This window comes from Microcebus murinus, chromosome 3, assembly GCF_040939455.1.
Source record: "Microcebus murinus isolate Inina chromosome 3, M.murinus_Inina_mat1.0, whole genome shotgun sequence".
NCBI lineage: Eukaryota > Metazoa > Chordata > Mammalia > Primates > Cheirogaleidae > Microcebus > Microcebus murinus.
In genome coordinates this window covers 87,539,797-87,604,969 of record NC_134106.1, presented here as the reverse complement: position 1 = coordinate 87,604,969, position 65,173 = coordinate 87,539,797, and the positions used below count along the sequence as shown (strand labels likewise).

The 65,173-nt window shown below is 45.4% G+C and overlaps 1 protein-coding gene and 5 pseudogenes across 1 annotated transcript; all 6 read right to left on the bottom strand.

The window, feature by feature from the left end:
• Window positions 1–22,449: 22,449 nt before the first annotated feature.
• Window positions 22,450–23,362, bottom strand: LOC109730614 (RNA-binding motif protein, X-linked 2-like; annotated as a pseudogene).
• A 1,379-nt stretch (window positions 23,363–24,741) lies between these two features.
• LOC105856104 (transcription initiation factor TFIID subunit 8-like) lies at window positions 24,742–25,799 on the bottom strand (annotated as a pseudogene).
• Window positions 25,800–26,311: 512 nt separating this feature from the next.
• On the bottom strand, window positions 26,312–28,004 carry LOC105856102 (SNW domain-containing protein 1 pseudogene; annotated as a pseudogene).
• Window positions 28,005–45,460: 17,456 nt separating this feature from the next.
• On the bottom strand, window positions 45,461–51,964 carry LOC109730613 (RNA-binding motif protein, X-linked 2-like; annotated as a pseudogene).
• On the bottom strand, window positions 47,530–48,813 carry LOC105856105 (transcription initiation factor TFIID subunit 8-like; annotated as a pseudogene).
• LOC105856103 (eukaryotic initiation factor 4A-III-like) lies at window positions 49,169–50,372 on the bottom strand. Its single transcript, XM_076001094.1, is given in 2 exon segments — window positions 49,169–49,331; window positions 49,333–50,372. Coding segments are annotated over 2 exon segments (1,203 nt in total).
• Window positions 51,965–65,173: the final 13,209 nt, after the last annotated feature.

The following is a 65,173-nucleotide window of genomic DNA, read 5'->3' as shown; positions in this document are numbered from 1 at the left end:
TGTGACAAGTGCTGTGCTGAAAACCTAATAAAGATTATTTCACTAATTCTAACAGCCAAAGAGGTTGCTATCCATATTATCCCAATGTTACACATGCGGGGACCAAGCCATGATGCACAGGTGGACAGTGGCCAAGCTCAGGGCTGATCCCAGCCCCATGTTTCTCCCTGATATTGGGCTTCTAACTACATGGTCCTCCTTATTCCATCCCTCACTTCCACCAGGAGGCCTATCCAAATGCCACCTGACCTCTGAAGTTAAGTTCTATCCTTTCAAATACATCAGAATGGCCTAAGCAAGTCTATCTGGGTCTCTTTGGTATCCTGAGTCTTTTCATTTGCAGCGTGAAGTTAAAGGGACAAGAAATAAAGGAAGCAAACTGCTTTGTTTCAGAGGAATTTCCTTCCTCCTGGGAATCCAATCCCTGCTGTTTCCCACAGCTATACACCAGATGGCAGTGTTCAATTAGTCAAAATAAAAATCCCAGGATGTGGACTTGCTGTTCACGATAAACACAGTTAAACTAGTTCTAAGTTGCTCTCTGCCCCCGGCGAGCTTCTCAAAGGTACTTTATAAACTGTTGACTATTTTAAGAGGTACCACTACTTATGAAGATTGTCCTGACAGCCAGGGGAGACATGGGTTAACTTTATATTAGTAACAGGAAAAGCATCAAATTGGAAAATCACAGTGTCTATAAGTGGTGGGCCCAGGACCAGAACCCAGGTCTTCTGGCTTATGATTTATCACATTATACCTCTGTGAACTGAAGGAATATTAAGGAGTATTAAAGAATATGGGGATTTGTCTTTCAATCTTCCTGTTAGATGAGAAACTCTTGCCCACTGACCCATTTTTCTGTCCTCCACTATATATTCTGTGTTGCAATACTAGTATCCCAAAATAACTGTTCTGAAGGTAGTTTGACAAGAATAGGTGGATTCGAGTAAAAGGAACAAAGGAAACAAAAGTAGAGATAAATTAAGAGTTGTGACACTAGCCCTCTTAGGCTTTAATCCAGCAGGGGATTACTGGGGAGTCTGAGGCCTCTCTTTATGAAATGGATTCTATTTAATACATCTAGTTATCTATGTCCTCTTGCACTTTTAAATGGTTGCTCTAGAAGTTAAAATATCCATTTTTAACTTTCACACTCTAGAGCTGACATTATAGCACTTTACGAAATATTAGATTAAGTATGAAATGTCCAATTTCTTTAAGTATGAAATTTGACAGTTGATACCTCTGATATTTCACTTTGACGCTCTTGTTTTATTTTTATTGTGAAGGTACATCCCCAGACTTGCAAATGCACATTTTGGCTTATGATTATCTTTCATTTTTTTTTAAGAACAATTTTTGTGAAACCATGGATAAGTCAAAAATTTGTGTTAGTTTCTAATATGAGTTCCATCGTGGAGCCAATGCAGTGCAGACAGCTTGAAATATCAATAAAATGTTTGGAAAGGATGTGCCTAATGAATTCATAGTATATAGATGGTTTGGGCAGTTCCATTCTTGTGATTTTAATCTTGAAAATGAGCCACATGGGCAACCTGAGACCAAGGTGGATGATAATGAGCTGAAAGCTGTAGTAGAGGCGAATCCATCTCAACCTACATGTGAATTAGCAGCAAGGTTTGATGGTACTGTTCCAACAATATTGGACTATTCGAAACAAATCAGCAAGGTAAAGAAGCTGGATAGATGGGAACCACATGAATTAAACAAGCGTCAGAAGAGAAATCATCTTGAGGCTTGCCTTCCTTTGCTGTCATGACATAAAGGTGAACGATTTCTTCACCATATTGTTACGTGTGATGAAAAATGGATTCTTTTTGACAATGGCAAGTGTTTAGCACAATGGTTGGATAAAGACGAAACACATTCCAGAACCAAATATTCATCACAAAATGCTAATGGTGTCTGTTTGGTGGGCCAGCGCTGGAATTATCCACTACAGCTTCATGCAACCTCGTCAATTGATTGCAGAGGATGTCTACTGCAACCAGTCAGATGAAATGATGGGGATGCTTGTGATTAAGCAGCTGAGATTGGTCGATAGAGACAGGCCAATCCTCTTGAAAGACCAGATGTCACACAAACAACACTGCTCAAACTTCAGAGGGTGGGCTTAGAAACTCTGTCATCCACTGTATAAAATCAGACCTTGCACCAACTGACTACCACTACCTTCCAGGCTTTGGATCACTCCTTGCAAGGAAAAATATTCAATTCCTAACAAGCTGCGGAAAGTGCCTTTCATGATTTCATCGCCACTCATTCTCCAGACTTCTTTGCTGCTGGCATAAACACGCTACCATTAGATGGCAAAATTTTGTTGATAGTTTAAGCACATACTTTAATTGTACTGCTTCTTGTTTGAGATATAATAAACTACACTTTTGAGTAGAGATCGGATACTTCATATTTAATGATTATATCAAAGTCTTTTAAATATATATATATATATGTCTATTTATCCATCACATCTTTTTTGATGTAGTCATCATGTATATTATATTGACATACATTATAAATCTCATAATTTTTTGCTTTAGATAGTCCTATATATTTTAAGGAAATTAAAAGTAAAAACAGTCTTTAATTTTTATCCATTTAGTTGCCAATTTTTAAAATTACCCAAATATTTAGTATTTCCAACGATGCTTTTTATTTCTTCTAGAAGATTCAAGGATTCTTCTGGTACTATTTTTCTTCAATCTTAAGAACCTACTTTAACATTTCTTATCGTTTGGAAATGCTGACAACAAATTCTCTTAATTTACTTTAGTCTGAAATTGTCTTAATTTCACTTTTAATCTTAAAGGACAATTTTGCTAGATATGGAATTCTGGGTTGACACTTGTTTCTTTCAACACTTTAAGATATTGTTTCCTTCGCTTTTGGCTCTCATAGTTTCTGATAAGAAGTTGGTGGTAAGTTGAATCACTGTTACCTAAATATTATTCATTTTTTTCTGTATGACTACATTCTCTTCTTTATTGTTGGGGTTCAGCAGTCTGATTTAGATGTGCCTAGCCATGGCTGTCATGGGTTTATCATACTTAGGGTTTGATGAGCTTCTTAGATTTGAACATTTGTCTTTCCCTAAATTTGAAACATTTTTAAATTTATTACCAATATTGTCAAATATTCTTCAGCATAATTCTCTTTTCTTTGCTTCTAGGATTCCAATTACCTCAATGTTGGCTCTTCTGATATTGTTCCACAAGTTCCTAAGGCTCTCCAACTTTCCCAATAGTTTTCTCTTTGTTCTTCAAATTATATATATTCTATCACTCTATCTTAGCATCTATAATAAATTGTCAACTTTTGTTGCTTAGAGTTTTCTTTTCTCTAGTACCTTGACCCCTTGACCCCTAATTGGCCCAGGCCATTATCCTGCTGTCACTCGCCATTTCCAAAGACCTGAGTGACTAATCTCAGAAGAAAACCAAACCAAGCCAAATTAGTGCATGCCAGCAGCTGTTCACAAACTTACAGACACCCACAGGTTGTTCTCAGGGAGGTCACAATCGTGCTTACAGCAGTTTCCACATTGCTGAGCCTCTTAAGTGTCTTCTCTCTACTGAGCAGTGAGGAGAAAAATTTGTAGTTAGTAAAATCTAGTATACTCATCTTCTCTTAATATAAATGATCTTTTTTCTAGCTTAGCTTCTGCTTTAATAACTCAGGTGAAATCTCACTCTTACCAAGTTTGACCTCTTCTTGAAGCTCTCCCAAAGGGAATCAGAAAGTAAGTTCGAATGTGACTTCTATGACATCTTGGTGATCTGGATGGGAGATACAAGGTCTTTACATCCTCCACTGTCTCCTCTGGATTCTCCCTTAACAGCAGAGTAGTGGGTCTGGACAGATGCCTGCTGTCTGCTGGGTAGATGGGTCTGCTCCCTGGACAGATGGCCTCAAAAGAGTGGCTTATCCTGTCTAGAGTTTTGATAGACTGTGGCCCAGAAATTTTCTATTTGAAGGCCCCTAAATGGCCATTCCACCTCTCACCGAGCCTCCATCAGTCCACCTTCTCTCTCAGCATGTCAACGCCCATCATGGCTGAGCATTTCCTCAAGCTCATCCCTCTGCTGCCGTATCTAGCCTTCCGCTCAGTGTCATGCTGGAAGTGGCTGCATGTGGCACTTCTAGTGTTTTAGCCTCTGCTAGAACTCATGGAGAGAAGTCACTTCCTTCTGGGTCCTGATTAATCCAACCCAGGTATTCTCCACTGTCCATGAGTCTATGCATATCTTTACTTCTAGGCACTTCCATTTACATGAAGTCAATATTCAGATGTACCACCCAAATCTCTGCTGCACTGTCAGTCACCTCTGAGAGGGGCACCAGTGCAGAAGTGCATTTGTCATTTGTACCCACATACCAAGCCAACCTAACCAAGTCTGAGCTGCTATTTCTTCTTTTTTCTTCCTCTATCAGCTGGTCACAGGGAATCCTCCCTCCCCATCTCTGTCCAAGGCAGCTCTAGGGACTGCCCTATGGACTATTAAAAGGAATTACACTAGAAGAAGAACTCCTGATGCTGCCCCATTGTTAAGCTGTGGTTTCTATCCCATATCCTTCTGAGTCGGTTAATGTTAGATGTGGCCAATGAAAGAAAGTCTATGAGTCTGGACAGTTAGGAGAGCTTAATAAGAGCCCCTAGAGGTCATGGCAAGCTATACAGTCATATCATATACTGTGATGTCCTGCACCACGTTCAGTGTCCACTAGGGTGTGGACCCAGAGGGACTCATACTTTGGCATAACAGGTAAGCACTGAGGATGGGGTCAGGTATCATTCATTTGCACCTGCATGAATTCAAAGAAAACTCATGAAAGCAGTAGCTAGAACAAAACACAGAAGTAGATGGGATCTGAAGTGACTAAGAAGTTTCTGGTCCACTTCTGTAATATAGAAGTTAGAACTCAAGGATTGGGTTAAACAGCAGATTAGATAAGGCTGAGTGAAAGAGTGAACTAGAGGATGAAGCTAAAGAAACTGCTGTATAAAGACACATAGAGGTAGAAACATAAAAGAGACATCAGGAGACATGGAAGATTTAGTAAGAATGTCTTCAAATGTCCATTTGGAGTTATAGGAAAGCGTAACTTAAAACACAGGGCAGAGGGAATACTCTTTGATGCCAAAGAGACAATAATCAAAAAGTTTTCACAACTAAAGAAAAACACTCATCCACAGACTTGTGAAGCCAAGAAATCCCAAGTCAAATAAAGAAATGGAAAGTAGCTACCTAGGCACATCCTAGTCAAACTATAAGGACAAAGACATGGTCTAAAAACAGCCAGAGTAAACTATAATTACTTACTGAGGAAACGTAAGTGAGCAGCAATAAAGAAAGCCAGAAAACAGTAGAATTATCTCTTTAAAGTGACAAGGGGAAAACTGTCAATTTATAATCTACCACTTTATGACTTTTCAGTCAATGATGGATTACATATATGACAGTGGTCCCATAAGGTTAAAATGGAGCAGAAAAATTACTATTGCCTAGTGACATCATAGCCATCATAATGTTGTAGCACAATGCATTACTCAAGTGGTGATGTTGATGTAAACAAACCTACTGTGCTGCCAGTCATATAAATGTATAGAACATACAATTATGTACAGTATATAACAATTGGAGTGATTTAAGATGTTAAAAATCTTTCTCCTTCCTTCTCACAAATAGACTTGAATCAAAAAGCATTAACAAAGAAATTCTTTATAATGTTACCTCTTCCATTAAGGATTTATCACATCTGGGAGAAACCATATCTACATAAAGAACTCCTTGGCATTGGGCATGGCTCAAACTTGGAGCTCCTCACTGTAACGTGCCCCTAGAGGGGAGTCACCTCTTCACCCCAACCCTCCCCTGTTCTCTGAAAAAACACTTTTGGTAAGAGATTTGTGTTAAACACACAAGAAAATGGCTACATGAAGCTATAGAACAGAAACATCAGAAATGGAAGACATTTGTAACTGTAGAAAGCCCCCCACTGGCACATGAGAGCACCTTGCCTTCCTAGGAGGAGGTGCTCAAAGAGCAGGAGCCCTGTCCAGGCTGTGCCCCTCTTGTAGGGGAGGGAGAGCAGATTCATTTAGTTCCACCCGAGAAGCAAGAAGTGTGTCGGCCCCAACTCTCCACATTCAGAATCGGGGAAGGGAGAGGGGGCAATGGGTGAGAAGGAGAGAGGAGGAGAGAGGAAGAGAGAGAGAAGGAGGGAGGAAGAGAGGGAGGAGGAGAGAGGAAGGGAGAGAGGAGGAGGGAGGAAGGGAGAGAGGAGCAGGGAGGAAGAGAGGGAGGAGGAGAGAGGAAAGGAGAGAGAAGGAGGCAGGGAGGCGGAGGAGGAGGAGGAGGAAGAGGAGGAAATTGGTGCAAATTAATGGGATTGCCTCAAAACTCCCTCTTTCTCCCTCTCAAGTGTTGAGAGGGAGAAGGAGGGAGGAAGAGGAGGAAGGAGGAGAGGGGAGAGAGGAAGGAGGAAGGGAGGGGAAGATAATGGAGCAAAGTGTAGGAGTCAGGGTACCCAACCCAGCATGCTTTCCAGGTTTATAGCATGACTGGTGACAGGGAAAAGAGGGAGATGTGGCAAAAGGGAATAGCCCAGCTCTGGTTGCCAGAATTATTGGTTCCCGGAGGAACCAACTGAGGGAGGGATAGGCCTGGCGATTCAGACCTCAAAGGAGACTGCCATGGCTTCTGGAGAGCTCCTTGTTCAGAGAAACCAGCAGAAACAGTCCTGGGATACCAGGAACTGCAGCAGCCCCTGGTGGAGGAGGTGGATCAGCAGCTCTGAGGACCTGGGAGAAAGTGTGGTTTTATTCCCCTGATGGCACTGGATTGTCCTCCTCCAACGTGGGCTCCTGTGCACTCACCTCACTCTAATTAGGGCCAGAGACTCTTATGAAAGAATTGTATTCTCAAGATGTAGAAGGCTGCCTGGCCCCACTTTAGCACTGAAGTTCAGTGGGGACGCCCCCCCCCCTCACATTTGCAATTGTATTATTATTAAAAAGAAAAAAGAAAAAACAAAGAAGAAGAAAGGGTACCTGCTGGGCTTTTATAACCACTTCCTTCTCCAGGACTGAAAAGGTCTTTCAGGGGCTTCAGGTCTAGTCTACCTTAAGCATGAGGCTTATAAATGGAAGGAAACCTCTGTTAAAAGTTTTAAAATTATTGCTTTAAAACACAGAAAATTTTAACAATTGTTGATATTTTGTTATCTTTAAATTTTTGTGAGATAAAAAAATATATTCCCTTCCCTCACCTGTCTGCCCAACCTTGTCAGGGTTAAACACTGTCTTGAGGTTATTTTAGGTATAAAATTTACATGATCTATATTCCATTTATTATGGAATATTCCATAATATTATAGTAATATTCCATAATATTACTATTCTAAGTTTCAAGATTCTCATAGCTTCTTTTTTGCCCTCTTGGTGCAAATTAATGGGATTGCTTCAAAACTTCCTAACTCTTTCTCTTTCAAGTTTTTGCATGAGACAAATGAAGGTATAATTTAGGTGTAAACCCTTAGCATCCCTGCTGAGTTACAGTATAAAGAACAAAGATATGCAAATTGGCATTAGACCCAGTATTAGAAATCCTAAAAAAAAAAAACCTGTAGGGAACTCTTCAGAACATGATTTAAAGGGTTTTAAGATTATGAGGTAAAAGGACTCAAAATAATTACATTTTAATTCAAGTTCACATAATAACATAGAATCCAATTAAAGCATTTGATAATTTAAATTGTTCTGTGAATTTGGGGTTTAAAGGACAGCTATATATCTCCTCCCTGATTCTATCATAGTGTGAAATGAAATGCAAACCTAGCATTTTAGATTTTATTTAATGCAAGATTTTGACTTTTTAAACAAAAATGCCTAAATTAAGTAGGATGCCCTTAATTCCTAACACTTGCCCCATAGAGCAGGTAATTTACTATAACTTAAACTAAAATTTAAGGTTATATAAGTGCAAGCAGAGGTTCAATTAAATTGAGTATAAATTATAAAACTCGTATCTTTATTTTTACTTGGAAAACTCATACTAATTGCAAATTATGTGGCTCTAGAACTTATTTCATTTTTCTCAAAACTTTACTAGGAGAGTGTGATAAATTTCTCTGACAAATGCTTAATGTCAAGAGAGATTGTATTATTTCACTTTTTTTTTTCCAAAATGCCTAATTGACTTTGGTAACTTAGGCTAATACAATACCGAGGTAATTTGAATATTTCTAGAGAAAGAATTCTGGGGATTTCTAGAGAAGTAATTCAGAGTAAGAAAGAAATAATATTGTAGTTCACACCATTTCCATGTACGGTTTTGTATATTCTTGTCAACATATGAACTTATGACACTCTAGATGATTAAAATCACTGTTATTAGAAATATCGACTTCTGACTGTATACGTTCATGTGTGTTGCATTTATATCTTCATCAAGGTACATTAAGGTTAACAGCTAAGAAAAAAAGAGCCAGGCTCAGAGGTGCACCTGTAGTCCCAGATACCCCAGAGACCAAGGCAGGAGAAATCGCCTGATCCCAGGAGTTTGAGACCAAGACCAGCCTGGGCAACAGAGGAGACCCCATCTCTGAAAAAAAAAATTATCTCTACAACAGAAGGCTAGTGAATCAGAGAAAAGAAACTCAGCTTGATAAATGCACATCATCTAGGGGTACGAACTGTTTGAACGGTAAATGCTTCTGACACTGTATTCTGATTTTTCTAACATACTCCTGAATTTTTCTTTCTTTTGGGGCTTAACATGCATTTTTTAAAAAATTAAAAAGGTACCAGAAAAAAAAGGCAGCACTCAGATTCAGCAAGCAGTACTAGATTTACATGTGTTGGAGAAGTTAGTAAAGCTGGTAACAAACTTAGGGAAACCATTCTTGAGATGAATGAAAGAGAGGCAGGAGCTAGCCATGCCGCACAAACCCCACCCCATCAGGAAAACAGGGAGGACACAGACCTTGCCTCAAGGCCCATGAAGATCAGAGGCAGATTTAACAACACAACTGCTTGACACCAATATCGGAAGGGCCTGGTGGGTAGGGGCCCTGCAGGAGGCACATGTTAGGGGGTGGAATCCTAGGCAAGAATGGTGGTAGAATAGCATCCACTACTGTTAAAGGAGCCTGGAACAAATATCCAAAATATGACTATAAGACCCCAAGTAGAATCTATTTGGGGACTTTTTGGTAAAAGCCATTCTCACTGGAGTTAAGTGATATCTCATTGTGGTTTGTGATTTGCATTTCCCTGATGATTAGAGATATTGAGCATTTTTTCATATGTTTGTTAGCCATTTATCTTCTTTTGAAAAGTTTCTGTTCATGTCTTTTGCCCACTTTTTAATGGGGTTGATTTTTTTTCTTATTTCCCTGAGTTCTATATAGCAAAGACAATATATGTAACTTAAACATTTGTACCCCATAATATTCTGAAATAAACAAAAAGTTAAAAAAATTAAAATAAAAAATATCTTAGAACACCAATGTAGAAGATAAAATCGTAAGAATACTATTCAAATGTGGTCTGGGATGGAAGCCGTGTCCTGGTGGAGCTGGCCATAGCTACTAGTGAAAGGAGATCATGGGCATCTCCACGGAGCTCCATGTTCGGTGATGTCATATTGGCAGCTTTAAGTAGGCCACAGTGGGAGAATTTACACCACGGAAACTGGCAACACTACAAATAAGAGCTGTTTTTCCAGGAGAGCTGCATTTACCAGCACACCACTGGATACAGTGTCTTGCAAGTTTTATAAATTTGTAATAATGTCATCTGCCCCATGAACAAATACAAAATGACACTTCCCATATGTGTTTTCCCTGTAGCTTTCTTATGCTTTGGACTCCCAAGCCAGTAGGGCTCCATGGCCAGAACATTATCCTCTTTCTGTTTAAATAACCCTTTTATCTTTTGAGTTGTCTCTCAGAAACAGCAGACTCTTCACAGGGTAACAAAGCCAAGACTCGCCATCCATCGCTAACCTGTGACTTCGGAATTAGACCTGCTGCACGTGTTGCTTTCAACACAAGCTGCCCCAATACACTGAGCCACCTCCCTGAGCCCCTTATAAAACAAACCCTTATCCTCAGTTGGTCGGGGAGACAGATTTGAGGCAGTGCCCCCCTCCCAGGTGATGTCATCTGTAATAAATCACCCTAACTAGACCTCGGCTGGGACACCCTTGTGGGTTCGGTAACAATGAAAGCCAGGATTTCTTTAAAGAAACAAAGTACTCTAAAAATCAATTTGATAACTTCATGGTCTTAAAAGATGAACACTATTGTGAAAACTGAGTTCAATTATTTATTGAGGGGGGATGCCTAAACCTGAGAATGAATGATCTATGTTTAAAGAGACCTAATGAAGGAATCAAGACTTGCTCAACACTCTTAATATAACCACTTTATGTAGTTAAATTTGACAATGTATTATCACACATATTGATTACAGAATCATGACTTTCTATGGTTCCAGTGTTGGGTCTGGAATCCCTGAATTAGTGTTTATTTACATCAATGATACTACAGTAACTTCTGTCAAAAATACATTTACTGGAGGTCTTACCACTGTGTTCTAACATCAGCTGCCCTTAGCCATGGCCTACTGGACTGTTAGAAAGACACTTTTTCATGAACAAGGTGTAAATCCGCTAAGATGTGGCTGCACCTGTGCTTCCTTGTGCAACCTGTGCAGCAGCAATGCCTCTCCATTTCAATCTGCTTGAAATGACCCAGACCAGAGTAGCTGACAGCATGTGGGGACAGGTTTCTTTCTCACTGCTGTATGTTGAGAAGCTGATGCCCCCGAGGTCCTTTGGCAATGCCATGTTCTCCCAACAGTTGATGCAACTGATTATACAATCTTGGAAAGAGTTAGGAACCTGTAGCCACTTAACAGATGACAGCCCCGGCACAAATAATGGGAGCACAACAAAAAGCAGTTATCAAATGGAGTCTAGGTGACTCTGGTCCTTGTGATCCCAAAGATGAACCACTGTACACCTACAATTGACCAGGAAAAATTCCCGGGTCCTACCCTATGGCAACTAGAGAGGCTGAAGAACATCTTTAACTGCAGCTGCAATTAATTTGTCAGAAGAAACGTCGCCACTCAATATGGGCAAAAGAGTACAAAAAATTGTCTAAAAAATGATTGTATCCCAAGAATGGAAAAACAAACACCACATGTACTCACCAGCAAATTGGTATTAACTGATCAACACCTAAGTGGACATATAGGAATAACATTTATCAGGTGTTGGGGAGGTGGGAGGGGGAGGGGGGACGGATATATACATACATAATGAGATGTGCACTGTCTGGGGGATGGTCTTGCTTGAAGCTCTGACTTGAGGGGGGAGGGGGGCAAGGGCAATATATGTAACCTTAATATTTATACTCCCATAATATGCTGAAATAAAAAAGAAAAAAATACTGAAATTCGTAAACATACACACTAGTAGAGAGGACATGTACCCATCATTGGCTTCAACAGCTATCAACACATGCCTCATCTTGTTTCCTTTCTGTTTTTATGTACTACCAAATCCCACTGCCACTGGCTTATTTTATAGCAAATTCCAGAATTACACTATCCTACCTATAAACTTGCTATCGTATCTCTCTTAAAATAAGAACTTTTAAAAAATAAGTGCAATGTAACTAAAATGTATCAACAATTCCACATTTTCAAATATCTAGTCGCTTCAAGTTTCCCCAATTACTTCATAAATGTCCTGTTCTGCTGATTAAGGGCCTTTAAATTATAATGTGATCTGATGCCAAAGTACAAAATCAGAGGATGAGAGAAAACAGACATGAGTTTATTTGGCAAAAGGTTGGACCATGAGGTACTCCCAGGGGAGGACAGTGAAGGTCCATTGCCTGCGTTCCCATGTGAAAGCAAACTGATCTTGGCTTTTAGGGGCTATCTTGATGCTAAAAGTGGCATTGGCCAGGTCTAATACACAACGATAGGTGCCAAGGTTGCTACTGAAGCGTTACAGCATTGTGGCTATGTTGGGGACCACTGCAAAAAAGGGGAGAGAGAGGACTTTGATTTTCTATAATCGGCTTTCATGTGCCAGATGCCACTGGGCTTATGCACTGTCCATACAGGAGAATTCTAAGGGCTGTGGCCAGGACAGATTATACTGATCTTTTCCAATTCAGAGATTAGAGTGTATTCTGTTCCCATATCTACCAAGGCAAGGACTCTCTGCACATTCTTTGGGGGCCAATTAATGGTCCCCACCAGGGCCTAGACTGGCAAAAAGACCTCGGCCTCTCCCCTAGTCCTGGGCCTACGGAGAGCCAAGGCTCAGCAGGGGAGATTTCAGTCACCTGGGAGGAAGGAGGGAGTCTCCAAAGGCTCAGCATTTTTCATGAATGCTTGGAAATCAGGAGTTTTTTGTTTTAAAGTGCTGGCTGTCCATTCCATTATTCTCATGGCCAGTTTCAGTGCCAGCTGTGAGAGAGGCTGAAACTGTTTTCCTTTGGCAGCTGTTTCCAAAGGAACCACTCTCCCCTTCTTTGCTGTAGCCTGGTAGAAAGTAACTCTTTCATGTCCATTTGAGCCAGCTTAGCATCACATTCTAACTTGCAGTCCTCCCCTGCTCTATGGAGGGCAGCTTTGGTGGCCAACTAAGCCTCTATTGCAGCTCATGCAGCCTGCAGTAGTGGCCATGCTACTATTGCCACAATTTGCTTTAACTCCCTCCTTTTCCCAAGGGTCAGAGCAGGTTGTACAGCTTCCAAAACCAAAAGCAGCCCTGCGGGCATCTATAGGGGCTGTGCCTGTACTCACACAGTAGTCCCTGTGTATCTACTAATATGGCCACCTCATACCACATGGATCCAACCAACTTCCCAGTCCAGCAGTCACCCCATTGCTGAAGCACTGACAGAATGTCACTTTTGCCAGAGGTCAACTCAACATATCCTGTGGGCTACACCAATTGTCCTGCTAATTAAGAGGCTTTAAAGCCTCTTCCTAATGTGAATGGAGACCCAAGAACAAAAACAGAGGACCAGAGGAAAGAGACATGAGTTTATTCAGGGATCTCACGTGCCAGGACTACGGTGGTGGCAAGCTGGGCAATTCTCCATGCCACACCCAACAGCAAGTGGTTACACAGGCAAGCACAAACACAGACACATTAAATTGGGGATATGGTGTGCATCACCAGGTATGGTAAGGCAGTCATCCTTCCGTAAATGTCAGCATGGTCTTGGCTATGCTGCTTGGAGATGGGGGTGACCAGTCCACCGTGGCTTTAACTCTTTCAGCCTCCTTGGGCGGCACTGGGATGAGAATCTCCCAACCCTATATGTCCTTTCACATTTGGCTTATTTGAATCTATAACATTCCCTTCTTTGCTTGATATGTGAAGGATTTTCTTAGGTCAGATTTTCTAAAAGCAGAGCTCAAGATGAGGGTTTTTGTAGAAGTGGTGGATTGAAGAGCTCTCTCCAGAGAAGGAAAACACAGCAGGGGAAGCAGGACAGGGAAGGGAAGTAGCTAAGCAGGGACAGCATTCCTGTTGGAGGTTAGCGTTAGCCTGACACCAGAGGGCGCTCGGGCACCACAATGCTGATTCCTCTTTCAGCCAAGGAGCCAGCCCACAGTACTGCATGCCAAGCAATTGCTAACTATGGGTTGTCCTGAGCGGGCACAGTCATTTCTTGGGCAAGGAAGCTCACTTTTGGCCAAAGGCAAGTTTCCAGAGGAAGAGCTTCTATAACCTTTAGCAGCCAATGCTCCCAGCAGCAGGCTTACGGGATCTGGGAGGGCCACCAACAGCATTCACGCCAAAGGCTATCATCTATGTTTCTTATAAACTGTACTTAAACCTAGAAGCTCTGTCCAAATCAGGTGTTGTTTTTGGCAACACTACTATGGCTTAAATGTTTGCCCTCTCCAACACTCACGTTGAAACTTAATCCCCAGTATTGAGAGGTATAGGGCAGAGGAAGGGCAGAGGAATTTTTCCAATTGTCGGGAATTTACTTGGGTGGGGCAATGAGCTAACCGCAAACTTTTGCTTCGGGTCATTGCTTGCTTGCTACGCCACTGTATGGGGAATTATGGGATGAGGTCATTGAAGCACAGGCGACTGGCTCATCAGGCAATAGAGGGCAACCAACCCGCCAATTATTTCAAAAAGCAATAGTGGGCAACCAATCATATTAGAAGGACAATAGTGGGCAACCAATCATATTAGAAGGACAATAGTGGGCAACCAGTCATTTTAAAGGTCAACGCATGATCCATGCGTGATCAGCTTGTGTGCAGCTTGTGCACCATGGGAATAAGAGGCATACCATTGTTCCGGTCGAGGTCCTTGCCTGCGAGAGTGGCCACTGCGTTGGTGCTCTGGGGCTTGGACCCTAGCTAGCCAGAAAATGAATCTCCTCTTGTGTGATTGCATCTTTGATGTCTCTGCTTTTCTGTCCGGTGGGACTGTGGAAGGTCGGTCCCTAACAGAGGTGGTACCCTTGAGAGGAGATTGGGTCATGAGAGCAGATGAATCCATTCATGGGTTAGTGGGTTACCATGGGACTGGTGGCTTCACAAGAGGAAGAGAGCTGAGCAAGCATGTTCAGCCCCCTCCCCATGTGATGGCCTGAGTGAGTTTGGGACTGTACAGAGTCCCCACCAGCAAGGCAGCCCTCACCGGATGCACCCCCTCAACCTTAGAATTCCCAGCCTCCAGTGCTGCAGTAAATGCATGCCTGAAACTGGGTAATTTATAAACAAAAGGAATTCTATTATAAACAATGGAAAATGGACTCAGACATGAGTCTTTGCAGAGAGTGTCACATGCTTCCTTCTTCACCAACCATATCATAGGGCACTTTATATCTGATTATTTTACAAAAACTTATTGCACAATTCTAGTACTATTAAATATTTCTGCCAGAAGCTGATTTAACCGCTTTCACTTTATGAAACAAGCTGGCTTAAAGAGTTTGAGAGTCTGTTTTCATTAATTTTAACAGTATGTATACTTGTCATGTATACGTTACAACTCTTTATAATACATATGAATGTACATTACTTTTGTATGGAAAAAATTTCCAACAAAGCAGCTGGAAAGGCTGGGCTGTGGCTCACACTTCTGGGAGGCTCAGGTGGGCAGATCATTTGAGCTCAGGATTTCAAGACCATACTGAGCAAGAATGAGACCCCATCTCTACTAAAAATAGAAATTAGCTGGACAACTAAAAATACATAGAAAAAATTAGCCGGGCATGGTGGCACATGCCTGTAGTCCCAGCTACTTGGAAGGTTGAGGTAAGAGGATCACTTGAGCCCAGAAGTTTGAGGTTGCTGTGAGCTAGGCTGACGCCACGGCACTCTACTCAGGACAAAAGAGCGAGACTCCGTTTCGGGGGGAGGAAAAAAAAGCTGCTGGCAATATGGGTGCATTCTTTTTCAGGGTCTTCCAGATGCCTGGAATGGAAAACCCATTTGAAACTGGTTTTTAATAAAAAAGTTGTTTGACCTACTTCACTGTGGAGACCTGAGTAAAACCTCAAATGTAGTAGGAGCCAAGTCCTAAAAGAATGGCATCAGTAGTCTCCCTACCAGGTTCCTGTTCCTCCATGTGGCTGCACTGACAACCAGAATAGCTCTAGGACGGTCAGGGACCTTCAGCATCAAGCTTATATCTTATCCTTTTTTCAATCCCAAAGGGTAATATTGAAATTTCTCATATGGAGATAATATTGTTTTAGAGTGAATATTTGTCCCTCCTCGACCCCGGCCAAACTCATATATTGAAACCCTACCCCATGATATCATAGTATTAGGAAGCAGGGGCTTTGCGAGGTGATTAGAATGAGATGAAATCATGAGAATGGGGCTCTCATGAATGGAATTAGTGCTCTTATAAGAGACGAGAGAGCTTGCTTCTGTTCTCTGCCAGGTGAGGCTATGACAAGTCAGCAGTCCACAACCCTGAATGGGACCCTCACCAGAACCCAACCATGCTAGCATGATGATCTGAGATTTCCAGTTTCCAGAACTGTGAGAAATGCGATAAATCCCACATGGGTAGGGTGAATGCTGCTTTTAATGTGCTGTTAAATTCAGTTTGCTAGTATTGCACTGAGGACTTTTGCATCTATGTTCTTTGTTTCTACCGGCCTGTGATTTTTCTTACAGTGCTCTAGTCTGGATTGGATAACAGGGTAACGTTGGCCTCATAAGATGAGTCTGGAGATATTTTGATTTTTTTATGATTTTGAGAAGGATAATAATATTATTCTTTAAATGTTCAGTAGAACTCAGTGAAGCCACCTGGTCTTGAGATTTCTTTTGATGGGAGACTATAACTAATTCGATTTCCTTACTCTTTATCAGACTGTTCAGATTTTGCATTTCTTCATAATTCACTCTTAGTTTGTCATGTGTGTCTAGAAATTTATCCATTTCTCCCAGGTTATCCAGGTTTTTTATTTTGTTTTGTTTTTTGGTGCACAATTATTTGTGGGAGTCTTAAGATCTTTTGTGTTTCTGTAGTATAAGTTGTAATGTCTCTTTCACTTCTGATTTTAAGTCGTTTTTAGTCTAGCCAAAGGTTTGTCATTTTTAACCTTTAAAAAACGTATTTTCATTGATCTTTTTCTGTTCTTTCTGCTCTGTTCATTATTCTTTCATTCTAACTTTGAACTTAGTTTGTTCTTGTTTTTCTAGTTCCTTGAAATGAAATATTAGGTTATTTGGGATCTTTTTGCTTTTTGATGTATTTCATAATCTTCCCTCTCTGAATTGTCTCCCATAAGTTTGCTGCATCCCATAGGTTTTGGTAGGTTGCGTTTCCATTTTTATTTGTCTCAAGATATTTTAAATTTCCCTTTTAATTTCATCATTGACTCATTGGTTATTCAGGAGCATGTTTAATTTTCATGTATTTGTGCACTTTCCAAAATTCCTACTATTCCTCATTTCTAGCTTGATATCATTAGGGTTGGAAGATATACTTGATACAGTTTCAATTTTTTTCTCAAACTTGTAGCTTTTAATTTTGAAATGATGTCAGGTACCCAGAAAAGTTGCAAGAATAGTATGATGAAATCCTGAGCATAAACTTTTTACAAGATTTAACAATTTATCACATTTTATCACATCTGCTTTGTTCTTTTTCCTGAACCTCTTGAAAGTAGCAGACATAATACCTCTTTACCCCTACATACTTCAGCGTGTACTACCCCAAACCACGATTATCTTAAATAAACTCAACACAATGATCAAAATTAATATTAATGTAAGACTATTATCTAACAGATCATTTTCAATCTAACTCAGTTGTCATAGATGACAAAAGAAAATCCAGGATCAGTTTTGGTCACCTAATTTAAGGTGGCCAATTTTCTCCATACTGAAGCTATTGTTTATCCTTTCCTTTGATATTGTCAAGTATCTTGCACAGAGATACTTGGAGACTAAACAAACATCCACCCTGTTATTCCTAATGGTTTTTGACTGAATCAATTATGGAAGAGATTGCAAAATGGGGAAATTTTAAATTTAAAAATATTAAGGGGGTACAAATGTTTGTTACATGGCTACCTTTTATAATGCTCGAGTCAGAGCTATTAGTGTGCCCATCAACCCGAATAGTATTCATTATACCTGATAGATTTTTACCCCTCCCCCCCCCTTTTTTTTTTGAGACAAAGTCTTACTTTATTGCCCAGGCTAGAGTACCATGGTTAGTGTAGCTCACAGCAACCTCAAACTTCTGGGCTCAAGCAATCCTTCTGCCTCAGCCTCCTGAGTAGCTGGGACTACAGGCATGCACCACCACGTCCAGCTAAATTTTTCTATAATATTTTTAGCTGTCCAATTAACTTCTATTTTTGGTAGAGAGGGGGTCTTGCTCTTGCTCAGGCTGGTTTCAAGCTCCTAACCTTGAGTGATCCGCCCGCCTCAGCCTCCCAAACTGCTAGGATTAAAGGTGTGAGCCTCCGCGCCCAGCCTCCTCTTGATTTATAATGTACTTTATATCTTTTTGTCCCCATGTGTACCCATCAATTAGTTCCACCTTATTAGATAGCATATGTGGTATTTATTTTTCCATTTCTGATACACTTAGGATAATGGTCTCTAGTTCCATCTATATTGCTGCAAAGAACATTCATTTCTTTTTATGGCTGAGTGTACTCCATGGTATACATATACTACATGATGTTAATTCACTTACAAATTAATGGGCACTTGGGTTGATTCCACATCTTTGCAATTGTGAATTGTGGTGCAATAAACAATCGAGCGCAAGTGTCTTTTTGATAAAATGACTTTTCTTTTGAGTAGATACCTAGTAGTGGGATTGCTGGATCATATGGTAGTTCTACTTTTAATTCTTTAAGGAATCTCCATACTGTTTTCCATAAGGTTGTACTAGTTTGCAATCCTACCAAGAGCATATAAGTGTTCCTTTCTCTCTGCATCCATGCCGGCATCTATTTGACTATTTAATAATGGCGATTCTGATAAGGATAAAATGATCTCGTTGTGGTTTTAATTTGCATTTCCCTAATTAGTGATGAACATTTTTTCATGATTATTAGCCATTTATCTATCTTCTTTTGAAAAACTTCTATGTCTTTTGCCCACTTTCTAATGGAATTGTTTCTTTTCTTGCTGAGTATTTTTTTATTTCATCATATTATGGAGGTACAAATATTGTTAGGGTTACAAATACTGCCCCTGACCCACCTCCCTCCCCCCCCATGTGTCCAATCCCCTGGTGGTGTGCATCACACACGTTATGGAATGATTTGAGTTCTTTGTAGATTCTGGATATTAGCCCTTTATTGGATGTATAGTTTACAAATATTTTCTCCCATTCTGTAAGTTGTTTGCTCTATTGATTATTCTGTTTGCTCTGTAGAAGCATTTAATTTCATTATGTCCCATTTATCTTTGTTGTTGTAATCACCTTTGGAGATTGAGTCAAATTCTTTGCTGAGGCAGATGTCTAGAATAGTTTCTGCTACATTTCCTTCTACAATTTTTACGGTTTTATGCCTTACATTCAAGTCTTTTATCCATCTTGAATTTTTGCAAATGGTGAGAGGTAAGAGTTCATTCTCCTACATGTGGCTATGCAATTCCCCCAACACCATTTATTGAATAGGGTTTCTTTTCTCCAGCGTATGTTGTCTGCTTTGTCAAATATCATTTGGTTGCAGGTAGCTGGTTTTATATCTGGTTCTGTTCCATTGGTCTATGTCTCTATTTTTGCACCAATATCATGCTGTTTTAGTTACAATAGACTTGTATTGTTTGAAGTCTGGTAATCTGATGCCACCAGATTTGGTTTTCGCTTAAAATTGCTTTGGCTATTTGTGTTATTAGTTACAGACCAAGCATAGAATGATTCTTTTCGAGATGTATGAAATATGGCGTTAGTATTTTGATGGGGACTGTGTTGAATCTGTAAATCAATTTGGGCAGTGTGGACACTTAAAATGTTTATTCTGTCAATCGATGAGCATGTGTTTTCCCATTTGTATGCATTCTTTCCTCAGTGTTTCATAGTCCCCTCTGTAAAGATCTTTCACCTCCTTAGTTGAGTATATTCCTAAGTATATTCTTTGTAGCTATTGTAAATGGTATTGAGCCTTTCATGTGACTCTCAGCTTGACTGTCATTGGTACACAGAAACACTGATTTGTGTACATTGATTTTGTAACCCGAGACTTTGCTGAATTTACTTGTCAATTCCAGGAGTCTCTTGGTGTAGTCTTTGGGATTTTCTAGATATAAAATATCATCAGCAAACGGTGGTGGTTTGATCTCCTCTTCCCTGATTTGGATGCCCTTTCTTTTTCTTGATTGCTCTGGCTAAAACTTCCAGCACTATGTTGAATAGAAGTGATGACAGTGGGCACTTTTATCTTGCTCCAGTTCTTAGGGGGAAACACTTTCGACTTTTCCCCATTCAGTATGTTGGCAGCTATGGGTTCATCCTATATGGGCTTTATAATTTTGAGATATGTTCCTTCTTATCAAGGGTTCGCAATGCTCCCAATATAACCAGGTCCCCAGGCAGTGTGTGCTGCAAGAGATGGGAGAGACAAAGACATAGGCACAAAAAGTAAGGTGAAAGGGTGTGGGGAAGATCAGAGGACCACCAGCATTCCCATGAGCCAGGTGGTACTGACTGAAATTTAGGACCCGTTTTTATTCTTTTTCATGCTATAGATTACAATGATTTCACATGAGAAGCTCGTGGGTTACAATGTGTGGAAGTTTCAAGTCTCCCCTAATAGTCACAAGATGTCTTAGCTAATTACTCTATCTATAGAAGCAGGAACACATAGCTGGTTACTAAGCACAACTACACTTTAAGGTATGTGCAGATAGTATCTCTGAACTCAGCAGCTGTGGCCCATTCAACTGAGGAACAAAGAGATTAGTACTACTTATTGGGAGAATAGCTCCCCATTAATGAGGCATTCTACTGAGAAAGGGGAGGGAAGGAACTCAACCTGGTGTTTAAGAATTGGAGCCTGGGTACCTTCTCCTGGGCTAAAATTTTGCAACCTTCCTTTACAGCTGTGGGTGGCTCCGTGGCTTTTTAGGGATGAGGCCTCTCAGGCTTTAAGGTGAGAGTCTGCTTTGCTGTACTCTCAGATCACTGGAATGTCCCTCAGGTAGGCAGGCAGTTAACTTCTGCTTTTATCCCTGGGCTCCTGCTCAGGCAGCATTCCCTCACCCCCTCTCCCCTCACAGCCTCAGAAATAGGATCCCTAAGTCCCGGTGGTCTTATCCCCATCACTTTATGTGCCTAGTTTTTTGAGGATTTTTATCACGAAAGGGTGCTCGATTTGTCAAATGCTTTTTATGTATTGAGATGATGCGGTCTTTTTCCTGTTTATGTGGTGAAACACATTGATTTACATATGTTAAAACATCCTTGCATCCCTGGGATGAAACCCAGTTGGGCATGGTGAATTATTTTTTTGAGATGCTGTTAAATTCTGTTTATATTTTGTTGAGGATTGTTGCATCTATATTCATAAGGGATATTGGTCTTTAGTTTTTTGTTGTGATTTCCTGGTTTGGTATCAGGATGATACTGGCCTTATAGAATGAGTTGGGGAGGATTCCTTCTTTCTCAATGTTATGGAATACTTTCTGTAGTATAGGTACTAGCTCTTCTTTGTAGGTCTAGAATTCTGCTGTGAATCCATCTGGTCTTGGGCTTTCTTTGTTGGGAGATTTTTTACTACTTCAATCTTGCTGCCCATTACTGGTCTGTTCAGCTCTATTTCTTCCTGATTGAGCTTTGGGAGGTTGTGAGATTCCAGGAATTTGGCCATTTCCTCTATGTTTGATAATCTGTGTGGAGATTTTTGTGGTATTAAAAAATATTTTGGATTTCTGTGGTATCAGTTGTAATATCTCCTTTTCCATTGAGCTGATTTGGGCCCTTTCTCTTCTATTCCTGGTTAATCTAACAAGAGCCTATCAATTTTATCTTTTCAAAGAACCAACTTTTTATTTCAATGATCCTTTGTATTGTTTTCCATTTCATTCAGTTCTGCTCTGAGATGTTATTTCTTTTCTGCTGCTTTGGTTTGCTCTTCCTTTTCTAGTTCCTTGACATGTGACATTACATTGTTAATTTGATCTGTCTTTTTTAGCCAGACATTTAAGGCTAAGAATTTCCCCATGAGGAATGTTTTTACTTAATCCCATAGATTTTGACAGCTCATGTTACCTTTGTCATTCAGTTTGAAGAATCTTTTGATGTCGATCTTAAACAATTATTGGGTCATGAATGAAATTAACAGCAGGTTAAGTTTCATGACTTTGTGTAGGTATGTTTCTCATGATTAATTTCTAATTTTATTCCACTGTGGTCTAAGAGGATATAGGATACGATTTCAATTTTTTGCATTTGTTGAAACCTCCTTTGTGCTCTGTGATGTGGTCATTCTTGGAGAATGTCCTATGTGTTGGTGAGAAAAATGTAGTCAGTACTTTTGGAGAAGAATGTTTTGTAAGTGTCTAGTAGTTCCTTTTTTTTTATGTTCTCAGGGACAACAACTTTATTTTAGCATATTATGGGGGTACAAGTGTTAAGGTTACATATATTGCCCATGCGCCCCTCCCCCCTTGAGTAAGAGCTTCAAGCGTGTCCATCCCCTCGACATTGCACATTTTACTCGTTCTGGTTGCATATACCCAACCCCTCCTCCCCCGCCAACGAATTGTGGCTATGAGGCTGTTGAAACTATAGCCCTCTCAATGACTCTAACATTCAAGAGATTAAAAGAATTCAGCCCCCGAGGTTTTATACACAAAAATAGGAACAACATAACTGAATTTGACTGCATTTAAAAACAGTTCACTTACAAATCTACTGAGCAGCTGAACAGGCTTCAGTGCTGCCTGCGGTCCCGGGGATTGGAGGAGTCCCGCTCCGGGGAGTGCCGGGCCATTTTATGCTTGTGGGACCTGTCATGGCTCCTACTTGTATGACTACGCCCTTCAGAACACCTGTTCCAGCCAGAATGTGTGTCTGAGCTTCGCCCTCTGTCCCTATCCCTGTTCTTTTCTTCTCTTGCCTCCCTCCTGCTTGAGGACTTGTGCTCACGTTTGGGTTTCTCCTCTGGCTCCCTCTCCAGGTCCTGGCCTCAGGGGAGGCCGAGTAGCGCTTCCAGCCCTCCTTGGACTCCAGCAAGAACTCCGAGAGAGTTCAGAAGCCACTGTGCAGCTTAGGGTCATCCTTCTCCTTTATTGCCTTGCTTCCGGGTGATGAAGAGGACGGCTGCTCAGCCTCTACTACCCGGTCGGTCTTCTCCTTTTCTTTTTTAATGAGTTTGTCATCTTCAGAGCCCTCAGACAAACTCGGAGAGGGGGTACGAGCCCCACAGCCCTGCTCTTTTTTTTTTTATTTGCAAAGATTTTATTATGAACTTTTATTATGAGCTTTTCAAAGTCACACTTTTAATCTGCCTCTACTACTTTTTCCCTCCAAGAATTCCCCCAAAGCTATAAAAAATAGAAATTTATAAATATACATTGAGAATTATGCAGTTTTTACACAACAATGGGCAGGTCAATGTTTCAAGTTGTCTAACTCTTTCCCAGTGGCTCCCATCCAGAACTGGCAGCAGTGCAACCTCTGAAAGTTCAGCAGCAGAAAAGGCAACCCTTTTCCCAATCCAGTAGCACTAGGGCCTGCAGCAGGTGCTGGTGTGGGGCAATGACGAGGAGTGAGGACCTGCAGAAAACATTCATTGGGATGACCGCTCCCAGAAGCGATGAGAATGGCAGGCTGGGTTCAGCCATGGCTCGAACCTGGGACTGTATTTAAACTCGCCAGGCCAAGAACTGCCAAGGGCTGAATCACAAACTCCGAAGGGTTGGCACAGATTCAGTCTAATGTGGGGAATCCAGTTTTTTCATTATTGTCCCCTCTTTAGTTCCGGGCAAAGGGACAGAGTGTCCCAGAGAACAGTGATGCTAGGGGGACACAGAGCCTGCTGGCAAGCCCCCAAATTTCTCGAGTTTTCAAATTCACCAAGAGAATGGACACTTATGAGATGACTATAATTAAATATGGACCTTAGGGTTCTAACCCAGGGAACAGCGTGTTTATCCAGTGGTAACTTCCAGGTGTTTACAGGCATCTTTCTTCCTTCCAAGATCAAAGGATATTAGCCTGCCCAGCATCTTCCTTCAAAACTTCTTTTCTGGTGTGTTGAGTACATCCATCATGAAGCCATCTTTCCCCAGGACGCAGAGGTTGAGCAGATTCAGATCTGCTTCCTGGAGAACACCTCAGCCTAGACTGCGGGCTTCTCGCAGCCCACTCCCACCGCAAGGTGGGAACGTGGCCTTCCGTCCACACTGGCCTTGCGGCAAACCAGCGAACCTTTTCGGCTTTCAGAAGACAAGGCCAAACCCAGCCCTCAGAATCCCACCGCACCAAATCCTTCTCCTACAGCTTAAAAATCTGTCTCCTTTATCAGTCACAGCATAACACAGCCAACGCCCAGGCTCTTGTCAGAGAGCCCTCTTTTCCCGGGAGGGGCAGGACTTGGAAGTTCCCAAAGCACAGGCTCCACAGAGGGACAACAAATGACTGACCACAGAGGGGACAGAGAGCACTGCCCCACATCAAACGCCGACCAGAGGATCAGCACCACTCTGGCATGTCACTGTCCTCCACATTGATGAGAATGTGATGAGCTCGCAACTCCTGCCAGCCCTGGGTCAAAGCTGTGACGTGTGGCCTCCTGTGGCCAGCGTGTTGAGGGGGCGCAGAGTCACTTCCATCAGCTCAGCAGGGCACTTGGAGCCCAAGCGAGGAGAGAAGTAAGAATGAGGTCCTGACATGATAAATTAGTGTGACAAATTGTGAGTCAACAAAAGGGATCCCGACATCCTGAAACACACCCCGGGCAGGCAGGCAGTGTTCTTGGTATTACAGCAAGCACGGCGGCAAAGAACCCTTCTTTCCTGCCACGTTCCCTGGTCTTCTGGGTTTCAAAGCAATCAAGTCCTATGATGATAAATGAAGTCCCCGGCTGCTGCTACGCCCACGGTACATGCTCACTGATTAAGCAGCCTCATTATTACCATCATCTTTTCCTCAAACCAACCATCCAGTGAAAACAGGTCATCTTAATATAAGGTTTGCTATTAAAATCACGTCCAATCACATCCCCAGCCTTGGCTCAGCCACAAAGAGGTCACTCTCTCTTCTGCCCTGCAGTGGCTTTAACTCCCCAGGGGGGTGGTGTCCGGGCCCGTGGACAAGCCAGGCTTCCTTCTCAGCTCACGAGAGGGACTTCTTCCTGCGGATCTTGGGTTTCTTCACAGGTGGCAGATAGGGGTTATCAATGATGCTCTCTTCCCCGTTGCGGCTTCCCGACAAGGCGGGCTTCTGCTGCAGGACAGAAGTGTTCTCCTTCTCGGCTCCAGAATGGTCCGTACTGATATGAAGAGTGAGGTTCTGTGTGTCTGTCTGCTCTTCCTGCTCCGAGGAATCCGTGTCTTCCATTTGTTGCATCTCCAGCTCAGACGGAAGAAGAGCTGTCAGGTAGGGGATGCTGAAAGGTCTGGCAGCAATCAATGGAAATGTGCTGACGTCATCTTTGAAAAGACTCAGGGTCTCTTCTGTCTTGGCCATGAAACGGGCGAGTGCCCGCTCCACATCATGCCACTGGGATGCAGCCTTCTCCCGCAGTCCCTGGGAGTCCGACACAGGCTCTCGGAAAGTCGGAGTGTTGATGTAGGTGTGGGGATCGGGGAACTCAGGAAAATGGCTGGGGACGTGTGGCGGGTGGGGTCAGTTCTGCCCTGCAGTGAGGGCCTTGGGGGTCACTGGCTGATTGGTCACTGGAGGAGCAGCGATGACCATCCTCTGAGACCGTTTTGCATAAGCTGGGAGAGTGTCCACATTGAAACCCATCTCAACAAGTGTGACCACGACATCCGACAGTGTGGGCTGAGTCCTGCCTGTGTGCTCACAGTGAGACTCGGCACTCCTCCCAATTTCTGAAATGTAGCTCTGCAGCATCTCTGTCAATGTTTCCAGGGATGCTTTTTCGGCGCACTCAAACCCTGCCTCTGTGAGCAAGGAGCTCACAACCACTTGCAGTGTTCTCCTCCGGGCCAGATGGTAGTTATCAGCAGGGTTAGGAGACTGTTTACTTCCTGATCTCGTTCCGGAGCCGCTAGCCCCGGCCGCGGCCGCCGCGTCGGCCATCTTGCTCTGGCGTGGCGTGACAGCCCTTCTCTTAGAAGAACTGGGTGATGTGCCTAGAGAGCTCCGAGTCCTTGGGATGCCGGTAGTTAGATACATGATCCACTCAGATAGTTCGCCCTTTAATTTTTTTTTTTGTCTATAGGGTTTTATTTGAAACAATAGTTGCACCAAGCAAGAGCTTACCTTCCCCAGTCCAAATTAAAACGGCACAATGGGGGGAAAAATGTCATTTGGTAGCACAGTTCCAATATGTGAATATCATCCTCATCATGGTTGGGGTAACTTTATTCATAAGCAGTTGTTTGTACACAAAATATTAACCCCAAACTTGTAGTGTCACATAAAAGGAAGTGGTCTTAATTTTTCATGTGGGGCAGTATGTTCTATAAATGCCAAAAGGTGGGAGAAGGACAAACACAACCCACTCTTTAAAAAAACTAATTCAAAGTAGAATTTTCTATCCCCCTTTCTCCTGTAATAAAAAGTAGTGCTGGGATGTGTCACCCAGATTTGGTTTTTATCCTGACCATTGACAAAGTATTCCCCATATGACTTGCATCATTAGGGTTTTGGATAATAGTTCGTTCACTTTGAAGAGACAGGTGTCTACTCCTTCCTCCTCTTCTTGCCTTTATGCTCATGTTCCTTGGGGCAGCTGCTATCTGAAGGTCTTTTAGAGCCACCATGCTGTTTGGCTTCTTCCAAAAACTTGTCCAAGCCAAAAGGATCTTCCTCAAACTGAACTGGTCCTTCTCTGCCTCTCTGCCTACGGTCTGAACTGGAAAATTCCTTGTCGGGAACAAATCTGTTGGTCTTTATTCTGGCTTCTAGGTCATCACCATACATGTCCTTGTCCAGATTTTTACTGGGCCTATAAATACTCTGGGCCATATCTTTACCACCTCTCCAGGCTTGATCATAAACATTGTAAATTTCATCTTCTCCACCTGCAAATCCACTGTCCATACCCTTGGATTGGTTGAAGAGCCTTTGGTCATACTGAACGTCATTGGAAGTCCGAGGATTGGGCACACCAAGAGCAATGACTTCACTGATATCCCGATTTTCATTTCTCTGAAGTTTCGACCTCTTATCAGGAGCGGCCCTAGAAAGATTCCGGTCATGCTGTCTTCCTTTTCGCCTATCATGCCGGATTTCGTCCCTCTCACGTGCCTCCCCATCCTCTTTTTCCACATGGGTTTTGATCCCAGCTCTCCTCTCCCTGGCTTTCTGGGCCATTTCTCTAAGTTTCTCTTCATGTTTCTCCTTTTCTTTCTGAGCCCTTTTTCTCTCTACTTGGGCACGCATTTCCACAGCTTCACGGGCCTTCCGATCAGCAATGTAGAGAGCTTCAGCCAGTTTGGCAAAATTTTCATTTATGTGCACTGTCTGTAGCCCTCTTCCATCAGCAGCCAGACGTTTATCTAATGGAATTGTATAACCCTTTGCATTTTTCCAGTTAGAAATACAAGGAGGAATCTTCCACTCTTGTTGTTCCTTTACAGTCATCTTTCGGCTAGGAGAATGCATGACAGGTGCAGGAGGAGAAGGTGGTCCCCGGGGGATTTTCTTATTGATCTTGAACCTTGGAGGCTCCATTGGATCTTTCTGCATTTCTACCATGCGAATAACCCTTTGTTTAGCTCCAGAGTTGAAAGCCACTCCTTGCTGCGATGGTGTGTATCGGATATACTGAGCAGGAGCCAGTTTGTCAGCTGCTCGAACTGGCATGGCTGCGGCAACCTTCTGCGATACGGATTTTTCTAAGGTTACCCTTGTTTTTTCTGTTATCTCTTTAATAACTTCTTCGTCGGGTCTTTGCAGGTCTGCATCATCTGCATTCATAACCTCCTTTGGAACCAGGTCAGTGTATTTGCTATAAATGATCTTGTCTTTTGACTGTCCTTGTCGAGCAATTGCATCATACTTAATTTTTCCTTCAGGATCCACCTGAATGGCCAGTGCATTCGACACTTTTTTCTTTCGTCCCATGTCCAGTGGATACTGGGCCACATGGATCTCTGGAAAAGCACCTCCATCTCCCAAATCCTCTAATGACCGAGGTATCCAGCCTTTCCGATAGCCGTATGGGGGAGGTTCTCTTCGGGAGGATACCAGTGAGGTCTGGCGTGACCTCTGAGATCTTGCCTTCTCTTCAGCCTCAAGCTGGTCCTGAGATAGCTGAGTAGGTGCAGGTAAAAAGCTGGTGAGCGACATCTTCCGCCCCATACTGTGAGATGATGTCGCCTTTAGTCAATTCATAAGGAAGCCCTCCCAGGAAGATCCAGGCGCTGTCCTTGTACTCAGAGTGCTAGGACACCTTATCTGGCACCCCAAGCTGGACCTCTCACTCATTCAGCTCACTGATCAGCTTCACCTTAAAGGGTTCACCTTAGCAGGTTCCCGGTCGTCCCAACTGCTCAGCTTCCAGAGGAGGCTGCCTTCTCTCCAGTCTTATATACGGTTCTTGGATCACACGTAGCCAATCACCTATGAGCATGCAAGATTATCCAATTAATGGTGGGATTAGTAGGATCAGCCAATAAGCTTCTCATGAATCCAATCTGCAGTGGATTTTGCCTCAGGGCCCCCAGGAGAGGGCTTTTCCCTATCATTAGGATCAGCCATAAACTTCACAGGTATCCAATCAGTGGATTGTGGATTTTGCCTCAGGGCTCCCAGTTGTGGGGGCTTTTCCCTATCGTAAGAACATCCCACAACTGGCTGGTCAGGGTGGCTCATGCCTGTAATCCTAGCACTCTGGGAGGCCGAGGCCCAGTGGATTGCTTGAGGCCAGGAGTTTGAAACCAGCCTGAGCCAAGAGCAAGACCCTTTCTCTGCTATAAATAGAAAGAAATTAATTGGCTAATTTTTTCTATGTTATTTGGCCAGGCATGGTGGTGCATGCCTGTAGTCCTAGCTACTCGGGAGGCTGAGGCAGAAAGATTGTGAAGTAAAAAAACCAAGGTCCGTTAAGTGGCCTCCTAGGCCGTGTGTGGCGGTGTCAGGGTTGCTTCAGGCTCTTCACTGCCCTTTCTCATCCGTATTGCTGTTTTTTGTACCTGACCTCACAATCTGTTGCCTACTTGAAAATCTCCCCAGAAACCTATCTAATTTAGTCTTTTAAAAGTACTACCTTGCTCAAATATCACTTTCTCAATGAGTTTCACCTGCCTTTATCCCCTCCTAAAATACAGCCTTCTGCTTCTATGCAAACACTCCTGTTCCTCCTTCCGCCTGATGTTACTGGCTACCTAGAGTATCCCTGGCACCTGGACAATGCTCCTCACCTACAATTTCTGATCAAGAAATGGACGTGAAAGGTAGTTTGAACTGAAGGGGCCCTAAGATGTCAAGTGTTTGTGTAAAATGCTAAGATTCCTGAAGCAAAGAAATGGCCCACAGGCAGGGCTGTACTTGCTCCGAGAAACCAGGATTTTAATTATCAGACCTCTTGAATGAGACCGTTAAAGCAAGTGCTACAGCTGCATCCACCCTAGTGCATTTACATAATAGGACTATTGAGGGAAGCTGAGGTGCCAGCTTCAAGCGCTTACAAGCTAGTTACCTCAACTCGGGTGCATGAACTGTTGGAACTGACAGTTCTAGCCTTGTTGGAACTAACACTGATAAAGGAAACGAAAGCAAATCTGGGTGACACATTTCCAACCCCCTGGCTGCTGGGCTCTATGGCTTCTCTTTAGCTTCAGAGGAAATTACATGTTGGAGCTTGAAGTCCTAGAGTAGGGTGGAGTTCTTTGCTGTGAAAATTAAGTATCTGAAGACAGGGTAGACCTGGCAATTTACAGGGTTTGGAAGGAGAGGGACTGCAACCAGGGTGTCTACTCCTGGGTCCTTCCTAGGGTATAAATCTGTCTTAGTTGTTGGGGCTTAGTGACGCTCATTCCTAGTCCCCACCCCTGCCTTGGATAATACACCCAGTAATGGTGGTGTCCCTGGTGTCTTGGCCCCCCACTTTTCTTTGCCCTCATGGCTGTAATCTCCCTGGCTTCTCCCTGGGAATGTCTCATAGGCACCCAGTGAAGCCCAACTTGCAGCCGTAATGAAACAGAACTCGCCTTCCCCTGTTTTTTGGGGTGGGCTTCCCAGTAGTGTGTCCAGCTTCACTAACCAGAAACTTCACTCACCCCTACGCAAGCCTTCACCAAATCGTCACTTTGAATGTCTGCATCTCTTATTTGTTCTAGTTCACTAACATGGCTTCACCTCACCTGGGCTACCTTAGCCACTTCCTGACCAGTTATCCACTACATCTACTTGGAGCCACTCATTACAATCAGAATGACTTAAACCTGGTCAGCCTTTGGCCCCCTATCTCTTCAAAGACGAGCACCCTCCTGTGTATACTAGGTCCTGGAGTGCCTAGCCCCTGCCTGCCTCAAACAGGTAGTCCACTAGGTTGTCCTGCCATGCACCTGCCTTGGGGCTGCTGCACCTATTTCTGGGTCTTCCCACAGATGCCTCTTAAGCTATACTTTCATACTGTTACATTCATTACCAAGACTGAAATCAATCTGTTAGTCTGTCTCCCCCAAACAGAGCAGGGACCACAGTTGTCCAGTGAGCCCCATGTGAAGTTCTGGAAAATCTAAAGCTGATTTTTACATTCTTGAGGAAATGAGCAATATGAGTGTCATTACTTTGCACCTAATTCCAAAGTGTAAACTAGCATGTTCTTAAACATACTGCTTAAAGTAACGTTTCGAACAAGTACTCATCGAGGAAAATGCCAACTGGATCCAACTGGGGCTAGTTTTAAGTAAACCAGCTCTAATTGCTCGAGTTGGGTAACTCAAGGTAGCACTTAATTGGCATCAGGTGTTGGTCTTAACACTCCTTCGAGGAAATGAGTTTAGGGTCAGTTCTGAGTGCTTAGTTATGTAGCAGAAGCAAGCCCTGGGGCATGGTTTCATGAGAGTCATCCTTGTCCTTTGTGCACGCTTTGCCTCTAAACCCTGTTTCTGGCTCCATAAACTGGGAATGAGAGATGTGCAAGGTTTGTGCTCTTGGAAACTTCAGGGAGCAAAAATGGAGCAATGGGGACAATCCTAAGCTTCTAAGTCCTATCAACCTACTTCCGCACTTCGAACCTCATGTCATACTGAGGAAAGGGACTTCCTCTTCCCTGTTCTTTCAACTGCCCTGAGCCCCCAGGAAGGGGGGGGGCCCTATGCCAAGTGTTGATTCTGCAAGTGGTTGCCAGTGGGCATGCTTAGAGGCCTGACCTGTGGTAGGAATTGGTTGCCCACTGCCCCTGAGTCTGCCTGCAATGTTTTGGGTACCCAGTGGGCTTTTCAAATCTTAATTCTCAAATAGTCCCAGCTGGATTGAGTCCCTCTGTAATCAACTATGATGGGGTGGTGGTGAAACCTAGGGAAGCTGCAGGTACCCACCTTTGATCCTGGAAGTCTAAGGTGGGCCCTAGGGCTGCCCTTTCAGAAGGGAAGAGCTGAGGCATCACCCCCAAATCTCTCTATGCTTTAGTCCTTCATGTCTCTATCAGATGACTGGTGTAACACAGACCCTGACCTGCCTACACAGTTACTCAAAAGTGTTCACTGTTGGGTTGTAAATTCTTAGGCCAGAAGTGAATTCTTTATTCAACCCTGGGTGAGCTTGTTCACTGTATCCCTTCTTGGGGCCTGTCTGTAAATGCTTCTATCAACTGAGCAGCAGCCCATCAGGAAGTGGGTTATGCATGAGGTGAACACCTGTAACCAGCAGTAGGTAGCTTACAAATCCCTGCAAGTTATGGAACCTTGGACATAGCTTACTTTCCTACTTGACACCTAAGATGTGCTTCCAAGAACTCACTATAATTAGTAAGGTTTTAAACTAGTCACATAGTTCAGGGAATATACACTAACTCAAGTTACCCTCTTAAAACCATCTTGCGGGTACCTTAAACATGACTTCTCTAAGGACCAAGTTGAGTGTTAACTGGCTGAAGTCAAGCCTTATTTGGGCGATACCAGGCCCTAAGCCTGTGCCCCACACTGCTTGAGATTTGTGTCAAAGGAGTTACACTATTACCTGCTCCTTCTTGCACAAAACTCATGTGAGAATGTAGTTGCTTCTCTTGCCTTTCCCTGATAGGAAGTGTGGTAGGGTGAGGCACAGGTGTGATGGTCCTGGCCTCTCCCCTCTCTCGTCTGTCCCTCCTGTCTGCTTCCCAGAACCCCTTTCTGGAACAATGGCTTGCTTTTGCCTCATGTGAGCACTTCCTGTGAGGCAGGCCCTGGCTTGTGTGCTCTTGGCTCTCATCTTCCACCGGGGGAGGGGACTTTTGAACTTAGACAAGTCTTAACCCAAGTGATGTAACCAGGACTCGTGCTCAAATCTGTCGTCTTCAAAGCCTAGGCTGTTCCTCTTGAGATGGTTGAAAAGAGTGGACTGAAAGTCTGAGTTGTGTTCCCTAAATAGCCAACCTTATTCCAGTAAATGTGGTGGAATCCAGTGGCGCTGTCAGGCAAATTTATGAATGGTGTCAGTTACCCTCCAATTGAAAAGCTCCATCCCTTTGGGCAAATACCCAGACTCCTGCTGAGTCTCTGCCCCTTTTTACTCTTCTCTTAGGCTAGAGAGTGACCAGGCCTTGGCTGGCCTCTCTAGTGGTGTGGTTGGCTGTAAGCTGCTTGGCTCTGAGTGCTGGTGTCTGACCTGTGGCACAGGGGCTTGGCTAGTGTGGTCAGTTGGTGTCATGCGGGATGTCTGGTCTTGGGATCGTGCCAGTGCCTGTTGCTGATACGGAGTTTTCAAGCATGGGTGGCTCTGCTTTCTGCAGTAAGTCCGCTTGTGTAGACCCCACAGCCTGTCTCTGCCCATCCACACACCATGTGAGTGTTCAAGAACGTTCTGCGGGACCAGATCCAGCCTCCTTCCCAGGGGGTACTGCTGCATTCAGAAGTTTAGCTGGCTTCTGCTAACACTTCCCATTGTTGCCCTGACCCCTTAGTTATTAGCCTGTGGCGGCTGCTTCCAAAACCTTTTACCAATAGCCTTTTTAGTCTGCTTTTCTTTGAACACATTGACAAAGGCCCAGCTCCTTTCTAAAACATAGAAAGCAATGCAGATATTTTTGGCAGCAGCTCTTGACCCTTGTTGCCATGGAGAGGTCGCTGACGAGCTGACGCCCATTCTCATGCTTCCCGACCTACCGCTAGATGGGCCTGGTGGGGAACTGCATGTGTGTAGTTCAGCCCTTTCCCCCTTTGGACTCTGGGCTCTCCCTGCTGAGAGCAAATGTTCTGATCTGCTTCCTCCAAGTGGTCATGTTTCCAGGTGGACATCACCCAACCCACCAGCAGGGATCTGGAGTTGTCCAGGTCTGTGTGCCTGGGAAGAAGTGTATTACTCAGCTAGAACTGCTTGCCAGAAAGGACCACAAACCCAGTGGCTTAAACTTTGATTCTAGAGCTCAGGAAACCTCGACCAAGAGGTGAGCAGGGTCGGCACCTTCTGAGGGCTGGCGGAGAATGTTCCAGGCCCCTCTCCTGGCTTCTGTGGGCTTATTGGCAATCCTTGGTGCATCCCAGCTTTGTAAGATCTCCACTCTGATCTGCCTGCATCTTCATGTGGTCTCTCCATGGGCTTGTCTTCATTTCCCCTCTTTAACAAGGACACGAGTCTTAACTAGATCAAGACTTACCTTTCTAGTTTCATCTCATCTTAATGGCATCTGCAACAACCCTATTTCCAAATGAGGTCACACTGAGACTTAGTACTTCAACACGATCTGGGAGAAGAAATTCCGCCCCATCAGCATCTGAGGCAGGGCTTGCCTAAGACATCTTCCCTCCCCTCGACCACAGGCCCAATCCCCAGCCTCTGGGGCCCCTTGAAGGAAGTAAAGGCAGTTGAGTTTTCTTTGTCCACCTTGCTGGTGACAGTGGCACCTTTACCCCACAAAAGCATCGTCATCCATTCTGAGGCAACTGCCCTTGGGAAAACTGCAAACCAGTGTACAGTCTGAGATCAGGTGCCTCTGCTACACTTGCCTGGCCAAAGGGTCACTGAAGTGACAAGCACTTATGCTCCAGCCCAGGTCCTGGCTTCTGTCCTAAAATGTTCAAATGCAGTGGCTTCAAATGTCTGCATTTAAAATATGCCACCAGAGCACTTCCTGTTCAAGAGTTACTCGGTGTCTGCCCCTGCCCCTTGAGTGCTGTGGACCAATTCACTTAGCTTGCTTGGTGTGGCCATATGGCTGCACTTGGAAGCAGAGGTACCCTGAGCTAGGTGGGAGCCGCAAGCTGACCAGGGACTGATGCTGTCTCAGTGCAGATGCTGACCGCACCCCATCCCCCACCCGTGGGCTTCAGTTTCTACCCATGGCATTGTTGGGATTGGAATAGGCCTTTATACTCAGACAAGTCATGTGTTATGAGGTTTTCTCATCAATAGATCAAAGGGAGATTCCAAAGGGGAGGTGGAGGACGAATAAGCTGAGACCTGAATGCTGAAGTCAAGTAGCATCACTATGTACACTTGGGAACATCGGGCAACTGGCAGGGATTTTTAAATGAGGTGTTTATTATGTATGTCCATCCTCGAGTTACGTTTGGCTCAGCTGCTGCTACTTGGAGTTGGTACCATGGTTGTGTACTGTTGGGAGATGCTGCAGTTTGCCCATGGTGGAGGCTTATAGATGTGTGGGACAGGGAACGATAGACCCTCAGGCAGGCTTGTCCCTGCAGATTAGAGATGACCAAGGCAGTGTGGTGTTAGGCCAGCCACACATAGTCTGCTTGGCACACTGTGGATATTGTGTGACTCAGAATCCCATTGAGCTTCTTCTAGTGGCATAGGGAAGTGGTATTCTAGTTCTTAGAGCCAGCAGACCATTACTTCAAGTCATATGGGACAAAGAGTAGTGAAATCAATGGTCATGGCAGTGTTCCTCTTAAAAATCTAAAACTTGAACTAATGCTCAATAGTAGGTAGAATTGACACTGTCAGCCACTGAGTGCTTATTGCAGTCTTCCAAAACGTTGCATAAACCTTATTTCAGCCTTCCCCCAAGTATTCTCCCAGTCACTCCACTCCATGATCTAGCTTCAAAAGGTGCCTCCAGCTAAATGCATCGAGTTCCTCCCTTGACTATAGAGGGATCAAGCTAACACACCAGGATACCTCAAACTACATGAGCTCCAACCTGTGGGATGGTGCTCAAACACAAGCTGTGCATATACCACATGTTAATGTGTACACTGAAAGATTGGACAGCGTAATCCTGGCGTTTGGTACCAGGTACGGTTTATCCCCCCCCCCATACCTCCCGAAGTCTTAGTGCACTTTAAGAACACACCTACTCTCGGGGAAGACCTGGGTGTCCTGTAAGCATGCTGCCTGTAAGAACCTGAGTGCTGTGCCTGGGCCGAGTGTGCCAGGTAACTGGAGGCTGCCAGGGCTGAGAAGGTCAGGATTTCTTAGAGGACTTCAAAGTTGAGATGTGAATGAGGAAAGTGAGTAAACCATGTGCTCAGGAACAGTCTGCCCAAAGGAAAGTGTGTGTGGAATAGGAGTAGGGCTGGAAATGGGAATCGGCAAGAGAACCGTGGCAGTTTGGGGGTTCCCAAAGCCATCTTAAATTCAGATGCTGCCTTCATGGCAGGAAGTGAGAGGACATTGAACACGGAGTTCAGATTGTTGGGCCACTACTCTGACCACTTTGTGGGAAGGGTGTGGTGGACCAGCTGGGACTCGGGGATGGGCTGGCATGAGGAGGTGGCCTGTGGAGGGACGGTAGCATGACTGAGACACACAGGTAGGGGACAGATGCATTGTAGTTTGGGGGAGGAAAGGAGCCCAGGGAGGTCAAACTTGTGGCCTGTACAACTAGATAATGGGTGATGCTAGTCACTTAAAAGCTGAGACATCAAGGGATCTGGCTGCCTCCTTTGAACACTCCGGTAAGAACTGCTTCCCCTGAATTGGCAGCAGGAGCCTCCTGCACCCAGGAGCCCCGCCAGAGTGAAACCGCTGGGTAGGTTTTTTTGATAGTGCTTAATTTTTCAAAAACATAGTTAGACATAGTAATACTCCTCAGACATAGTAATACTCCTCACCTTACAAGGGTTAAGTTGGACTGTTACTTGCACAATGGATAGAGGGAGTCGTGTAGCCAAGCTTCACTCAAACCTGTTGCACTTCAAGTTCTTGGGTCTACAAAGGGGAGTGACAAGTACCATGGATGTGCCGGGCAATGGCGTCAATGTCAGTCTCAGATGTTGGGGTGATGGCATCCTTGGGTGAGCTGGCCTGGGATCTGTAGTCCTCACAAACATGAGCCTGAGTCTGGCAGCCAGATGAGCCAATCCCACTTGGGCTGTCCTGTGGTGGGCCCGGACACTTGTCCTTGGAACCATGGCCAGTGTCTTGTCTGCATTGTCCCCACTTAGTGCAAGCATCTGGATCTAGAATGCACAGCTGGTTTCCTAATGGAAAACTCCAGTGCAGCCCTTGTTAAGTTGAGGAATTACTCTTGATATAAGCTTTCTGGGAACTTTGAGACTAAGTAGCAAACCAGCCAATTTTCTCTGCTTGGCTGGGCTTGTTAATGAACCTAGTAAAGCTTTTGTGTTAAAGGGAATTGGCTGAACTTCTCAGGGCTGGGGGAGTATATAAGGTTTAGTGTTGGTAAATTAGCTCCAGGATTAGGGGGGTATATCCTTCATCCCCGTGGCAAGTCGATCACTGCAACATGACCAATATTACTAACACAGCAAGTTAAGGGACTTACATGAAACAGGTGCTGCTTGAAGTCACTAGTGTGCTCACAGCTTTCAGAATCTTAGTTTTTGTTACTTATCTGTTTTGAGCTAATCACTACAGAACTGAGCAATGTAGCCAACCTTTAATCTGGTCCTGTAGGCAGGAAGCTTGATTCTTCAGATGTGTGCTGGGTATAACACGTGGATAAGTCTTGGACATACGATGTAGTGAGACAGGATATCTATAGCTTTCTCACTTTGCTTGACATGTGAGTCTCAATAACTTACAGACGAGTGGCAGAACTCGCTTGAAACTTGGCAGATAAAGGTGCTTTGACAAAACTGAAGGCTCTCCAGGTGAGACAAATCAACAGGGTATCTAAGCTTTCCATATGTTCTAGGTACTGCTGAGTGGTCGAGATGTCTCAGTTAAAAGGCTAAGGTAGGCTGGGATCCAGGAGTGTCAGGTGCTCAAGTCCATGCTCATATACCCGTCCTGTTCTGTGTAGCAAATCCTAGGGCCTAACGTTAGACTGCTTTCCTGCTGGCCAGGATTCTGCCATGTGAATGAGGATTATTGGGAGGGGGAGAGATGAAAGGATCGCAGTCCATAACCAGTCGAAGGGAGTCTTGGGGGTCAACTCAGAGGGCTCTTCTCTCTCATGACCTGGAAGGACCCGTTGGTTAACATAGCCTGTTGGCTCCATCATGCATCGAATGAATTAAAGATGGAAAAGGCAAGACTTACCAGCAGGGGAGGAACGTAGAACGCAAGTGGAACAGTTTAGCAGGTGCCAGGCATGTAGTGTGTGTCAGGTCCAACCTTTTGATAGACTGTTGTCCTGTTTCTTCCACTGCTTGCTTGGAACAATTACAGGCATGCTTGTGACTGCAGACTGTAAACAATTAGAGCTCTCTGTAGAAAAGGAAGCTATACAAAGTGAAAAACACGTTCCAGAGAGGAACGGGTCAGTCTCCACAAGTGGAGAAATGTTAAGGACTTTCCAGGTGGCTTCCTGCTTTTGGCCTGGTCTGAGGAACGCCTTATGGGACGTGTGGGATATTACTAGGTGATTGATACATACATGGTTGTCAAGTGTGCTGCGTTTCCCTGCAGTCCCTTCTAATAGGTACCCAGCTTCTGTCTCTAGGAATGGCCCTCCTGGCCTGTAACTGCCACCTGCAGATTTGATCCCTGCCTAATATCCCCCCCCCAACCCCCGGGAGAGACATACCCTGAGGAATGCTTGAGGGGGATACCCTGGCTGGAAAACTAACCGTATATAGTGAGCCCCTGTACTAACACGTGTTCTATCTCAAACTCTTCTAGGACTGTCCTGTGATATCCCATGGTGTTTGAGACAGAACTGAGGGCAGACTGACCCCTGCCGTCTGCTATGTGGTCATGGGACATTTTCACTGGGTCTCCGTAGCCAGTTGGAGGGCTTTGATCATGGGTCATGAAGTGTCCCCAAGGTGAAGTGCCACCTAGGAAAGAAATGCCTGAATGTGGGTGGTGGCCAATGTGCTGGGACTGGGGACACCTGGTTCAGACAGGGAGCTCTAGGGCATAGTCCAAGCAAGCCCTGCCTAAATGCAGAAGGGTTTCAAGGTATGGAAGCAAACAGAGCCAAACTTGCAGGATATGCAGATGGCCTGGTCCGATGGGTAACCTATTGGTCTGTTCCCACAGACTGGGACAGGAAATCTGTCCCCACCAATTCTCCCCTGGTACATCTACTTAACAAAAATCCCTTGGACTTGACGGTCCCTGCAAAACTAGCATTTTTCTGCAACACAGCTTGGTCCCAATACCAACTGCTGGGTGGAGAATCCTAGCCTGAGAATGGGAGTCCTAACCTGAATCCTAGCCTACATATTAGGTCCCTCTTGTGGAAGGGAGGGACGGTGGTCAGAAATTCTCCATGTTCAGGCCTTTATATGCCTGAGATGCTCTTTCCCCCACAGGAGTCAAACTGAAGAGACCCAAGAGCTGGGGGTACACATCACGAGAGCTATAAACCAGTGGGTGCTTAGAACCTAGACACCAGCAAGGAAGGATGCTGAGAATATTCAGCCTTTGCTGGAATCTTCTGCATATTAAACACATCGTGCCATGTGGGAATAATTCCATGCCTATTTTCAAGCACCCACAATTCTCATATCGTCATGACTTCATTTTTCACTTTTACTATTAGCAACTATGACCTGGTTATCATTCCTGGGACCTTTAGTGGCCATTGTCCATTTGGTCTGTGTATTCTAACCTTTAGTTTGTCTTTAAGGCTTCAATAGATCCATGTGAAGGTTATGCTAACTCGGAGTCCACCCACTACCGAATAAGATAATACCATCTGGAGCTGCTGGATAAGGCTGCAAAGTGACTTCACCTGTAGCTCCTAAAGAGGTCATGGAGTGTGGAGAAACCATCCCTGTTCAGCTCGAAGCAGCTATAGAAAATGGACCTTCAGCCCCAAACCCCAAAGGTTTGCAGGCTCTGCATACCTTGGGGGGGGGGATATTAGGCAGGGACCAAATCTGCAGATGGCAGACACAGGCCAGGGAGGGAGTGGTTCCTCGGGGCAGAGAAACCAGGGACCGTTCGGGAAGGGGTGACAGGGAAACACAAGAACACCCGTCAGTCATGTATATCAATCACTTAGGAACATCCCATGCCTCACATAAGCCCTCCCCTGACCAGGCTGATAAAAGCCACCTGGAGTCCTTAACATCTTTCTCCACTTCCGGAGATGAACCTTGTTCGTCTCCCTGGAATGTGTTTTTTGCCTTGTGTGCAGCTTTTCTGCAAAGAAAGCTGTTTATGTGGGATTGCTTCCTGCTATCACTCCTGTGCATCAGCCTGCTTGTGACCTTCCAATCAAAGACGGAACTTGACAGTGCAAGCCCAGTGAGCCACTTGGTACCAGGGATTATCAGAGGGGGGAGTACCCACAGAGGGCTGGGAAGGGGCTGCCCTGGTCATTCAGAACCTTCAAGATGAGGTCAAGGTGTTACAGCTCTTCCTGGGGAAAACTTTCAAGGTTTGTCAGGGAAAACTCAGACCATTGCTAGAGGGCCTGGCCTCACACCCCAGGGGGGGAGACAGGCAAAAAGCACAGGAGTGCTTCTTCCTGTAGAGATATCCAGCTGGCAGCTGTGCTGGCTGGACTAGGCAGACAAAAGCGGGGACGGAGGCTGCTGTAGCAAATGCATCTGCTGGAAAAACCAACCCTCTGTGGTCTGTCGAGAGGCTGAGGGGTGGCTCTGCTGTTGGAATACCCATGCTCAAGTCATTGGGGCCAGGGCCTTCTGGGAACTCTAGGGGCACATCCTGATGCTTTTCAGATGGGTCACTCTGGTTAAGTGAGTATCCATGTGGTAGGTAGGTTTGGTCACCTTAACCACCGTGGTACCTGGAGATGAAAACTAGTCGAATGAAGTCAGACCAGTCCTGGGTATCATGAGACTGTCTCATCATTCACTTCTATAATACTCTTGATCCCAAATGGAAAAGATGATCAAATTACTACCGTTAGAAACAGAAATCAAGATTACTTTGAAATTCCTGAACTTGAACCCTTCAGGAAGTCTTGCTACTAAATTTTCCCATTTCATATGGAACCATAGATTTTTCTGCTTTGGGAGTTCAGAGATCGATGCTTTGCCAAATTAGGTAATCACTGTTCACTTTCAGAAAGCCCTGCTCTATCTGGCATCCTCCCAGTGCCGGTATTTCTTGGCATGACATACTGGCTTTGAGAATTCCTGCTGACCAGTAGGACTGGGTGTTTCTTGATGATGGAAGTCTGGTGCCAGGGTCATGGGTGGTTCATATCAAACTCTAGGAAAAGCTGTTCGTTGTCACGGGCAGACTTAGGAGTGCTGGGGTGAAGGGACGAGAAGTACCCACTTCTCCCCCCATGGGAGAAGTGTTGACCTTGCATTCTTGGAAGGGAGCTGTGTTGACCTTTCTCCTTCAACCCCATTGTTATCAGCAGGAAATGGGGGTTTCTCTGGGTGGTGAGGTAACAGTTGTGTTGCCCTAGCTTCTGACTGGGTGTTGGGTCTGTGGCTGCCTTTAAAGGTGCACTTCGTCATGGAGTTCCCTGACGGGAGTGTTCCACGGCTGGGTTGGGGTTGGAGAGTTGGTGCCTTCACCCTTTTCCTTGATCTTGATGGGGAGAACTCGGCTTAGATGCCAGGATGGCATGGGCTTCTACTTGCCCACCACAGGCATCGTTTAGATGATCTACTTTCAGCCAATGTTGGAATGAAGCCTCCTTGTATGGCTACAAAGCTGCTGTTCCTGGCTCACTCTCAGCAGGTGTGGGCCGCATAAGCAGAGACCCGTGTGCCTGTGTTGGCTGGATGTTACCCTCTCTTATGGCTACGAAGGGCTCGATCCTGCATGGCTATGTGGGATGTCACAACAGCTGGAGTATCAAATGTGACTAAGTGGAGTCCTCAGGTACGAGGACCTGGCTGGGCTTGCCAAAGAAAAGGGACTCAGGGTACAGACGTGTCTGCTTTAATGCCTCAGTCTGAGCGGACCTCAGAGTTTGAGCTTGAGAGCTGCCTTCCTGGGGTCCTGAAGAGCCTTAAGAGGAGACAGAAGCTGGGACCCATTCCCAGAGCTCATGGATCAGGGAGGAGCCTGCCTTCCTGCGGCCTGCTCTGGCTAGGGCCACACTCGGGACTAAAGTGGAGGGTGACAGATGGTGCAGGAGCACAGTGGCTGCACAGTGACACCTAGGGAGGCATCAAGATGCTGAACCTCGTCATGTGGACATAGTGACCTCTGAGGGATGGGGTTACCTGGAGAAACATGCTTAGATGCAAGGCTGGCTAGCTTCTGGAAGCGGCTCTGAGCAGAACACAGGAGCGCAGAGACCTCACCCTTGTGCCTTCAGCCTTGCCGACCTGAGACTTCTGGGTGGGTCAGCTGTGGGGGTCTGGTTCATACCAGCTGTGATAGGCTTGAAGTATTTCGACCTCACTGAATGACATGAGATGAACATAGTCAAGCCTAGTTCAAGAAAAAGAACAAGGTAAACTCCACCCTCAAGATATTTTATCACGTGGCCCGACCTCATGGAACTTCCCCCCTGCCCAACTTCCAAAATGAACCTTCTTCCAGGCGGGGCTCCTAGCAGGACTCAGCTGCTCTTTGAAGTCTCTTTCCTGGCCAGACGCCCTAGTCAGCAAGAGGTGCCCGGATGTGACCGGGGCTCTGAGGGGGCTGGTGGGGAGTGGTCAGTTCTGCACAGCAGGGCGGCTCCACTGACCCCTTCTTGAGAGGGCACTAGAATCTGGAGTGTGGTGGGGTGGGATCCACTGGAATCCTGCCCTGGGAGGGGCCGGGTGAGGTGGGTGAGGGACCGCCAACTGCTCCTTTCAAGTCGCTTTGGAAATGCCTCCCTCCTCCACGTCTTAATCCTTGCCCTCTGGGATCTGCAGGTGTCTGGGTAAGCCCTGTGCTAAGCCCTTCCTGCATGATTGGTGACGCCAAGTCTAAGCAGATACTGTGTCCTTACCAGGCCTCTCACAGGGAACATGCCCTGCAAATGCTGAGGGGCACAACTTGATTTTTAAAACCTCAAATTCCTAGTACTGTGAAGTGCTAAGGGGACTGAGGCAGGTGGGACACGGGGGTGGGGGGGCCTTTGGGTGGGAGTGCTGCCAAGGACCTAGACCCTGAGTGGGGGGTATGGGGAAGGATCTGCTGGGTGGGGGTAGTTGGAAACTGCAGTCTGCTCAGCTCTAGGGCATAATGGGTACTGGGTACTGTCATGTTCCCCATGGAATGGGAAGTCATCAGTGAGCAGGTTCTGGGACCCCATGACTTCATGGTAACTCGTTGACCATGGCAGGGGACAAGACACAGTATGATGTGCTGTGTGACCCTTCATCTTCCCTTTAGCACATATCTGGGAACCTTATCCCCAGACAAAAGCCATTCTGCCTCTGGTGAGAAGATGAGCAAAGTCTCACGCTGGGCACTTGGGCCTGGTGGCTTTGCAGTCCCTTCCCCCTGGTGGCACACACAGGCTGGAGTTTTCAGACAAACCAAGTGGGAGCTCTTGACTTCCTGCAGAGTCCTGCTGGCTGCTCGGTGGAGCCGAGGGCGGCCATGGACCTTGAAGGCTTCCTGGACCTGCGCAGAAAGGTTACATATTGGGGATGAGCCCACGGGATCTTGGGCCTACCACATACATTGGAGTGTGATAGTTCACAACAGACGTGGCTGCTTGACGCCAACACCAGGGGTCTTCATGCAGGTGGTGGTAGCCAGCTGCTTGAGGTGGGGAGTGCTGAGGGTTATAGCAGTGGTTTTGGGGGGTAGCATACTGCTTGATGTGGAACATAATCCCCTCACGTGCCTGTCTTTGAGGTGAGACTCTCCAGAGCCTGGGAGGGGGGGTACAGGGCAGGTGCATCAGCCAGGCTATCTGCTGAACCCAGAGGATTCCTCACCCCGTGCATGCAGACATTGGGTTCCCCCAGGTTCCAGCACTTGTGGTCTGTGGCTGGCTGCTTCTCATGCAAGAGGTGGGGAGTCAGCTCATGGTGCTGGCGGAGAAGAGCCCCTTCCATGCAGGCTCAGGTGGGGTCTGACTCTAAGGCAGCAGAGGGCTGTGTACACACCAGGAGGCAGAACCTGCCTGGCCTGGGAGAGGAATGTGCAACAGGAGTTAAGGCTGCAACCTTGAAGTCTTGTCACTTTGTTAGTCATGCAATGCTTCTATTCCCTCGTCTATTCACATGGTACTTAAATGTAACCTGAAGTCTTAAAGAGTAATAGCCAGCTTTGTAGGTTGTACAAGCTGAGGGAGGGTGTGGTCTTGCAGCACTGAGGAGAGAGGGAGGTTCAGGAACATCAAAACGCAATCGGGATCCCACGGAAGTGGGGCCTGTGCTGGGATATCATGTGGGCAAAGTACTGATTCTCTCCTCCCCTGGTTAATGTCAAAGTTGTTCTTCAGTAACTGGTTCTTGTCAGACTGGGTTGTCAGGATGGGGAAAAGGACATGTAATGTGTGCTTTTGACACCTAGGGATGTAAACACATGGGCTTCTGTCTTCCCGTATAGGATCTAAGTGTTCCAGGAGGTGTTACAGCGATTGACCAGGGAAAGAACCGAGTGGTGCACAGAGGGTTGGAGAATCAGCTTTTATTTCGCTGGCGGGCTCAGGTTCACCAGCGGGCTCAGGGGCATACCACCAAATTCTGAGCACCACTTCCTTATTTCTCTCCAGTCTTTTTCCCCCAGTTAGAATGTTTTTAATCAAAAAACAGATGCTGCCATGGATGCAGAGACAAAGGAACATTTACACACTGTTTGTGGGCCTGCAAATTAGTACCTACATGGAATACAGTATGGAGATTCCTCAAAGAACTAAATAAAAGTAGACTTCTCCAGTAGTGGTATTGCTGGATCAAATGGCATTTACCCAAAAGAAGTCATTTTATCAAAAAATGACAACCAAATGTTTACTGCAGCACAATTTGCAATTGCAAAGATGTGGAATCGACACAAATCCCCATCGATTCACAACTCGATTAACAAAATGTATATGTATCTCATGAAATACTACTCAGCCATGATGGATGGACTTAATGCCTTTTGCAACAATATGGATGGAATTGGAGACTATGATCCAGAGTAAAATACCTAAACAATGGAAAAATATCACACGTACTATTAAATTGGAACTAACTGAGCACACATGTGCATAGAATGAAGTATAACTCAATGGACATCACAGGAGGGGGGGAAGGAGGAGAGGATAGCTGAAAACCTACCCAAAATACAATGAACAATGAACACTATCTGGGTGACACGCATTTATAACCATGACTCAAGCATTATAAAAGACTAAAAACACCTGTACCCCCTTAGTACTCTGAAATTTAAAATTATACTAAGACAAAAGTCAGATGCAAAAGGCCATCATGACTGTAGGATTCCTACTTACTTGAATTTCCCAGAATAGGCAAATCCACAAAGCAAGCGGATTGGTGGTTGCCAGGGACGGGACTAGGAGGGCAGGGTGGGGAGTGGGGCCAGATGGAGAGTTATTGCTTAATGAGTACTGGGTTTCATTTGGGATGAGGAAAATGTTTTGGAACTAGATAGAGGTGATGGTTACACAGCACTGTGAATGTACCAAATGCCAGTGAATTTTATTCCCTTTCAAATGGTTCATTTAACCTCAATATAAATGTCTCTTCACATTTTTCTTTGCAATTTATATATCAACCAAAAACGATTTTTAAAAAAACGAAAAAGACACTTAAAAGAACTTTAACACGGGGGTTAGGGAAGGAGCTGATTTTTAAGAATCCTTTCACAATCACGTTGAGCTGTCCAAACCTAGTATACCACACTTCTCACTGATAGGACCTTTCCAGTTGGCAGGTAGAACTATGATGCTGGTTGTTCTTCATGCTATTAATAGATGTTGATTAGACTTCTAGAGTTGTCTGGTATTTTCCCCTTCCTGGCAATTTCATCTTAAACTGGTGTCTGTGGGGCCAAGGGGTCTATATGAACCAAATTCAGGACACTCACTCTGATAAGTACCAAGTATGTTCTCAGGGACAAATTTATTTTAGCATATTATGGGGGTACAAGTGTTAAAGTTACATATATTGCCCATGCGCCCCTCCCCCCTTGAGTAAGAGCTTCAAGCGTGTCCATCCCCCACACATTGCACATTTTACTCGTTCTGGTTGCATATACCCATCCCCTCCTCCCCCGCCAAGGAATTGTGGCTATGTGGCTGTTGAAACTATAGCCCTCTCAATGACTCTAACATTCAAGAGATTAAAAGAATTCAGCCCCCGAGGTTTTATACACAAAAATAGGAACAACATAACTGAATTTGACTGCATTTAAAAACAGTTCACTTCCAAATCTACTGAGCAGCTGAACAGGCTTCAGTGCTGCCTGCGGTCCCGGGGATTGGAGGAGTCCCGCTCCGGGGAGTGCCGGGCCCTTTTATGCTTGTGGGACCTGTCATGGCTCCTACTTCTATGACTACTCCCTTCAGAACGCCTGTTCCAGCCAGAATGTGTGTCTGAGCTTCGCCCTCTGTCCCTATCCCTGTTTTTCTTCTCTTGCCTCCCTCCTGATTGAGGACTTGTGCTCACGTTTGGGTTTCTCCTCTGGCTCCCTCTCCGGGTCCTGGGCTCCAACACGCCAGGTGGTCCTGGCCTCAGGGGAGGCCGAGTAGCGCTTCTGGCCCTCCTTGGACTCCAGCAAGAACTCCGAGTTCAGAAGCCACTGTGCTGCTTAGGGTCATCCTCCTTTATTGCCTTGCTTCTGGGTGATGGAGGACGGCTGCTCAGCCTCTACTGCCTGGTCTGTCTGTCTTCTTTTTTTTTGTGGGCTTGTCATCTTCAGAGCCCTCAGACAAACTCGGTGAGGGGGTAGGAGCCCCACAGCCCTGCTCTTTTTTTTTTATTTGCAAAGATATTATGAACTTTTATTATGAGATTTTCAAAAGTCACACTTTTAATCTGCCTCTACTACTTTTTCCCTCCAAGAATTCCCCCAAAGCTATAAAAAATAGAAATTTATAAATATACATTGAGAATTATGCAGTTTTTACACAACAATGGGCAGGTCAATGTTTCAACTTGTCTAACTCTTTCCCAGTGGCTCCCATCCAGAACTGGCAGCAGTGCAACCTCTGAAAGTTCAGCAGCAGAAAGGGCAACCCTTTTCCCAATCTCGTGGCACTAGGGCCTGCAGCAGGTGCTGGTGTGGGGTAATGACGAGGAGTGAGGACCTGCAGAAAACATTGATTGGGATCCGCTCCCGGAAGCGATGAGAACGGCAGGCCGGGTTCAGCCATGGCTTGAACCTGGGACTGTATTTAAACTCGCCAGGCCAAGAACTGCCAAGGGCTGAATCACACACTCCGAAGGGTTGGCACAGATTCAGTCTAATATGGGGAATCCAGTTTTTTTCATTATTGTCCCCTCTTTAGTTCCGGGCAAAGGGACAGAGTGTCCCAGAGAACAGTGATGCTAGGGGGACACGGATACAGAGCCTGCTGGCAATCTCCCAAGTTTCTCGAGTTTTCAAATTCACCAAGAGAATGGACACTTATGAGATGACTATAATTAAATATGGACCTTAGGGTTCTAACCCAGGGAACAGCGTGTTTATCCAGTGGTAACTTCCAGGTGTTTACAGGCATCTTTCTTCCTTCCGAGATCAAAGGATATCAGCCTGCCCAGCATCTTTCTTCAAAACTTCTTTTCTGGTGTGTTGAGTACATCCATCATGACGCCATCTTTCCCCAGGACGCAGAGGTTGAGCAGATGCAGTTCTGCTTCCTGGAGAACACCTCAGCCTAGACTGCGGGCTTCTCGCAGCCCACTCCCACCGCAAGGTGGGAACGTGGCCTTCCGTCCACACCGGCCTTGTGGCAAACCAGTGAACCTTTTCAGCTTTCAGAAGACAAGGCCAAACCCAGCCCTCAGAATCCCACCGCACCAAATCCTTCTCCTACAGCTTAAAAATCTATGTCTCCTTTATCAGTCACAGCATAACACAGCCAACGCCCAGGCTCTTGTCAGAGAGCCCTCTTTTCCCGGGAGGGGCAGGACTTGGAAGTTCCCAAAGCACAGGCTCCACAGAGGGACGACATATGACTGACCACAGAGGGGACAGAGAGCACTGCCCTACATCAAACGCCAACCAGAGGATCAGCACCACTCTGGCATGTCACTGTCCTCCACATTGATGAGAATGTGATGAGCTCGCAACTCCTGCCAGCCCTGGGTCAAAGCTGTGACGTGTGGCCTCCTATGGCCAGCGTGTTGAGGGGGCGCAGAGTCACTTCCATCAGCTCAGCGGGGCACTTGGAGCCCAAGAGAGGAGAGAAGTAAGAATGAGGTCCTGACATGATAAATTAGTGCGACAAATTGTGAGTCAAGAAAAGGGATCCCAACATCCTGAAACACACCCCGGGCAGGCAGGCAGTGTTCTTGGTATTACAGCAAGCACGGCGGCAAAGAACCCTTCTTTCCTGCCACGTTCCCTGGTCTTCTGGGTTTCAAAGCAATCAAGTCCTATGATAATAAATGAAGTCCCCGGCTGCTGCTACGCCCACGGTACATGCTCGCTGATTAAGAAGCCTCATTATTACCATCATCTTTTCCTCAAACCAACCATCCAGTGAAAACGGGTCATCTTAATATAAGGTTTGCTATTAAAATCATGTCCAATCACATCCGCAGCCTTGGCTCAGCCACAAAGAGGTCACTCTCTCTTCTGCCCTGCAGTGGCTTTAACTCCCCAGGGGGGTGGTGTCCGGGCCCGTGGACAAGCCAGGCTTCCTTCTCAGCTCACGAGAGGGACTTCTTCCTGCAGATCTTGGGTTTCTTCACAGGTGGCAGATAGGGGTTATCAATGATGCTCTCTTCCCCGTTGCGGCTTCCCGACAAGGCGGGCTTCTGCTGCAGGACAGAAGTGTTCTCCTTCTCGGCTCCAGAATGGTCCGTACTGATATGAAGAGTGAGGTTCTGTGTGTCTGTCTGCTCGTCCTGCTCCGAGGAATCCGTCTCTTCCATTTGTTGCATCTCCAGCTCAGACGGAAGAAGAGCTGTCAGGTAGGGGATGCTGAAAGGTCTGGCAGCAATCGATGGAAATGTGCTGACGTCATCTTTGAAAAGACTCTGGGTCTCTCCTGTCTTGGCCATGAAACGGGCGAGTGCCCGCTCCGCATCGCGCCTCTGGGATGCAGCCTTCTCCCGCAGGCCCTGGGAGTCCGACACGGGCTCTCGGAAAGTCGGAGTTCTGATGTAGGTGTGGGGATCAGGAACTCAGGAAAATGGCTGGGGACGTGTGGCGGGCGGGGTCGGTTCTGCCCTGCAGTGAGGGCCTTGGGGGTCACTGGCTGATTGGTCACTGGAGGAGCAGCGATGACCATCCTCTGAGACCGTTTTGCATAAGCTGGGAGTGTGTCCGCATTGAAACCCATCTCAGCAAGTGTGACCACGACATCCGACAGTGTGGGCTGAGTCCTGGCTGTGTGCTCACAGTGAGACTTGGCACTCCTCCCAATTTCTGAAATGTAGCTCTGCAGCATCTCTGTCAATGTTTCCACGGATGCTTTTTCGGCACTCTCAAACCCTGCCTCTGTGAGCACGGAGCTCACAACCACTTGCAGTGTTCTCCTCCGGGCCAGATGGTAGTTATCAGCAGGGTTAGGAGACTGTTTACTTCCTGATCTCGTTCCGGAGCCGCTAGCCCCGGCCGCGGCCGCCGCGTCGGCCATCTTGCTCTGGCGTGGCGTGACAGCCCTTCTCTTAGAAGAACTGGGTGATGTGCCTAGAGAGCTCCGAGTCCTTGGGAGGCCGGTAGTTAGATACATGATCCACTCGGATAGTTCCCCCTTTAATCTTTTTTTTTTTTTAAGTTTTAAATGTTTAATGAAAAAGACTTGCAGCAATGCATTATTTACATGTGGATAAGAAAAGTCAGCAGCAGCAGCCTCAAGCTTTTCCTGGGGGCACTATGAGGAGAGATTTCACATGAACTCCTTTAATGGAAGCTGACCCTAAGTGTTTCCAAACAGGACTACAAAATATGTGAACCACCTCCAACCCATCTACAGTGCAGTGGGACTTTCTTCAGATCAGATCGGCAACGTTCACAGGCATTTCATCAATCTGAGTGCAGTAGTACTGTTCAATATCTCGGAGGATGCGGATGTCGTCGTTCTTTACAAAATTAATGGCCACACCCTTTCGACCATATCGACCTGACCTCCCAATTCTGTGTATGTACAACTCTGTTATTGGGCAGGTCGTAGTTAATGAGGGACACCTGCGGGACATCCAAGCCCCTGGCCCAGACGTCTGTGGAGATGAGCACTCGACTGGCGCCAGACTCGCGCTCCTTCTGCGGCGTGTCTCCGTGCATCGAGGACACGGTGAAGTTGGCTTCTCTCATCTTCTCTGCCAGCCAGTCAACCTTCCTCTTGGTGTTACAGAAGATGACCGCCTGCGTGATGGTCAGTGTGTCGTAGAGATCACACAGGGTGTCAAACTTCCACTCTTCTCTTTCCACTGCCACAAAAAACTGTCTGATGCCTTCCAGAGTCAACTCATCACGTTTTAGCAGGATGCGGATTGGGTCCATCATGAACTTGGTCATTTCCAGGATTTCATGGGGCGGCGTGGCACTGATAAGGACCACTTGTGTGGCCGGAGGCAGGTACCTGTACACGTCATAAATCTGGTCTTTGAAGCCTTTATTCAACATTTCATCGGCCTCATCCAAAACCAACATCTTGATAGCTCGTGTCCTTAAACTTCTTCGACGAATCATATCAAAGACCCGCCCTGGTGTGCCTGCGACGTGCTGTCCGTAATCCAGCTTCCTGATGTCCTCGCCCACATTGGAGCCCCCGATGCAGGCGTGGCACTGGACGTTCATGTAGTCACCGAGAGCAAGCAGGCCCTTCTGGATCTGCACGGCCAGCTCTGGCGTGGGGGCCAAGATCAGAGCCTGGGCTTCACGAACCTGAATATCCAAGCACTGAAGGACTGAAATACTGAAGGTGGCTGTTTTACCTGTGCCAGACTGAGACTGTGCGATGACGTCTCTCCCTTTAATTATCTGCTTGGTAGCTCTCTGTTGGATCGCTGAAGGGTTTTCAAACCCGTAGACGTAGATGCCGCGCAGCAGGTCCTCCCGCAGGCCCATAGTGTCGAACGTGGGGGTCACGTCCACCTCCTCTCTGGTCTCAAATTCCACTTTGGTCATGTCTTCGTCTTTGAGCAGCCGCTTCCGCACCAAGCCCAAGGTCGCCATCGTGGCCGTAGCCGCCATGATTCCAACCCACTAAGACTGCCCTTTAATCTTGGTACAATTCTGGCCATTGACAATTTTAATGGAGCTTCTCTCTGGTCTTCATAGCAGAGGAAACAATCCTTTGGACTTGTCTCGCACGAGATTAATGTTAACAATCTCCCCATACTGTGAGAAAACACAGATGTCGTCACCTTCAGTCAATTCATAAGGAAGCCCTCCCAGGAAGATCCAGGCGCTGTCCTTGTACTCGGACACCTTGTGCCAGGACACCTTCTCTGGCACCCCAAGCTGGACCTCTTGCTGATTCAGCTCGCCTATCAGCTTCACCTTAAAGGGTTCATCTTAGGTTCCTGGTCATCCCAACTGCTCAGCTTCCACCATTTTTTTTTCTGGAGTCCTATTTAAGTCCAGTGTTTATTTTCTGTTTTGATGACCTGACATGCTCTGGCCTTGGAGTGAGAACCCTGGCAATTATCAAGGTAATTGTCTTTCTGCTAAAACCTAGTAGAATTTGCTTTATTAGTCTGGGATCTACTGTTAAGTGCATATATACTTAGGATTGTTATATTCTTGAATTGTTACCTTTACCATTATTTATGACCATCTTCACTTTCCTTACCATTGTTGATATAAAGTCAATTTTATGATATGAAAATGGCTACACCTGCTCTTTTGGTTTCTTTGTGCAGAATTGTTTTTCCCATCCCTTCAACTTTGGTCTGTGCATGGCCTCATGGGTTAGATGTGTTTCCTGGCGGTATCACAAGCTTGGGATGTATGGTTTTTATCCATTCAGCCAGTTTATGTATTTTGAGTGAAGCATTCAGACCATTGACATTGAGTGATAGATTTGGTAAGTATGATGCTGTTCTGTTCCATGTTGAGTAGTAAATTATTGCCTTGCCCGCCTTCTTGTGCTATTGTTTTACATGAGCTCTGAGCGTTAGCTTTTGGGTGATTTTGCAATGGCTGGTTGTCTACTGTGCTGATCCATGTATAATGCAGTTCTGAGTATTTCCTGTAGGGCAGTCTGATCATGACAAATTTCCCCAGTGTTTACTTGTCTGGAAAAGACTGTCATCTATGAAACTTAGTTTTATAGGATACAAAATTTTACACTGTCAGTTTTTCGGGAGTTTGCAGCTGTCCCAACAAATCGGGTCCCAGGCAGGAACGTCCTAAGAAATTGGAAATAAAGGAGACAAGGTATAAAGTAATGGGGAAATCAGGGGTCCTCCAGCATTCCTGTGAGCCAGGAGGCCATGAATGGAATCCTGCATCAGTATTTATTCTTTCAGCAAACAATTGTCACTGATAAACACATAAGTTTCAAGGTCTCCCAAAGTAACAATAAGCTAGCTAAGTATACACAAGTTAAAGATGAAATCATGAGTCAAGCATATAATCTACTTCTTTCTACTTCATCTAGTTCCTTATTTACTAAGACATGAACTCGGGAAAGATAGGATCACCACCCCAGGCTTAGAATACCAAACTGCTTTTATCTGCTGGCCTGAGTCCTTTGATCATTCTCTCCACCTTCAGATTACAAACCTGGTCCATTTACAGACATCCAGGCTGTAGCCCTCAGCCTTTGAGGTGGGGTTCATTTGCAAACATCCCTGATGGATGGAATGTCCCCCTCAAGGTCATGCAGCTTCTGCTCAGTGAACTGGCACATCCACAGGTTGCTCTTTGGTAAAGTCCTGTCCCACTCCTAGGGTTCTCATGTTCCAAACGTAACCCTCAACAGCAGTTGTTCTAAGATGACTAAAGATGGGGCCCCAAGCTCTTCTGGCTTTTAAGGCCTCCACTGAGAAGGTTGCAGTTAGCTTGATGGGTTTTCTTCTGCAGATTAGTTGTCACTTTTGTGTTGCTGCTTGCAGAACTTTGCCAGGGATTATGTGCCTTGGACATGTCCTATTTCTATGAATCTTTTCAGTGTTTGACCATCTTAATGTCTGGAATCTGAATCTCTGAAATATGGGAACATTTCCTCAATAATTCCCTCAAATAGATTTTCTGTGCTATTTGCTTTTTCTCCTCCCTCAGGGATAACTACATTTCATAGGTTTACTTTGCATAATCCCACGTTTCTCTAAGTGATTTTTTAATGCTTTTCTGCCTCTTTGAATGACTAGGTTAGCTCAGGAGCCTTGCCTTCAAGCTCTGAGATTCTTATTTTCCCCTTGGTTTAGTCTGTTGAAAATTTCTACCATGTTTTGAAATTCCCTAAATCATATGTTCATTTAGTTTCTACTTGTTGTCTACCTCCTTCAGTGACTCGATTTTGTAAAATTTTTATTTTTAATGTTCTCTTCAAATTCCTTCATCTTATCCATATTATGAATTCCATTTCTGTCATTTTTACAATTTCATTTCAGTTAGAGTCTACTACTATAATTTCAGTGTTAGCCCTTGGGGGTGTCAAACTTTTTTCATGTTGCCAGAGTCCTTTTGCTGGTTTCTTCTCAACTGACTCCTCTCTTGGCTCTGGACTAATAGGCTTGCAGTTTACCCATTTGCCTTTGTTGACAACTCTCCTGATTAGTCAGAAGGGGAAGACCCTAGATGGTGCTTGTGTTCTCTACTCTGGAATGTTGACCTGGCAAGGGAAGGGTGGGTGTAATGCTTGTACTGTAGCTGTTTTGTCCCATTCCCCCGTGATTGCCTCAGTTCCATCCAGCGCTGGATAATCTGTGTGTGGGGTGGTAGGTTGTTCCCCAGGTCATTGTTTGAAGTCCATGTTGGGGTCTGGGTGAGACTCTTTCCATGGAGGCTGGTGTTGTGGGAGACTGCTTTGCCCAGGGATGTGACAGTGGCAGTGGGATGAGTATCTAGGCAGTGGTCAAGGGTGCCTGGGCTGTGAGCATTTGTTCAAAACAGATCCAGTTGTACTGGTGACTTGAGGCTGGGGGCATCCCTTGTGGGTCCCTGGATAGTGGGGTAGTCCCACTGGACCAGAGGCAGTGGAGAAGACTCAAGGGTGGGTGGTCTTGGGGCCCAGATATATCTCTGGAATCTTGGGCTGTTATTACAGGCCAGGCCTGGTGGGGGGCCCTGGTGCCTTGGGCCTGGGCACAGCAAGTACCTCAGAGCTGGATCTGGGGATAACAGCGGAAAAGCCACACAAATGGGGGAGGCTGTTCCTGTAGCATGAAAACAGCTGATACCTAGTCGTGCTGGGTGGGGTTTTCCAGTGGCCCAGTGATTGTGGAGGCGAGCTGGAGTTCTCCCCTCAAACCCAGGTCCTGCTGAGGCAGTCACTCATGGTTTCCCAGGTGGTACCTGTGGCTCCTCCTGTGCTCAGATCCCATGCTGGAGGGTAGGGCTGCTTGGCTCCCAGTCATAGGGCACAGTGCAGGGGAGCATCCACTCTGCTTCCTCCCAAGCCTGACAGGGGTGATGTGAAGGCTACTGTTGGAAAGCTGAGTCCCAAGCAGACTTGGTGCTATGCTCCTGAGTTCAGGATGTTGTCAGCTGTAGAAACCTGGGATTGGCAGCCACCAGATCTCTGCTCAACCTGCTCTCCAGTGCAATGTCTCTGCAGACTCTGAGCAGCTTCCTGATCAGTACAGAGGTCTACAGTGGTGGGAATCCCCCCAACAGCTCCAGGTACCTGCAAGTTTTTATCATCTCCTTAAAAGAAGAACACCCACAGGCCACTTCTAGTCTGCTATCCTCCCATCCCCCAGCAGTGTGAATTATACTGGGACACCAAGAATCATCTGAGATGGTAGGTGGTGCTTGTAACAACCAACCAGGCCCTGTTTGATTCAGTAGATGCTGTATCGGTTGTTCTTGTAAGTGGTGCTTGCAGGAAAGCTAGCTACACTGTTATTTTGGGAGACTGGCTCAAATCCTCCAAGAGAGGCTCTCAAATGCCCCAAGCATTGGGTGAGGCCCTGGAGCTCCTAGGGGATTCCTTGTTCACCACAGCACAGGTGGGTGGAGGAGCGAGGCTGGGTGGAGCTAAGGGCACAAGAACAGTCTCATCAGGGGTTAAGGGTCAGCTCCCAGACCACTGGGGAAAGCCACCAGGAAGGGGCTGAAGCAGCCTCACCAAACCTTAAAGTATGTTCTTGCAGAAGGGGCCAACTAGGATTTGCAGACTGTCGGGAGTGAGTTTCACTCTTCTACCTCCTCCCTGCCCCGTAAGTCTCCTCCTAGTGTCTGCCTGTAAACAGGAGGCTGAACTCATTGAGCTCACCAACAGGTTAGGAACTACCCCACACACACGTCCCATCCCAGTCTCAAAGTGCGGCTTTCCTGTGCTGCAGGGAGGGGTGCTCCACCAGTGAGCTGCAGCTTGGACCCACACTGCACTCCTGTCACTTCTGCCCACATGGGCTCCCAACGCCTCCCAAGTTTAATTCACAAATCTCCCGTGTCCCTAAGCAACACTATCGGTCCTGGGGGTACAGATCCAGCCTGCCAGCCCATCCCCTAAACCAAGTTCAGTTTCCTGGCCATTCCAGGGGGAGGAACGTTGGTCCTGAGTTGCCTGTGGAGAGCTCAAGCAGGCTTAATGTCCTTCCACTTTGGGGCAAGCCCTACACCGGCAAGTGCCAGTGTGCAGGAGCTCGTAGTCGAAGCACCCTGAGGTCTGTTTCAGGTCCTCAAGGAGGAAAATGTGGGCCCCACTCATTGGAGCCTTGGTGTGGTGGGTATACCCTCAGAGGGGAAACAGGCACTTCTGAGATTCTCGGCTCAATCATCCCTCTCAGCAGCAGTGGGCAGCGGAGAAAGAGCCTTGATGGAGGAGAGATGGCACTATAGCCCTCCTCATCCCTCTTCCCTGGAAGGTGGCTGACCCAGAATGCCCACACTCAGGGATCTCAGAGCCCCCAGGGCCACCACAATCTGGACAGGAGTTGGGAACTGCCAGTGTGAAGAACAAATGACACCAAAACTGAAGTGCTGCTGCTCCCTGGGGAGGACAAATCACAGTGTGGGTGGAGAAGCTGTATGACATTCGCCAACTTGGCTCCTGTCCATGATAGGGAGTGACCCCGAAGGGTCTGGCAGTCCGGTGCTTTATTTTCAAGAAGCTCCTAAGTTCAGCGGTGGCAGCAGCCTTTGGGCTCATGAAGGTAGAAAAGCTCTCCAGCAGGCAGAGCTCAGGAGCCTGCTGATGACCAGAGATTGAGGGAAGGAGAAAGGAAATGCACACCTACCCTTTCTACCCTGCTCGAGCTTCTCTGGGGTTGATCTCTGCCAACATTTTGTTTCTTCCCATTCTTCTCTGCAACTTTTTCACATGGAATCTCCATTAGGTTCTGGAAGCTTTTCCCTGACCTATATCTGTGTCTTTTTTTCCCTCGTATCTGAAACCTTTCCTTCCCCTCTGGGATGATCTGGTGACCGATGTCTCTAGTTATCACTCTTCAGTGATTTATGGACTGGGATTAAATTCCCTCACTCTCCTGTCTTCCTGCTGAAGAGACCCACAGTCCTCATTTCATCATACCTTGGACAGAGGAACAGGTGCTCCTTACTAACAGATTTCCAAGAGTGAGGTGGAGAAGTTATAACCTTTCAGTTAATTTGGACTCGAAGACTTTCTTCATCCTTTATTGAGGGAAGACAGTTTCATCCTCAGTGTCACATCATCTAGGTGACCAAGGTACCAGCAATAGGATCAAGGAACAGAAGATAAATAATGACAAGGATGAAATAGGTAGAGTGAAAGTATCCTGAATATGTCCTTATCTTGGATGATTAATGATTAATAAAGCTGCCAGCAAAGGTCGACATAAAATATCATGAAAGCACTGTTGAGTCATCCTCAAAGGGAGCTGCCATTATGAAGTCCCAGTGTAGTACACCTCCAATCACTTAGGCCCAGCCTGGCTCAAATATGCTTGTAGCTCTGTCCTCTAAGGGGGAAGGAGGAGAAGTTTGGAATACACACAAGGAGGCAACTATAAGTTCAGAAATATCTTGCTACTGGACTGATTAGCCACTCCTCTTATGCTGAATTGACCTCACCCCTTCAAGTAGGGGCAGTCATCACACAGAGCACACCAGACTCAATGGGCTTATCCATGAGGACCAAGTAAACTCACAAGCTTTATTGACACATTAACATGCATGAGTCCTCAGATTCACCAAGTGGCAAGTAAGCTCCCTGCTTCACACATGGTTGGTCAGCAAAACTGCCAGAAGAGGCAAAAACCCATCTCATTGCACACTGACCAACAGCAAGATGTTGTTTTTAAAACAGGCAGATAGTATTGTTTATCTTCCTCTTATTGAAGACATCCCCCCAAGACTTTTGAGCCATTCTGCCCAGGAAAGCATTACCAAGAATGAACCAGGAAGAGGTAATGACTAGAAGGCATGACTACCTGCTATCTCTTTTACCCAGAAAGGTCTCTGGATCAAAGTTATTGGAGAAGGGTCAGTTAAGTGCAGCAGTGAGACACTATGGGACTACAATTGTTTCAGAATTCTCTATGTCCCCAGACAGGCTCTGGCTACCTATAGGAGAAGGTACAGTGCTGTCCCTAATGCAAGTGTCCCCCTCCTGTCTGGAGCAATGATTCTATTGGTGCCAAGTCCATACAGAGAGAGACCAGAGGACAACCATTTCAGTCTTCACTGTCTCTAGGGAAACTGCAGGAACAGTAACTGACGTCACAACTTTGGAGGACATCCAGCTATTTCACAGCACAGCACCCAACCAAATTGGACAGAGAATGAAAATACTTTTCAGTAAACCACCTTGACCAATATATATACAAAGGCATATAGCTTCTCTAAGAACCCAGAGGACAAAGAGCAGTCCACCTTAACCACACTATTTTTAAAAAGTCTCTCCTTCTGAAGCTGAAAAAGGGACTATAGTCAAAGGATACAGGAGGCTGCTGAAAGGTAGGCGAGTCAAGGAAATGGATCATTCTCTAGAAAAACAGAACCATGGTACCTCCTTGTTTTTGCCTCAGAGACCAATTCCAAAGTATTAAACTCAACCACTGTAAAGTTAATTTGCTTTAATTAAGAATGTGTTTTTATAAAAGACACTAAATATAAAATTCGAAATCTTCCCAGAAAGTATTCCATGGGCTCAAGTAACTTCCTTCCTGGATTCTACCACTAGTTAAGACATGACACCTACCCATTATTACATACAATGAAAAATATTTCTAAGTATCTAAGTATCTCTTTCCCCTCTGAAAACCATGGGGATCCACTACCACAGCAGGAAGCATTCGCATTTTCCCCACCCCAGGCTAGGACTAGGAGAGGGTCACGCTGCAGAGTGAACCATGAGGTCCCTGCAGTGCATGAACTCAAGAGAGCACCAGCACATCTTACTGAGCACTGACATTAAGTCCTCTCTCACACACAGCTCTGAATATCCTCTACCCTTCCCTAGTGGCAGCCTCTGTCCTGGTTGTCTGATCTATGCTCCCATGCTCTAAAGACACCAGCTGCAGTACAAATCTCAAAGGGCCCCAGACCTGGCAAGTATAGCTTTCACATCAGAAAGCAACTCTGGCTCAGGCTTTTGCCTGCAGAGCCTGGCCAGCCCAGCTCTCCCCACTACAGGGGTGGGAATGACTTCAGGATCCTTCTTCTTAGATGAGAGACTGCTGAGCACATCTTAGCCAGAGGAGAAGGTGCTATTATAAAGGTGACCAATATTGTCCCTAGACTTTCTAGCATACCAACTTCTGTTGATTCTGAAGGCATCAAAAGAGAAAGGCAGATGCTTCCAGTACCATGTATTCTGTATCAGTCCTTCACCTCCTTCTGGCGAGCCTCCAAGAAAACATACCTACTACTCAAGAGTATGACCTGTTGAATGTTCCTGATAAGGTGGGTCAAAGCATAGCGCTCCATGCCGATGTAGATCACATAATTAACACTGAAGAAACATCAGGACCTCCCTCTTCTCTGGAGTCTGCAAGGCAGGCAGAAGAAATATTTCTTTGGTGCTTCCTAACCTTAGATGTCCCTGTGAGCAGGGCTCCCACACAAAGACTGGTCAGTGTACCAGGCCTGTTAAAACATGACAAGGCATCTGTTCCTCTTCTAGTCACAGAAGGGTTTGTTTTTTTACCTCTGGGCCACATATCAATGACATTTGAGGCCACATAGTGGGGGGAGTAAAGGCCATGGGGCAGGCAGCCTGCCACAAGCTGTCTTCACAGTGAGATGCCTCAAAATTGTCTGCTGAGAACTTTGCCAGCTCAGGCTGTGGAAGGGCCCTGGGCAGATGGGTTGGCCTGAAGAAATGAGAATATTCTAGATAAACCCAAGGAAGCACCTGTCATTGCACCTGTCCATTGCTCAATGGACACTGGGCAACTCTCTGGAAGGAGCCCTCAGGAGGCTCCAATAACCCCTTAGCCACAGGACCCACCTGTCCCTCATTAGATTCCAACACGTGCTACCACCAATTACTGAAAAAATTTTAACATCCATGGTGTTGAGGTAACTTTATATGAGGAAGGGTAGAGACAATTCTGTCAAAATTTCTTGAAGTGTTGGATCAGACTGACAGTTCTATGTTAACCATACCAACAGCACAGGCACAAAATAGACACGCCATGAGAGAGACCTCATCTGGTCAGACTCAGGGCTGAACTCATGGGAAGAAGTCAACCACAGCAACTGCAGTCATAGCTGCATGTGCTGATGCCTGACATCGCCTGATACATTGGATGTAAAACTTGAAGGAGCAACTGAGAGCAAACCCCGTCCATTGTGGAGAGTTAGCCTCAAATGGGATGGCCCCATGTGGGGCTTGACAGTCATCTGGGATGAAGCCAGGGCCAAATCAGAGAATCTTCACATGTTGGGACATCCGAGGCAGGAATACTGACAATCTGCACTATTGGAAGCACTGCTTTATTCACCTTGTGTTCCTACTGTCTGTATAACTGCAGCAGGTAAGGTGCAGTAAGCAAGAAGGACAGATGTCTGCATTTCCATCACTCACATCCGCCAGTCTCAGGGGCCTCTCACCGCTGGCTGGAGGGTAGTCAGGATTTCAGGCTTTTGAGTTGAAGGTAACCACCATGCCCTTTACATGTGGTTCGAACACCTATGTGCACTCTCATTCTCACACAGAACCAAAACTAAGGGTAAATAAACCAGAAGATCAAAGGCAGCTGTCACCTGAAGATTCTACCACTTTAAACACCGGTCTATGTACCTTGAAGACAATCCCAGGGCATGATCCTCTGGCAGCATATGGAAGAGCCAGAGATCCGAGAGCCCAGATGTGTGAAACTTTGGGGAAGATCTGAGAAACCATGGTCAAAATAAACACTCCCCATGTAACATCCTGTTGACACATGTAAAGAGAAATCAGGGATAAAGTTCCTTTTGAAGCAACCAGATGTAGAGACACCTCACATGATCTCAAGTACTCAGGGCAGGGAAAGAGCCCCTATGACTCATGAGGAGCAAGAGCACCAGACAGTTAAATAAGGACATCCTGGCTGTGACCATGAGGGTTGGCAGGATGATGACCATGCAGACCCACATAGACACCTGCTACAAAGAGAAAGCAAAGTAGCCATGGAGCCCTCCCCTTATTCCATCATCTATGCCTAAATCAGCCTGGACCCAGGGTCAGACGTCACCACTCACATCACAGGACAGTTGAAAACACACCTCGCTCTTTCCTCAGATTCAGTCCTGAGGGTTTCAAAGGAGAAGTGGCTTGCCATTTCCCAAGCCAGCCCACATTAGCATCTGCAGGCTAAAGGAGAAGGTGAAGACCAGCACAAGATCACAGGTGTCAGAGTCTTCAGGAATAGAACCTGGACAACTGCTGAAGAAATGACACTGTCCCCATCCTGCTAGAAGGAAATCCCAGGGGCAATGGGACTCTTCTGCAAAGTATGGGCCAGTATGGCATAGGATAGAGAGCTCAGTGACATACCCCCAACTCCTTGATATTGACACAGCTGTGAGGACAGCACCATGCCTGTGGCCCCATCCCACTAGGACCCTTTCCTGTCACCTCTCAAGGTTACTGTCCTAGAGCTTTTTCCACATTCTCCCAAGCCAGCTCAGCCTTAGGCACAGGGGGCCTTCTCAAGAGTACACACAATAGGTGCATCTCAAACTTTGGGGTATACAGAGTTGGTGAATCCAAGGACCTTTGTTCCCTAGGAGGGACATTCTGAGATATATTCAATGTGGTCCCTTCAATAATTCCCAGCAGGACTGAGCCACATACAGCCTAGGGGTGACCAGCTCAATGCTGTTACTCTCTGGCTGCCTTCCCTGCCCTGCCTTGCACCACTCCACACTGAGCGTTCTGGGATCACCTACAAAATGCATCTGCCCCAAACATTAGATTGGAGCTGTTTAAGCAAAAACCCTAAGATGTGTCCTTCAGAGTGCAGACAGGGTTCCAGGGTAAGTCTCCACACACCCATCCATTCATCCAAGGAGGATTCTGCAAGACTACAGACCACATTGATCAAACCAAGGAGGGGTCCTGGGTCATACAGATTTTATCAACTATTGAAATACAGATTGATGAAAGAAAATAATGGAAAGGAAAATATTTCAAAAAATATATTTTATAAAACTAAAGGCAAGATCACAGAAAGTAGCATGTACCTGTTTACATCAGTGAGGAACCAGATACATATCTTGGGACACAGTAAGAATAAATAGTAAGAGGAAAAGAATTCTAAGCCCCTTGAAGTACAGTAGGTTAACCTTCCACATAGCAGCTTACAGAGCTTTGCTGCTTCCTCTGGACACCACTGTCATTTCATTCCTAGCCCCAATTTCTGAGCTTCAACTCAAGAATCTGGAGAAGGGCACACTTACTCTATACTCCATTTATTTCTACCTCTTTTTCATCTCTCTGAAGCACAGCCTTTTAAAGATATGAAAAACTTTCTTTTGTCACTTGCTTCCAGGTACCACCAGGGCACTCAACCCACACTTTACATTTGCAGTGTTTAAAAATACCAAGTTGATGTTTGCAGAAGTTTGTGAACAGGCACAAGTGTTCAAGTATGTGACCCTCAAGTAGGATCCTTCAGTGGAAGGAAGCCTGTGCCACCCCAAGGATAACATGTCTATAACCACTGCAAGACTTATTTCTCAATACAAAAACACGAAAAAAAGAACAATTTTCTACACAGCACTTGTAACTGAAGCGTCTCCAATCTCAACTCTCCATCTTCCATGCCTGAAGTGCTGCAGCTCTCAAAATCCACAGATCCTATCATCGATATTGAGTCCTTGACACTGAATCAAATCTGCAATCAAAACCCAATTCTTCTGACATAACATCCTTATGACATCTTCTCAGAAGGTTCAAGTCAGCCTAGTGTGAGTAGTCATCTTTGCTGTTTCCACCAAGGAAGAATTACAACAACCAACAACCAAGGAATAATTCTAAGAATAAAACTATCAATTAGGAGACTAAAGTACAAAGTCCTCCAACATGCTATTTAGTGGGGGACCCTTTTATGACAGTATTAAACTCACCAAGGTACCTTTAAGGTTAACAGGTAGAGTAGAAACTGGTGAAGGAGATCAGCTACATCCCCATGACAAGGTAAAATACAACTTATCCTATTGCTAACTTGCCATTGTACATATGGGTAAGTTTCCCATGAAATGCTCCTTCAACAATCTACAGTGGCAGAGACACAGGTGAGTACCCAAGGTGGGGGTGTATTCCACTGCAGCCATTTTTAAAGCATACAGCAACACAGGAGACTTGAGAGTTCTCTAAGTAGTTGAGGACCAACAGCCAAAGGCACATGTCAGAAAAACAGTTTAAACTCTAGGGTTCTATCTCTGGGCCCACAGGGTGACCTGTAACAAGATGACATCATCTCATTGCTCCCAACACACCCCTACTTCTGAGCAGGGAATATTTGGATGCTGGGGACTGGAGGAAACAGGGAAGACCAGCTGTGTTCTCTGAGGCTAACCCAGATCTGCACCTACAACAGACTCTTCTCTCATTAGGATTTTTAGGAATGTTTTTGGTAGACTCAGACAAGTCCCTGTGTCTGATATTTCACCTATTTAAGTGACGTATAATCTGTTGAGCATCTTCTAACCCTGGGTTTTCCCCAGAGTACCTGTGAGACGTCCTGGGAGCCATATATTGAACATCACTGAGACCACGAGTGTTCTAGGAGGCTCCTGTAGGGTTATGGGTTACAGGTGACAATGCAGGGACTGGAAATGTTCTCACTACTCTTACATTCCTACTGAAAGGACCTGAGCTCCCATTCCATCACTAGCTTCACACAGAAGTTACGGACACTCAACTTTCTGCTACTGAAGATTTCAGAGAGCAAAAAGGGGTGACTACAATCTTCTAGTTAATTTTTGCTGTAAGACTTTCTTCACCCTATACCAAGAGAGGACTAGTTGTCATCCTCAGTGCTTCACAACACCAGTCGCCAGCCATAGGATCCAAGAATAGGAGACAAGAAGATGAAAACCCAAAGTGAGAATAGTTTTCCCATAAATGTTGAACTAATGAGTAGCCAGAAAAGATCAATTTTAAAAAACTATAAAGACCTTACGTTGGAGTGACCCTCTCCCCAGAGCAGTTAGTTGGTGAGACAACTCACCTAACACCATTCCTAATACTCTGGCTTGAGAGTGAGTCATACACACAGGAAGTAGAGTGCCCTACAGACAAGGAGCAAAGGATAACCCAGGTTGTGTCCAGCAGTGGCTGGGATGGTGGTGGTCAAACACTATATAGGAAGTGGGCAATGTCAAAGCCAAACTCTTGGTGGCAGCTTCCACTAAGGCCAGCATAGGATCCAGTTACCCAGACACTAGTGTTAGCCCTGCCAGCGACTGCAAGCAGGAGAAGGGTTTTAAATAGTCTCATTTTTCTTTCTCATTCAATCTTAATTGTTATTGGGAGGCAGCATAAAATTGGTTAATGTCACTAGAAATCAAAGCAGCCAGAACACATGAAGTGATGGACGAAGAGTTAGATTTCTTCTTGAAGTACCAATTGCCAAGAAACAAGAGATGCAGACTGTCCTCAAAAGCTCAAATATGGACTAAAAGGATACCATAACAGTAAATGTTAATTTAGATCTTATTTATCTAAATTATTTTAGTATTTTAAATGCTACAGTACATAGCAATGAAAAGCAATACTTGATACACAGCACTCTCATGAATATGCAATACACACGCCCTAACTTCTAAAAACATTCTAATGAAGGAATGAGATTTCTAAGTTCTTTCTACAGTAATTTATCTTAGAGTAATTCCTGACATGTAAGGGATATTTGACATTTGAACATTGATCTTGGATCTTTAAAACCATAATCTCATTTTGTATGAGAGAAAGCATAAGATTAAAAGTTAACTTTTGTTCTATTTGAAGGATGACTTTGGGTACAATGTCCACTATTTGGGTGACAAATACACTAAAAACCTAGACTTTACCACTATGTAATTCATATCCTTCTATAAAGCAGCCAGTAATTCCTCCTAGATTCATTGAAGTGAAAAAAGGATAACTTTAATATTTTCTTCTCAAATTTTTGCATCAGGCAGGTGCAGATATTGACAAGACTGAATGAGATACAGGGGTGTATAAAAATATAAGTTCCCATCACAGGAAGACATAGCAGGGAGCTTGGCACTGCAGCAGGCAGCTCCAGTGTCCCTTAAGACACAAAGAGGAGGAGGAAAGAATTAGAAACCCTCTGGAGTACAGCAATTTGAGTTGTATACACAGCAGCATGAAAAGCCTCACTCCCTGTCCAGATACCACTGTCAGTTCCTTCTTATCCCCGAAATTGAGCTTCCAGTCAATCATCTAGAGAGGGGGATGATACCTGGTCTTAACTTAGCCATTTTCACTTTATCATACTCTTTAGATCATGTGCTTTTAAACATGAGATTTTTGTGTTTTGTGAAATAACTCCAAGTCTCAACCTGGGCACCTGAGCCCACCACACCTGCACTTTCTATCTGGAGTGTTTCAACAAACCAAAGTTAACATTTGCAGCAGTTTTTCAACAGGCATGAGGGTTAAAGGTATCAGCTCAGAGTAGAATCCCTCAAGGGAACAAAACCTGTGTCACAACATGCCTGCAACCACTGCAAAAATGGGCTTGATGCAAGGAAAGAAAATCCCAGAACAATGTTTCTATCTATAGCAAGTGCAGTTATGAACCTGGGACTTTCAATGCTTAAAGACCCTCAAGTTTCAACCTCCACAGACCCCAGCATCAGCATCGAGCCTCCTGCAAAACGTCACCTGGAAATCTCGTGCTTCCTGGTAGATGGTCCTTCTGACATGCTATCATGGGCTTCAAACGTTAGTCCGATGTCTGCCCACATGGGCACTGTAGGACCATACAGTGACCACTGTCACCATCATCACATGCTGGTTATTGAGAGAACTACTAGGGTTTCAGTGAATATTAACACTTTTTCAGATGTCTACATGAAAGCAGTCCCTAAGTGTTGAAAGAACGAGCTGTTATATTGCTGCTGATATGGAGTTTGTGGTTAGGTCTTAGTTACATTTATATTGCATAGTTGTCATTATTCCCTAAACGATACAACAGCTATTCTCATAAAATACCTAGTATAATGTGTATGCTAAGTAATGCAGAGACCATTTAAATATATAGGGCTTTGAGCTTCTGTGGGGGGTCCTAGAACCCATTCCTTGTAGATATCAAAGAACAACTGAACTCACATTTTTCATTCTGAGTGTTTCCAAGTATCTGGTTGACCAGTCGCAAGGAGTACAATCAAGGTGCAAGATCTTAAAGGTCAGCTGTTACTTACAATAATGTCTCTAGCCCAGGACAGACAGAATGTCATGA